We start from the raw sequence: 60,948 nt of genomic DNA on the forward strand, positions 1-60,948 counted from the left end.
TTAACGAGAAAGCCAAGCCATGCACCCCTATCTCAAACAAATCTGGAAAAGTCCTTTCAGTTTTCAAGGTTCTGATATTTTTATTCTTGGCACAGACAATCTGGTATTCCTTTATAGCCTTCACAAGTCCCACCAAGACAAGAGAGATTAAAAAGGCTTTGAGGGGAGGGCGCAGAATACATATGAAAACAGCCGTGGATGACTGATTTGGTTTTTGTCCTTTTTTTTTTTTTTTTTTGTACTCGAACACTAAAATCCCTTTAACCCAAAAACAACAGCACTTGTTGAAGAATAGTATTATGGAAATGAAACTTTTTCCTATATGCACTGGGATAGTTTTGAAGTGTATATATAATTAGATTTGTTGATTGTGTTGACTCTTTCAACACAAATTGTTATAGTATGAACATACTTCAAAACGTGAAAGGTGCAATTTTTTTTTTTTTTTTTTCCCGTTAATGTATTCAACACAATATTGTTGAGTAATAGTAACAGTAAGATTACCATATTAATATTGCACTAGTATTTTGTAATAATGCACATACTGTGATCTGTATGATGATTTAATCGTGACAATACTGTATGCAAGGTTTAAATGATTATGATTTATGCTTATTTTAATAGTTAATCAACATTAGTACTCAAGTTTAGGCACAAGTTATTCATTTTACAATAACTATAGCAGATTTGAAAGTGCAAAAAGTTTAAAAGTGCAAAAAGAGCAAATATTGTTACAATGATCCCTGGTCTAAAAACTTAAATACATTGCTCCATGATGTCTAACATTAAATTATAAAAAGTCACACAAATTTCCAACTACATTGTGTCAGACACTTCACAAATCATTGCAATCCCACAACTTTAGCTGAAACTTGATCCAGATGTTAGCCTGTTGCCCAAGATCCTAACATCTGTCTAATATTAACTCTCACTTAAATCCATAACTGATATTTTGGACACAGTACTAAATAAATACATAAATCTCAACAAAGGAGCGATAAAATCAGATTATAGGCAGGTGTGTATCAAGTAAAATGTTACTACAGAAATCCTCCGGACTTGTTGAGTCTATTTTGTATAGCGCACAATATGTGTTTTGATGAATGTGTGCACAATACAAACATGCATGTACATGCATGTGATCTACATGTGATCATTCAAACACACACACACACACACACACACACACACACAAAATACGTGCTGTTCCTTGCTTAACGTTTCCCATAAACCACTGAGTGTTCGGTTGCTCTGTCCCCTCTTGTTTCTTTGATGTCTTATTCTAAATTAATCTGAAACTGGACTGGTGTGGTTTCATATGTCATTTTGAAACACAGGGCTGTTACTGGGTTTAATTACACTGATAGAGCAAGTTTTAAATGCTGAAACAGCACTGCATGGAACCGCAGGTTTCTAAACATGTGGATGGAAATGCCAGTTGAGCATGGGTACATAATTACTGTTTGTTTATTGCTGTTATACCACTAAAAGCCTGTTCGCTGAACCAGTCACAGATGGACATTTTAATCAAGGTGATCCTACGCACAGAACCAGATACCTATGCCACTTTAAAGTTTATAGGAAACAGCACAATCCACAGCATGGCTGGCTAAGGCTGGATTCGTGATCAAACATATCTGTTCAAAATTGTTCATTACAGCAGTCCAGATCCTTAAAAAAAAAAAAAAAATTACATTAACACGGGGCCTGGTAATGTTAATGTAGTTCTTGATAAAACACAGTTTTGTGTTTATGAGTGAAGAGGAGGCCTTCTGTGATGTAGGATACTGGAAATGTAGATAATGCAACAAACAAGGTTGGAAAAACGTAGATGAAAGAACCCAAGTACAGTTTTATTGGAAAAGAAATGTGATTCACCTGTTGACGGCAGACCCACCACAAAGATCAGGGAGTTATGGCAAATAATGCTCTGTCTGGAGAAGGCAAAATGATACGACTCTACAGACCTACAGTATTTCATCTTTATCTCCCTCCAATTAACAGTCAATACCCTCACCCTCTAATTAGTAGAACATGAAATAACACACACACACGCACACAAATAATATATATATTATATATCATATATTTCCATTTCCATTTAGTCATTTAGAAGACACTTTTATCCAAATTGACTTACAAATGAGGACAGTGGAAGCAATCAAACACAACAAGAAAGCAATGATATATAAGTGCTATAACAAGTCTCAGTTAGCTTAAACGCAGGACACGTAGCAAGGGCTTTTAAATAATATAATAATAAAAAAACAGATAGAATAGAAAGAGAATAGAGCAAGCTAGTGTTAGAGGTCTTTTTTATAATTGTATAATAAATGAAAAGATAATAGAATACAAAAAGGTTAAAAAAGTTTTTATATATAATTCTTTTTTTTTTAGATTAGAATAGTGTAGAATAGTGAGTGCTAAAGTTAGAGGGTCAAATAAAGATTGATTCTTGATTCTTGAAAATGGCTATATATATATATATATATAAATGTGTGTGTAGATGCAGAAAAAAATATTTTCGGGTTAAAGCATGATTTAAACAAGTACAGCACATTCACATGCAATCGCTTTTGCAAAAATGCATTCAAACTAATCTTACAGTGCTATTTCATCTGTATCTGATTTTGAATAAGCAGAAATCTGTAAGAAATGCATCTATCTGTTGATAAAATAACTGACGAAAATGTACTGTTATTTTAATCACAAACAACATTTGCACAGCAGAAATGGTTGCCACTCCACTCCGCACACATACTCTGGATCTGATATGATCTCTTAACCAAAAACTAAATGTACGTAGTCTTGTGAATGAGCTTGTAAAGGCACATACTGTATACTTAACTATAAATTTTCACCACTCTCTCCACAGAGAAACATGACATCCCATTAAACTCAGTTCTTTAACTTGGTGAATCTTTTTTGCTGGAGTGAGAAATACTTTTGTCATTGCCAAATGTAGTCACAGATTAAAAGCAGACTCTTGACTGCATGTCTGTGGTTTCTGTAAAGGCGAAGCAAAGAAAAAAAAAAAACTTTTGATCTAAAAACTTTTTTCACATTTCTGTGATTCTCAGAAGTTGAAGCCATCATAGTTGGGTAAATTGATATAGTGTATATAGTATAGTATAGTTTTGTTTTAGAAACCCATTCATATCCAAGTTTTGTAAATTAATGCCAAGGTAATATAATACAAAATATATTGCTGCAAATGTATTTTTCTCAAATGATGATATAAAAAAATGCTACTTACTACATCCATAACTGTGTAAATGCATCACTGTCCCTTTAGAGCTACTGCATTACTTGTTATACTGAAGCATAATGCATTAATATAATGTTTGCATATATTATTAACCAGTTAACACCTGGTCTGCTCACAATATATTATTTTACAAGCCTCTATAAAATTCTACCACATAATAAAACACAAATTTAAGTTGCGAATGCCGTTTTTAGCTATATGTGCTTAAAGTACCATTGTTATTTTGTAAAGGTTTTGAAGAGGGAAAAATATCAAATCAAAGGAAAAAAAAAGAGACTGCGAGAACATTAAGAACTGTTCTTGTCTGGGTCAGTCTGACTCAGGGACACATCATATAAAAGACCAGGTTTGTGATTTGCTTTGCAGTACATTTTGTGTGAAAATCTCTATTTTCATTTTCAAAATGAGCCCTCACAGTAGTAAAATCATAAGCACAAGACTGTTGTAAGGCAGCTTTAACTTCATGACCCTGAGCTCATTTTTCCCAAAACCAAGGATGCAGATACAATAAAATTCTCTTTTGATTAACCCGCAATTCAAAGGTTATTAAATAACACATTTAAATGGCATCTGCAGGTACAAGAAAACAGAAGAGTGGCTTACTATGAAGCACAGAATGAATAAATTCACCATAAATTCTACATGGTGTCACAGCATTGATTGATTTTTCATATGCAAGAACTTATGGTTGAAATATAAGGTTTATGTAATCCTGACACAAACCTTTAACCTTTAAAACATCAAAAAAGACATTCACAGTGCACATCTTGGATGTAGTTCAATACCCCTTAACTCCCTAGGAGCATATCAGTTTCACCCGTATGTTTTCACTCTCAGGTTATGCAGCAACAATGATCTGTTCTATTTAAAAATCCTCTCATATGTCAGATATAATCAAAGATAAATTCCAAGATTTACACAAACGGCAGGATTGCGTCCTGTATTCTTCTCTTTTTTTTCTATGTGCGTCCTCAATTTCCCCAGGCCAGACTCTCAGGCTGAAACAAATATAAACCACAGCTGGTTTGTCACACAGTTGAGAATTCTGAGAGATTAAGTAAGGCCAGTGAGGGCCACAATTCAAATTCAGCAGTATCCCTATTAAGTGCAGCCACCACAGAGAGACAAAGAGACTAGTTTTCAAATTACTATTGAAAAATTTTAATGAAAATGTGTTGCTTGTTGTTTCTGAGGATCCTGGTTAGAGATCTTGAGTTTTCAGACCACAAAATAATAGGGACTAATAAAATAAATTACTCCAAAAAAAAAAAAAAATTGTTTGTGGGCTTATTAGAAACATTTTTAACACACGATTGCAGTCTTTCTGGAAGTATCCTAAGAATGGATTATGATCTGATTTATGTTTCTTGGTAAGTGTGTTCGCATGCACTTTTGTTTGATAGTTCACTCAAAAATGAAAATTCAGTTTTAATTTACTCACCTTCAAGTTGTTCAAAACCAATAAGACTTGTTTTCTTCCACAGAACACAAAACATGTTGTTGTTGTTTTTTTGCCCCATACAATGAAAGTCAATTGACACCAAAACTATTTGGTTTGCAACATTCTTCAAAATATCTGCTTGGCCTTCCCGAACCTACCATACCTCATATTTAACGGTTCATGTAAGCCAATAAACACATGAGTTCTTCACACACTTCATTCTGAGATTTCCCTTTTGTCCCTCTTTGCATGCTATGTTTGCCCCCATAGGCACCTCTGAACTAATTTCCATCCTGGCCTCGACATGAATTGTCCTGGACCTCATTTCACAAAGTAATGAGAGAAGAGAAGAGAAGAGAAGAGAAGAGAAGAGAAGAGAAGAGAAGAGAAGAGAAGAGAAGAGAAGAGAAGAGAAGAGAAGAGAAAACTCTAGCCGGCTACATAGAGATGTTTAGGGTGTCTTATCCACTGGTGGCGCAGTGGATAAGACACATGTCTTTAGTGTGAAAGACCTGGGTTCAAATCCACTGTGAGACACCAATGAGCAAGACACTTAACCCCTAGTTGCTCCAGAGGCGTGCGACCCCTGACATATATAGCAATTGTAAGTCGCTTTGGATAAAAGTGTCAGCTAAATGAATAAACGTAAATGTAACAGAGAGAGCACAGCATGGTGGTGGAAGAGGGCTGATCATTGCGGTTGTGTTGGTGGTACTCTTGATAGCATGCTCAGATTGTGCCCAGCAGAACACGAAGGCAGCCATACACTGATAAATGCACAAAACCACCATTGTGGCTGCTTGATCACTTTTTTCCTTGATATTTCATGATCAAAATTGACAAAGATTGGTCTGCTTGGTCCGCTTTTATCCAAAGCGACTTACAGTACATTCAGGCTATCAATTTTTTACCTATCATGTGTTCCCGGGGAATCGAACCCCCAACCTTGCGCTTGATAAGACAATGCTCTACCAATTGAGCTATAGGAACACTGAAAAAAAAAGTTAGGGTCCCTAAGCACTGTCTGTCACGCAGTGCTGACTGCTATGCTGCATTTTGCATGTTCTTCATGCAGTCCTGATTTGCTGTCAAGTCACCTTTATGTATATAGCGCTTTTAACAACACAGATTGCGTCAAAGCAACTTTACAATATTAAATAGGAAAATAGTGTGTCAATAATGTGATAGGACAATAGTAAAAACTAAATTTTCAGTTGAATGCAATTCATCATTGAATTCAGTGATATCATTCATCTCAGTTCAGTTTATAGTATCTGTGCAATCAACTATGATATCGCTGGATATTAAGTGTCCCCAACTAAGCTAGCCAGTGGCAATCAGTGACAGAATGGAGAAAAAACCTTGGGAGAAACCAGGTTCAGACCTGACGCAATTCCAGGCTGCAGAAAAAAAGTCACATTGTGCAGAGGACTCATCTGGTTCCTGTGGTCTTGTCCCAATGGCTGTCTAGGAGAGAAGGTCTTCACTGGGGCTCTTCTAGATGTCCTGGTCTCTGCTGACATTCAGGGCTGCCGAGGTCATAAGATGTAGCAAGTGCATCACGTGTTATGGGAAATGTTCCCAGTTCCTTTTGTCCTAATTAATGCACCCCTTAAAATCTAGAAAATCTAGAAATGTGTTAGTGTGTTATGTGTATACCAGGTTAAAGAGATGGATCTTTAATCTAACTGACAGAGTGTGTCTGCCTCCCGAATTATGTAAGGTAGGTTATTCCAGAGTTCGAGTGCAAAATACAAAAAGTAAGTGCCACCGCAATTGATTTTGAGATTTTTGGTTTTATCAAACGACCAGAGCTTTGAGACCGCAGCAGAGGTGAAGGACTATAGTGCGATAAGAGCTTGCTCAAGTACTGAGGTGCTAAACCACTCAGAGCTTTATAAGTAATAAGCAAGATTTTAAAATCTATACGATGTTTGATTGGGGGCAGTGCAGTGTTGACAGAACCTAATATGGTCATACTTCCTGGTTCTAGTAAGAACTCTAGCTGCTGCATTGGACTAGCTGGAGTTTGTTTATTAAGTGTGCTGAACAACCACCCAATAAAGCATTACAATAATCTAACCTTGAGGTCATAAATGCATGGATTAACATTTCTGCATTTGACATTGAGAGCATAGGTTGTAATTTAGATATTTTGAGCTGGAAAATGCAGTTTTACAAATGCTAGAAAACATGGCTTTCTAAGGAAAGATTGCTATCAAATAGCACACCTAGGTTCCTAACTGATGACGAAAAATTGACAGAGCAGCCATCGAGACTTAGACAGTGTTCTAGGTTATTAAATTTAAAGGTGTGACTAAGATTACACAGCAAACATGATGTACAGGACTTCTGACTTAATGCTTATTTTTTTATTATTGTTTAAACAGCCAAAAACTTTGATTCCCAACAAAACACTGCGCCAACACAATGTCAACATTTCTCTGGTTTATCCTAGCTTAACCTACTTTTCTGTACAGAACAATTTTTTTCCTAGGCTTCAGAAATGTTGTCAAAACAGGCCCGCTGTCCTGCTTAATATCCTGCTGTCAACACGCAGGCAAGATTTCATAATTCTCTCCCAATGGAGCATACTCATCTTGTCTTATCTGTGGAAGTCTGCAGCTATATCAGATGCAAGTAAATATAGTAAGCAGTTCAACAAGAAATGCCATACTTTATAACTGAAGATCAGCATGTTGAAAATTTTCCAGTTACAGGATTATTAAAATTCAATGATTCTCTCCGTCAATATAAAGGAAGAACAAGTCATGGCCTTGATGATGAATATTAATAACCTAATGAAACATTAAAGCATTCAACATAGAAATAACTGTTCTGTTTGTGTTTGATGAAATGTGCTGAACTGTTATGTAACATCTTTGTGATATAGGCTATGTGCCAATTTTGTTCTGAAAAGGCTTTCATTGAACAACGTTGTTGAAAAATGGTGCATCAAAATAATTTATAAAGCAATGATTCAATCCAGACCAGGACTGGCCCAATCCCCCCATTTCTTGGAAGCTTCCCTCAAAGTTTAGACACTTATGCTTCTACATCTGGACTCCACTTGTCTAGTAAAGAGCATAAAACAGATGACTTCCGCTAGACGGATAATTAATATGAAGTAAGGACATTGCAACTATGTACAGACAATCATGCTGAGTTTCCAAAACTAGTGGACACAAACTCACATGCAACAGAAAAGTCTATAACCAGAGGATGTCATTGTATATTTAAGCAATATCACATGAGCATGAGTGCTGTTGTTCAGAAATCCAAATATCGGTTATCCTGCTATAAGCAGAAGGCTTCAAGCTGCCTTCAAGTGCACCAAAGAATACTTTAGAGTCTGGAATTTGTTATGTCACGCAGTCAAGTCATAACACATAGAAATATAACACGGCAGTAGCCTAAACAAAACCAAAGAATTATATTGTGAACAATACATATGAATCAGGAAGGTGCGGGTGGAATGAAGAGAGCGGGCTCATTGGAGCGGTATGTGGAGGGTGCTGGTTTATGGTGAGCCAGAGTGCCCACATACTTCCGGATGGCATCAGGACGTTATCCTCCACGTCATCAAAAAAATCAGAGTCATTCAAATAGAGTACATTATTTATAAAGTCTGTTACGGGTCTATAACAATCACCAAGAGACAGAAATCGGAACAAATTATCATCGTTCAGTCCCATTCTGAAGCAAGCATTAAGCATATGATCGCTCCAGCTCACCAGATGATAAACTCTCAGGAACTCCTCCACATATCGTTCCAATGGCCGTCCATCCTGCAGGATGTTCAGCAAGAAGTCCTCAGCCCAGTTCAACTTTTTGCTTATTACTTATAAAGCCCCAAATGGTTTAACAGCTCAGTATTTGAGCAAGCTCTTATTGCACTATAGTCACACTATAGTCCTCCACGTCCGCTGCATTCTCAAAACTCTTGCAATTTTGATAATACCTGGAATATCAAAATCAACTGGGGGCAGCAGATCCTTTTCCTATTTTGTGCCCAAACTCTGGAATAACCTACCTAACATTATTTGGGAGGCAGACATGCTCTGTCAGTTTAAATCTAGATTAAAGACCCATCTCTTTAACCTGGCTTACAGATAAAACACTAATACTTTTCTAATATTCAAATCCATTAAAGGATTTTTAGGCTTCATTAATTAGGAAAACTGGAACTGGGAACACTTCCCATAACACCCGATGTACTTGCTACATCGTTAGAGGAATGGCATCTACGCTAATATTTGTCTGTTTCTCTCTTATTCCGAGGTCACCGTAGCCACCAGATCCAGTCTGCATCCAGATCAGATGGTCACTGCAGTCACTCGGATCCAGTACGTATCCAGATCAGATGGTGGAACAGCACCTAGAGAGGACCTACAGCCCTGAATGTCAACCAAGACGAGGACAACTAGATGAGCATCAGAGACAGATCCCCAGTGAAGACCTTGTCTCCTAGTCGGCCACCATGACAAGACCACAAGAAACAGATGCTTCTTCTGCACAATCTGAATTGCAGCCTGGAATTGAACTGCTGGTTTTCTGGTTTTGTCTGGCCAGAGGAGAACTGGCCCCCCAATTGTGCCTGGTTTCTCCCAAGGTTTTTTCTCCATTCTGTCACCGATGGAGTTTTGTTTTCTTGCCACTGTCGCCTCTGGCTTGCTTAGTTGGGGACACTTAATTCACTGAATTCAATGATGAACTGCCTTTTAGCAATATTGATACACTATTTTCCTGTTTAATGCTGTTCAGTTGCTTTGACACAATATGTTCTGTAAAAGCGCTATATAAATAAAGACTTGACTTGACTTGTATAACTGTTTAGAGATTTCCTAAGAATAAGCAATAACTCATTTACAGAACACTGAGTGACAGTACAGTGTTTTCATAACTTCCTGAAACTCCCCAAGTGTTATAAAAAATAACACTCTTTTTCACTCAATTTTAATGAAACAATAAAATATATTGTACACTAAGGGAAAAGTGCAACACATCTTTTTTACACATCAGAATCAGAATCAGAATCAGAATGAGCTTTATTGCCAGGTATGTTCACACATACGAGGAATTTGTTTTCGTGACAGAGCTCCGCAGTGCAACATAACAGCGACAGAACAAAAAACACAACAAGGAATAAAAAATACAAAAAAATACAAATAGGTGGGTAAGGATTGACAATATACAAATTGACAATGTATGGCAGGTATATTAAAAAGAGCATTTATGTATGTACATGTATATTATGTGGAAAAATTGTAACTGTACGCTAAGTATGTGTGTTTGGATAAATAAGTGTATGTGTATATAAATATAAATATAAGTAGTATAGTGTGTTCCGTGTATGTACATGTATATTATGTGCAAAAGATTTACGTGTACGCTAAGTATGTGTGTTGGATAAAAAGTGTAGTGTATATAAATATAAATAGTGTAGTGTGTCCCACAGTTATTATCAGCTGTTCATAAGATGGATTGCCTGAGGGAAGAAACTGTTCCTGTGTCTGGTCGTTCTGGTGCTCAGTGCTCTGTAGCGTCGACCAGATGGCAACAGTTCAAAGAGGGAGTGTGCTGGATGTGAGGGGTCCAGAGTGATTTTAACAGCCCTTTTGCTCACTCTGGATAAGTACAGTTCTTGAATAGATGGGAGGGTTGTACCGATAATTCGCTCAGCAGTCCGGACTACCCTCTGTAGTCTTCTGAGGTCCGATTTAGAAGCTGAGCTGAACCAGACAGTTACTGAAGTGCAGAGGATGGATTCGATGATGGTGGAGTAGAACTGTTTCAGCAGATCCTGTGGCAGGTTAAACTTCCTCAGCTGGCGAAGGAAGTACAACCTCTGCTGGGCCTTTTTCACAATGGAGTCAATGTGAATGTCCCACTTCAGGTCCTGAGAGATAGTGGTGCCCAGGAACCTGAATGACTCCACTGCAGTCACAGTGCTGTTCATGATGGTGAGTGGGGGGAGTGCAGGGGGGTTTCTCCTGAAGTCCACGATCATCTCCACTGTTTTGAGCGTGTTAAGCTCCAGGTTGTTGAGACTGCACCAGACAGCCAGCTCTTTAACCTCCTGTCTGTAAGCAGACTCGTCACCGTCCTGAATGAGGCCGATGAGTGTGGTGTCATCTGCAAACTTCAGGAGCTTGACAGAGGGGTCCTTAGATGTGCAGTCATTAGTGTACAGGGAGAAGAGCAGTGGGGAGAGAACACAGCCCTGGGGAGCTCCGGTGCTGATTGTACGGGTGCTGGATGTGTATTTTCCCAGCCTCACTAGCTGCTGCCTGTCTGTCAGGAAGCTGTTGATCCACTGACAGACGGAGGTGGGCACGGAGAGCTGAGTTAGTTTGGGCAGGAGGAGGTTTGGGATGATCGTGTTGAAGGCAGAGCTGAAGTCCACAAACAGGATCCTCACATAGGTCCCCGGTCTGTCTAGGTGTTGCAGAACATAATGCAGTCCGATGTTTACTGCATCGTCCACAGACCTGTTTGCTCTGTAGGCAAACTGAAGAGGATCCAGCAAGGGTCCAGTGATGTCCTTCAGGTGGGCCAGCACCAGTTTTTCAAATGACTTCATGACTACAGACGTTAGAGCCACAGGCCTGTAGTCATTTAGTCCTGTAATTTTGGATTTCTTTGGGATGGGGATGATGGTGGAGCGTTTGAAGCATGAAGGGACTTCGCACAGCTCCAGCGATCTGTTGAAGATCTTTGTGAAGATGGGGGCCAGCTGGTCAGCACAGGATTTCAGACAGGCTGGTGTAACACAATCTGGGCCTGGTGCTTTTTTCCTTTTCTGCTTCCTGAAGACCTGGCGCACCGCATCCTCGCTGATCTGTATTGCAGGTGTGGGGGAGAGGGGGGATGCAGGAGGTGTGAATGGTGAGAGCGCTTGATTGGAGAGGTGTTCAGGGTGGGTTGCAGGAGTTGTGAGTGGTGTGAACAGTTGTTTGGAGAGGCATTCAGGGTTGGTTGCAGGAGTTGTGAATGGTGAGAGTGGTTGATTGGAGAGGTGATCAGGATGGGTTGCAGGAGCTGTTAAAGGTGTGAATGGTTGTGTGGAGAGGCATTCAGGGTTGGTTGCAGGAGCTGTGAATGGTGTGAACGTTTGTTTGGAGAGGCATTCAGGGTTGGTTGCAGGAGTTGTTATTGGTGTGAACGGTTGTGTGGAGAGGTGTTCAGGGCAGGTGATGGGTGTTCTTTCAAACCTGCAGTAAAACTCGTTCAGATCGTCTGCCAGTCGTTGATTTTCCACAGTGCTGGGGGGTGGTGTCTTGTAATTGGTGATCTTCTTTAGGCTTTTCCACACTGATGCGGAGTCGTTCGAAGTGAACTGAGTCCTTATTTTTTCAGAATAATTCCTCTTTGCCACTTTGATCTCCTTTTCCAGTGTGTATTTAGCCTGTTTATACAAGACATTGTCCCCCTTCACGTAAGCATCTTCTTTGGCCTGACGGAGCTGTCTGAGTTTTGCAGTGAACCACGGTTTGTCATTGTTGTAATTTAGTTGAGTCTTGGTAGGAATACACATATCCTCACAGAAACTGATATATGATGTTACGGTCTCTGTGAGTTCGTCCAGATCGGTGGCAGCAGCTTCAAGAACACTCCAATCAGTGAGGTCAAAACAAGATTGTAAATCCTGCTCTGCTTCATTAGTCCATCTTTTTACAGTCCTTAATACAGGTTTAGCTGATTTTAGTTTCTGCCTGTAGGTCGGTATAAGATGAACCAGAAGGTGATCAGAACGTCCCAAAGCTGCTCGTGGAACAGAGTGAAATGCATCCTTTATTGTTGTGTAACAGTGATCCAATATATTACTGTCTCTTGTGGGACAAGTAACATGCTGTCTGTATTTTGGCAGTTCACGGGAGAGATTGGCTTTATTAAAGTCCCCAAGAATGATTAAAACAGAGTCTGGGTGTTGTTGTTCTGTCTCTGTGATCTGCTCAGCGAGTTTCTGTAAAGCTGAGCTCACGTGCGCTTGAGGAGGGATCTTACACATCTTTTTTACATTCTGCACTGCAGCACATGGGGCAATGTGTGGATCATATTTTCCTAGACATTCTTCTGTTGTCATAAAAATATGACATTGACAATTCCTTGACTGTCCCTGTTTTGCTTGTGCAGAGATGGGCAACCAGTCACGTATTTTGTCTGCATTATGCTTAATGGTCTGCTTCCTTCCATGTCACATTTTTCCAGTGCATACATATTACACAGTGCCTGATATCATCTACCCCATTTTGGGATTTTTTTATGTAATTATCACAAGAATTTCAAGGACACTGATCTGGGGTCTGTAGTGCTTTCCACAGTGTGTGGGAGCTATCAGTAACTCCACCAGCACCTGCCTCTGTAAATCAAAAAGATCTGTTTCAATTTGGTTGTTCATGTTTTTGGCCATGACATTGAAGATGTTCTGGTACATTTCGAGGCCAATGTTAATGCAGTTCTATCACATATAGGATGATTTATGCTGGGATTTTATTTTGCTTACTTGACCCTCACATTTTGTGTCCTCGGCATTTTTAATGATAACGGTTGAAATTAATCACAGTAATCAAAACTAGTGCTTTAACTTTGCACCTTTGCTTTTTGTGTTCCTGTAATGACGAAGAATGATTGCAGAAGAAAGAAGAGGGTTTTCCATGGCTGTGAATAAGATGCACCTCCATCCACCCATTATTTTCTGCTCTGCTCACATTCAGCTGAAACTGTGAGACCACTGCTGGCAGCTTGCACTAGGGCTCATTTCCCTGTGTCACACTGCCATAAAATGTAGTTCCAAGTATTGTGTGTGTCTTCTGTTTCGAAGAAGACAGTAACAAAGCTGGATAGCTCTAATGTGATGACTGCCCAGACTCATGGTTCTGAAAGCTGCAACCACTTAGACATTTCTCAATCCCTGCAGTTTCCCTCAGGACACACGCTCTTCTAGACTTTCATACTATGATATGACCTGGCCATAGACTGTTTTACGGCTACATGTAGTTCTTATAAATAACCTCTTTTTTGCCATACAAAGTAAAATACAGTAATTTCACACTGTGTCCAAATTATTGTTAATGAAATGAACCATATGTCTTAAGATTAAGCATTTTCAAACTTTTTAATCAATTTAATCCCACCAGTCACAATGGTGACCATAAAAAAGTTTTCATTTATAAACCTCTAAAAATAATAATAATAAATAAAAATAAAAATAGAGTCTCAATGAAGTAAGTACAGTTTCACAAATTGTCACATGACCAGAGTAGTTTACTGAAATTCCTGTTTGCACCTTGAGAAAATAATAACTGCGTCAAAGCTCCAAAACAAAAGGCTAGTAAAGTATGTCAACATAAAGATATGACAAAGATTTTTGGTACAAATTATCTTTAAGGTGTCTAGTATTAATATTTGAATTCACATATTAAGTTTTGTTGAGTGTGGTCAAAGAATGAGTAAACTTGTTGATTGTCACATTAGTGGCCGTTGGGATAACAGTGAACTTAGGTTTGCAATACAAATCCAATTGCAGTTGCTAGTGAAAATTGCAATAAAATGTGGCAATGACAAAATAAAAAATTCAATGTCACAAAAATGTTACAATATTGATGTTGTTATTACTGGTAGCACTAATATAAAAATGTGATGTTTTATTTTACAAAAAAAGTAAATATTTTGAAATGCATTGATGGTTGAATTTCTTTTCTTTTTTTCTGTCAATGTTGCATAATGTTTTTTATGCATAATAGTAACCCTAGAATGTGATCAAACAGTTTAAAATATCTGGTAAGATACATAAAAAATTTTATGACTGCAGAAATATGTTAATTCAGTATTCACCTTATTCCACCGGTGTCAATTGTGACCGACCATAAAACACAATTTACAAAAATAATTATTATTGATAATAAATAATTATTGATTATTTTAAAGGGTTATTAATGACACACCGTTTGACACATAACAGTATTCATTCATGTCTGGGAAAAAATGGGATATAATGGGTTAATGCCACTAAATTATTAATTAAATATAATTAATAATTAGGCCTACTGTATTACTACTGTATTAGGTTTTTAACCTAAGATTTACAGTGAAAGTGTTTTTTTTCCCCCACAAAAATATTGTTCTACCCAAAACTACAACATTAGAAAAATATAATAATAATATGTTCAGAAAAACCAGAAGAAATATGAATCATATCAAATTAATAGATTCAATGAAAAACAAACTTTTTTCTTTGTAGGTCAGTATTGGACATTTGTTCGTGTCAGAGAAAAAGTGTTGCCGCTTCTGTTATGTTGTTCTACTCCAAGTATGTTAACCAATGTCGTAGTCTTGGGTGGGCAGGCACACACAATGCTAAAAATGCCTGAGGGGGGGAACAACGAGCTTTCTGCAAACATTAAAAGGCCATGAATGTTCTTTTTTGTGATGCTATTGTTTCTTTGCTCTAGATTCCTTTTTTCTGGTGCGCCACCTCCCTCTGAGTCCACTTCCCTAAACACAGCAAGGGCTAAATCTCCCTTTGTGGAGGAGAGGAAGAGCGTGCTACACCAGCAGCAATCCCAGGAGACTCCTGTTGAGGACCTGGCAACAGAAGTAAAGGATCCCCCTGACTGTCCTCATGTACCCCAAAAAAACATTCACACACAACCCCTGCTGCCATAATCATTGTTCCTGGCGTGCGAGGGACAGAGGGAGCTGGGAAGTGGCATGAGGTGGAATGGAGAGGCACAATCATCCTTTCTGTATGGAAACTGTTGTTATAGCGAGGGTAGGGGGGATATGCCTCAACATCAATTATAAAGAGAAAGTGATAAGAATTGCTTGTCAAAGCACAGACGGAGAAGATTCCAAGGTCAAATTCCCAGAGAGCATGCCTCTGACCTTTTTTATTCATTTCTTTGACCCTGCAAAGCTGTTGATTATGTATGCTCAGTTTTCAAATCGAGTCCAATGCAGACAATGCCAAGAACTCCCAGTCTCAATATATGGCCACCATTTGGGAAATTAGAGAAAATGTTCTAACAAAAAGACCGGAAAAAGAGGGATGAATCAGACTGGGGGAAAGGAAAATGAGGGTGTGACTCATTCTGTGTGTGATAATTAGGACCAAATAAACACAGCAAATGATGGACTCACAACAGAACACAGCAGAACTCACAATCTCAGCATTGCCCTGCATACTGCCTTTGCCTTATAAGTACCGTTCGTTAACTGATTGCGCCACTGGAGCTGCTTAAGAAACATAATATCAGTAAAATAGAGCATCGAAACAACTATGACTTATATCTTCTGAATATATTTGAGACAAACAAGTTAATTTACAAACAGTAATATCAGATTTTTTTTTTTTTTTTTGAGATTTTCAATGCAAAGGGAAAAAAATGCAATTACAAAAACAGTCATGCAACAGTCTTGAGCAGTGAGACAGACTAAATGTTTAAAGGTCCTCAAGTCACTTTGTCAATGAGCTCATTACATTCGCATATGTGTTCGACCACAGGCCAAATACAGTCAGTCAGAGTTCAGGAGTCCCCTTTTCTTTTGATTAACAAGACTATAAACGTGTCTGACAGATTCAGTTTATGAGAAACTTAATATGTACTCATCCAAAGCACTTAAAGTTTTGTTCTACCTCCTGATTCTTATTTTATCAGGCAAGAGTTGCAGTGTGCCAAGGCCAGAGCATGAGGTCCATGTGTGTGTGTGTGTGTGTGTGTGTGTGTGTGTGTGTGTGTGAGTGTGTTTATGCTACTGCCAGATTCTCCCTCCAGCCTTTGCTCATCCTTGGCCTGGACCTCTCGAAGACAGCACTGCTTTCTTCAGTCATACAGTTCTTGTCAGGTCAAATCTCAGCCTAAGCCAAGAAATGTATGTGCCAGCGTATAATGAACACATTCTTAACTGAGTTTCCTTGATCGGAACTATAGAAAGTCATCTGACACCAGTCATTCAAATCGTTATCTTTATAGTTATCATTCTTATTGTGAATGGACCTTAAGGCTTGTTAATTTTACTGGAGGAGTTTAAACGGCTCATGAACTGCCTTTTTTATTATTGTGAACTGTTCCCTGAGGTCCACTTGTAATGTTATCAAGATTTTTACATTAAAAAACATAATATTTTAGCAGTAATAGGCTATTTTCTGTCCTGTTTTGACTCCCCTCATCTCTGTTTGAATAGGTGTGGTGGAATGTAGACTCGGAAGTAAACGATCACTGCTATGATTGGCTAACAGTAGTGTACAGTATGTTTGAAACTTTTACTGACGTGGTCTGGAACTTCATTAAAAATAAAGCTAATCCACTCTTTCCATAATGTTGGGATCTGATGGAAGGTTAATCAAAGACTATGTTTGTCTACAATTTGGCACTGAACCAAATCTTGTTATCATTTGGTTTCTGTATTGACCTCCGTTTGCCTCTCTTGTTGTGCGCTATTCAGAGGGCGGAGCTAAACAGGCAGTGATGTAGAAGCAGGTGTTGATCTTCTTTTGCAGAGGCGGGGTTCATCCGATCTATTACGTCATAGAGCGGCATATTCCACAAGCTGTCGTTTTGGCAGATTGGCTTCAATTTAAGCTGTTTTTAGGCTAGCAAGAATGTTTTGAGCTCTGAAAGTTACAGGATGTTTTTATAGTACGATGACCTCTTATGTGTCACAAGATCAAGGGAATTTAGATTTCTCAGTTCATGACCCCTTAAGGAATCCAATTGCTGAAAAACTACTAATGGAAGTCAAAGCGCTGATATTTAAGTTTTATATGTGGGAAAGTGTGTGAGAGGGTCATTCCCAACCCATATAAACTCATTGGCCTTGTTTAACATTCTCTGTAACCACTCACTCCACTGCCAAGAGAGACAGAACCCAAATGTTCTCTTCAAAAGCAGTTTAGCTTTTACTGCTTGGACCACATGAGCTCCACGCTCAGCCAAAAACTGTTAGCTAAACCTTGTGACGTGCACGTCCGCTAGAACGTCAAACTGGGATAGAAATAGTGCTCATTGTTCAGCAGATCCTGCTGGGGAAGTTCAAATTATTATGGAGCGTGCTTGTTGCAGCATTCAAATATCACTTACCACATTCGTAGAATATCATGCCTGTTCTGTAGACGTGCTCAGAACGGCGTCACCCCTCCAGTCTCACCTCATTTGACTCCCCCTGGGGGACCAAGGGGGTTGGAACAGGTGCATCACTAAATAGTGCAGAAAACCCGTGTTTGTTTTGGATACAAACTCATCCAAAGCATGTTCCTTGAGGAATTGAATTGCTTTGCCAAAATGTTCCAGAACTCCAGATGTGCTTATTCCCGGACAGGAGCCGTCCCACCACAGGACAAGCTGGACTTCATTGGCATAGGCAATTTGGTGTCACATTCCTAGCACCCTCCTTTCCAAAGCAGAGGACAGACACTTGAGTTCTTTCCTGAGTTACAACCCTTAAGGGGCCCACTCAGATGCTGTTAACTGGGGGGCTGTGGTTATTGGTCAATCTTTGCATACCGTATGGTATTTCACTCAAATGAGACATAAGAATTTTGAATGGGGGTCTGCAGCAGGCCAGTGATGAATGATGAGTTTGTAATGGATTGTTTCCTTTTAGCCATTGGATAAACCTTTTTTGCCACATTAGATTATGAGCACTCTGCATCAGGACTTGTCACTTCAAGCACACTCTGGAGTGCTGACAAAATAATGCTGAATGAAAACACACGCCATTAACCAGAGTTCACTTGAAAATTACATTCTAAGTCTGTTGTCTGTCTACCTATCTATCTACTGTAAATCAGCTATTAAATAAATTAAAATCAAGCCATCTAGTGACTAAAATGGTGAAGTTCTATACTGGAAAGCCAACCGGCATGCAGCAGTTGAAACATGCTGTGCTTTGTGAAATTATGTTATTATTATGTTAAATAATATTATGGTTAAATAATCTGATCTATGGCCATTTTACAAAAATAATCTAACTGAAGAATCATATTTGTTTAGTAGGCAATCCATAGTGATTTCAGATAGGATCTCATTTAGGACAAAATATTTCCTCCTTCTTTGGAAGGATTTGCTCATATGCCCCATAGGAATGTGTTTTAAAAATAATGCTTACATAACCACCAAGAAAAAATGAGTTAGGCCTTAAGCCAAATGCTTGAGTAGCCTATCTACAAGATGTTCACATAACAGATAAAACGATAATGAAGCCTTAACAATACCTTTTAAATACATAACCTGAAACAAACAAGCTTCTGCTCCTTGTTCTAGATCTCTGTCCTCCTCATTCAAAAGACATTTTATATGGAATATCTTTAGACATTTTGGCATTATAGAACATATTATATATTCTTTTTTATATATACATCAACTTTGAATGGAATGTTTGATATGGATTTTTGGACCATGTGAGTAGCACTTCATACTACAATGTCCATAGCACACACATTGCATTGACAATTGCAGAGTTAGGAGAATTAACGTATTCATAAACATTGTTTTAAAGCATGGTATTACTGCCACCTCCTGGAAAACTGCCTACAGTGCAACATCGATATCTCATGATCTTGTAAAAGAGAAATACGGCAATAGCACAAAGCAACTGCATTTAACAAAACATCAACTCCTACTACTACTGCTAATGATAATTATAATAAATAAAATGTAAGTACTTCAGACTTGATGTAATGAATTAAAAAAGCTAACATTACAAGTAAACGTTTTCCTTTGTTATTTAGTGGAGCGGACTTTTAATTTGAAATAAAAATCGTGTAACGGTTTCCCGGATGTGGGTGCATCGGTCAGATATTTAATACATTAATTGTCACTACGAGCCGAAAATATTGGCTCGAGTGGCGTTGCTGTATGATAAAACCTTTATTTGTTGATATTTGTAAAGTTTTTAAGCAGGTTCGATTGGTTAGGCCGATAAAACGCGTTGGATATTGATCTAGCTGTGCGCGGCTACAGTAAGATGTGATTCGTTTGCAGAATGATTATTTTACGGTACAGAGGTTTATGTTACTCTTGGTGCTGTGGATGAGGCTCAAAGATGTTTCAGGTTACTGGTAGTTTTCGTGTGACGAGAAGGCAGTGCAGCTAATATCGGCTCAGATGTGGCCGATCAGCCCGGATTCCTTAATGGATTTTTGAAAAACTTTTGAAAAAAAAAATTCTACAAAAAACTTTGGATGTCTCGTAAAAAATTAGTTGTAGTAGAGTAGCCATAACAATATGAGTAATCATTAAAGGGGACATCGGATGCCTATTTTCCACAAGTTGGTATGATTCTTTAGGGTCTTCACGAAATGTCTGTTACATACTTTGGTTAAAATTCCTCAGTGGTTTAGTAAAACAGCACCCTTTTACCTTGTCAAAAACAGCTGTTCAGTGTTCACAGTGGCGTGTTTCGGTGCATGGCTCTTTCAATGCTGATCTCTTCTGTGGGGCGTCAACACAAGACGAGTGAATATACTCTGTCTATGTCTTATTCAAATAGCTGGGATAGAGGTCCACTAGAAACTGACACAACAAATTGGTTGCGTGTTTTCTTTTCAGCTTTTCTGAGCTGGCAGCCATGCCAGAAACCTAACTAAATGCAAAAAATAAAAATTCAACGATGTCCCCTAATCTTTGTAAAATTAAAAATTGATTTGTTATTACAATTTTTTTTTTTTGCATTTTCAGTACATTTTGTGTGAAACAATTAAAAATACAATAATTCTGAACTCCGTTTTAAACATTCTTGTGACTATTTAAAAATTTAAAGAAAATTCTGTCAAAACTGTATGACTTTCTTCTTTCCTCTTTTTCATTTTTAAGGATGTTTGTAACCAAACCAAAAAAAAAAAAAGAAACATTTCTCAAAATATATTTTATTATCTACCACAGAAGAAACAAAGCCATACAGGTTTGGACAACTTGAGGGGGATTAAAAGATGACAGAATTGCCATTTTTTGGGTAATTTCAAGTCTGCAGAGTCTAATCAAACCTGTAATATCTTAAAAATAAACATGCTGCACTGTTTTAATGGCAGGAGTGACAGAAGGAGGCTCCCCTCTCATGGATGTCTGCAGTAAGAACTTCAATCGCACAGCCCCAGTGAGTGAGGGGGTGCCTGGGAGTGCTAATGTGCCCCTGTGCTCTCGGACCAATGGTTGGAGCTGGCCCCCGCACCCTTTCCAGCTCCTGACCTGGCTGCTTTATCTCTATTTTGCTGTCACTGGCTTTGGTGTATTTGTGCCTCTCCTCCCCAAACACTGGATCCCAGCCGGATATATTGTATCCTTATTTTGCAGTTTGTCATTTTGCCTGCACAGAAGCTATTCCTGTGCACATCAGCTCTTATTAATATGCATATGTTACCCTGTAGCAGCCGATGGAAGTTGGATCTTTGTGCAGCTCTGTGTGAATTATATACAGCGAATCTTAAATTGTTGAGAGTCTCATTTTTTTGAGTAATTATCAGTCTTTAACTTCGAGATCAGTGTACAGGCATTACATTTGTCTGTCACCTCTTCATGCACCTGATGGCCATCTCCCTTGACCCTGCAGATTATAATGTCAGAGCTAAGAGTTATAAGGGACCCATGCCGGTGTTTGACCGCACTAAACGTGCACATGTCATCGAGAACTGTCACTGCTCCCTCTGTGAAGTAGATGTGTAAGTACAGACGTGTTGCTGTCTATGTCTCTATAGTTGTGTGGGTATGAATGTGTACAGATTCTTTATTCAGACTTCTGTAACCTTCTGTAACTGTAGTAAAACGACTGTAATACACACCCACTACATTTTATTCAATCTTGTTGTTTTTATTAAAATGCTGCAATAACAAGAATATCATAAGAACAAGTTGCTTAATCTTACAATCATTGACATCGAAGTCTTGAATTGGAAATTACTAAACTACTGCAGCACTTTTTTAATGCTGTAATATATAGTTCATTTGAGAAACTTTATAGTTTCATGAGCAACTTGACCATAACTGACAGTAGTGCTGGGCAATATACTGGTTCAAATGGTAAACTGGGTTTGAATTATGCAACCGGTATAAAAAAAAAAAGGCATTCTGGTAGAAGTGCCTAAGCAGTATACTATGTTACGCAGATATATTTGCATACCGCGGAATATAAAATATAGCAAGATCTCTAACAATGGACACTTTATTCCGCAGTAACGATATACATGTATGCCACACTGGCCAGCTCTACTTCAATAGTATGAAAAAATACCATGGGAGTCAATGGAGACCAGAAACTTTTTGGTTATGAACATTCTTCAAAATATCTTCTTTTGTTTTGAGAAGAACAAAGAAATTCATGGAGGTTTTTAACAACTTGTGGGTGAGTGATCGATGACAAAAATTTTGGGTGAACTGTCCCTATAAGACCTCACACAATAACAGTCTGCTTTATCTTTAATTATTAACGTACATTTAAGACACAGATGAATAAGTTTGTGAGGATACTTACAAAGACGGGCATTTTGACACATAACTATGTGTATTTGGACGTTCAAGCACATGTGTGAGAAAGAACTCAAGTTTAGTCCGGCTGTACACGCAGCTGCTTTAAGCCTGAGGTGTGTATCGCTCGTATCAGGCTTGGAAACCATGTCAGCAATTAATGTGATTAATGATTAATGTGCATAAATCATTTATAATCATTGGTTTTTAAACCACATTGCTTCCAAAAGCGTTTAAATGACCGCACAGTAAGATTGACATATTTCAAAGTCCACTTGCTGTTCCATAACTTCCACTTCATCATCAGCTTTAGTAAAATAACCTGATAGTTTGGGATTTTACTGAGTAACTCATGTTGCTCGGTCCCAAGGGCTTCAGCCCCACCTAGCCCAATTGTTAATGTGGCCTTGCGTGTCCGTCAGAGCATCTGACATTGCAAACTGCTTTAATATATGTGTTAACAACTGTCAGAATCCTTAAAAAAAAAGTTTTGATTAAACCACCCAGCACTAACTGACAGACTACTACTTTGCATCTGACAGACTGTATGAGCAAGTTTCTGAGATTACATTGTTTTCTCTGTCTTAACATCTCCTGAATTAATGTTCAGGAGCTTATGCTTAGCACTTGCACAGGATATGCTACCCTTTTTGCCTGTCCCTGTACTTAATGCATTTTGTCCAAGCATGTAACTTTTCAAGCAGCTCTTACCCCACAATCTGTAAATAACCAATTACCTGTTAACTTGTTCTTCCCAGGGGGCCTAAATCAAAACATTGCAGTGCATGTGATAAGTGTGTGGCAAGTTTTGTCCACCACTGTCGATGGTTGAACAATTGTGTGGGCAGCAGAAACTACAGGTGAGTCGTTTTCACTTCCTCTTCTCTGTCTTTCATTTCTCTGTCCTGTTGTTTCCATGGACAGCAGCTGGTAGATAGATATTTTAACTGTGTGAGTGAGTCTTTTTTAAAAAGATGGATCCTGTGACAAACTATTCAGAAAGAGATGTACAATTCAGATAAAGCATTTTATTTTATAGTCTGTCACCATATCCAGTATGCTGATGTGAAACATTTCATGATTTTATGATATATGTAATGTTTTCTCAAATGGAAATCATAAAACAGTCATGAGATCAAGTGCTGTTGCTTAGCATCACATACAAACACTCATTTCATTTGTGAGTTTCATTTTCACTGGCAGACCTTTGGGATGCTGGCCAATGAATAAGTCATGTGTGTTTTTACCTTCTAATGTAGCAAATGACTTCATTAAATGAAAATATTCAGGCAGTGTGAATAAAGTCCCTGTGGCATAACTAATGCAGCATTTTTCTTTTTTACAAGTGGCATAACATCCACAAATGCATCCTGGTAGACCGACACTACTGTTCAAAATTTTGAGGGTCAGATTTATTTATTATTATTTTTTATCTTTTATTAATTAATGAAGAATGTGTTATTGATTAAAAGTGACAGTAAACACATTTACATTACAAAAAAATTATATTTAAAATAAAAATTCAGCTTGGCCATCACAGGATTCAATTACATTTGAAAATGTAATAAAATAGAAAAAAAATCTCAAGTGCAATGTATTTGTTAATTATTTCTTTTTCTCTCTCTCTCTATTTGTGACAGGATTTTTCTCAATAGTGTGATCTCTGCTCTCCTGGGGATTGTTTTGATTGTAGTTATTGCTAGTTATGTTTTTATAGAGTTCTTTTTGGACCCATCGAAACTTCGTTCCGACTCGCACTTTCAACAAGGTAAGTGGTGTTTTGTGGGTGCTTTGAATGTACTGAAAAGTTAGTCACACTACACACAACAAACCACACATTTTGACAGATGTGTCCAGATGTCAGAGCTCTAATCTTCTGTGTTTTTTTCTATTTTTCTGTCTGCAGTAAGGAATGAGTCTGTGGTGTGGTTTGTGTTTCTACCAGTGGCTCCAGTCACCACAGCTGGTCCAGCCATTCCCGCTCTAGCAGGAGTCACCATTGCTCTGGGCCTGCTGTCTGCGCTTTTGCTGGGACACTTACTCTGCTACACTACACTATTCTATTTCCACCTACAAGGTTTCTAAGATATTTTTAAATAATGTTATCACCAGGGCTTCTTTTTTTTTGTACAGTAAAAATAATAATTTTGTGAAATATTATTACAATCAAAATAACTTTTACATTTTAATTTATTTTAAATTGTAATTTATTCCAGTGATGGCAAAGAATTTTCAGCAGTCTTCAGTGTCACATGAATCTTCAGAAATCATTCTAATATGCTGTAACATTTATTAATATATTCAATGCTGCTGTATATACTACATTGAGCCCAGTTATGCACATGTGGCATCTCACTTTGTGCCACAAGAGGGCATTCCAAGAAAATCCAGAGGCTTTCCGCCCTGTTTTTGAGATCAAACCAGAAATAAACATCCACATCTATTCTTTATAATAGGCAAGTTTTTTCCTAATGATGTGAATATTATGTTCAATAAAAAATATGCAGATATGGTTCCTATCCTGAAAGATATAATAAATGATTTGATGTTTATGGATGATATGGCAGTAGACGTTTTGTATCAGACCCTGTCTCATTCTCTCCTTTAGTGTGGAACAGACTTAGCACATATGAGTATATTGTGTGACAGAGGCATCGGCAAGAGGCCAAAAATTCCAGAAAGCCCCCTCCAGAGCATGAATCTGGGGTTCCCACGATTAATCTAATCAAGGTAAAACAGACAAACATATATTTTCAACACAGCTAAAGATGGTTATGTGCATTTTTTTTTTTTATGGTCAATGTATATACATTTTTGTTTTGTTTAAAATCACAAAAAGATATTTTTTTTTCTACTCACATAAAACTTGCAAATATATCAGTTAATTAGCTGATTAATGTCACCATTTTGTTGACAGTCCATTGAAAACAATGCAGGCTTTCAACAGATCTGTATTTCGGCTTATTTTTTGGTAATCATATATTAGTACTTGGAGCATTCATGAAATGCACAGGTGCAGGAGACATGCTGACATATGTTTAAATTAATTCTATGCTATTAATTCTATAAGAATATTTTCATCTAAATATTCTCTGAGCTGTTCTTCCTGGTGAATAAAGTGTCATAAATAAGTGTCATGTCATTATAAAACTCCCCTTTCACTAATTAGTCATTAGCGTCTGTGAAGTGGAGCAGGACAACGTCCACCAGACTTTGCAATTGCATTAATAAATTACTTAAAGGCATTAGAATAGTACAATTATTTTAAACTGTATTAATAGTTTACAAAATGTCAGATTTTAAAGCATAAAAATAAATAAATTAATGCAGCCTTAAGCCCTATTCGGACGGGACTCGTTTTCTAAACTATGTTTGAGTTTCCACCTGACGTCTGCGATTTTCATGTATCAGTTCGGACGGGACTAACATCTCCGTGTTTATTACAGAGGTTGGAGGGTCTGTTTTGTGCATCTGGGTGTCACAGAGATCACGCTCTCCATATGCGTGCATTGCATACAGTCGTTAGGATTGATTAATATTATTACACAATAAATACTAAATGGCTAGTACAGCAAAACCATGTTAATGTGTGGTTTCTTCAGTTTACCTGGTTTACCTTTTCTTTTTTTTCTTTTTGTAGTAGGCTTAACCCATGTTTAATTTTCATAAAGGTAGATCTGTTAAAACATTATGTAACTGAGTGTGCATAAATGAACGTGAGTAATCTTACCTGATGCTGATATTACAATAGCCAGTATTAACAGTTTATGTGATCTGGCCCTTGATTTTATTATTATTAATATTATTATTTATTATTGTTTCTTTGCCGGGAAGCAAATATATCAAAAATGCGCGTGGTAAGAGCATCTACGGTAATTTTCGTTGGCCAAAACACACGAGAAAACGCGTTGTGAAATAAAATATCACCGGCAATCACAGACATTCGCATTCGGACGGGATTAGTTTTCTCAGAGGATCACTGAGTTTGCTGAAAAACAGTAGGTCATTTGCTCTGGAATTATCACAGAGGTTGTGTGAGAAAAACACAGACATGGCAGACTCAGACGGGATTAAAATCACCAAGTACGTCTGTGAAACACAGATTTCTCTAACGACCCCCTGTAAAACTAGTCCTGCCCAAATAGGGCTTTAGTGAGCATAAGGACATTCATTCAAAACCATTAAAAAAAAACTTAGTAACCAAAAACTTTTGAAAGACAGTGTATGTATTTAGATATGGCCATGACTTCAAACTTCCACATTTCTGTTTTATAATGATTTAGGTTTTTCAGCCTTTGAAATACTACATATCTGTTCACAAATCTATCAGATTCCCCATGAAGGCTTATGTACTGAATATGAATACTGAAATAACAGAGCAAGTGTCCACATACATAATCATCAGGGTGGCTAGCTCATGGAAACCTAGTTGTTGTAGCAACCAGGTGGTTAAAACAACCTAGTGTGAGGATGAAATCATCTGTCCAGTTGCTTCTCAGAGCAATTAACACATTCCCAGGAAAACTTCTCCACCAGGATACTGCCAAATCCTCCCATGGGCGGGACGTTGAGCTCACACTAAACTATAGGAAATGACCTCACACCATGAGTTCACTTCCTGCCACAGAGCACATGGTTTGTGTTCAGAGGACAGTGTGAACCTGCCTTGATGCACTGCAAAAAGAGATGTTAAAAATTACACATCATGTGTAGAATTTTAACACATGTGGTGAGTGTGTTCAAGGATTACACATGTTGTGTGAAATTTTACACAATAGATGTGTGAGCTATTTTAACACAGAAATTGTGTCAGGTAATTTTACACAGAAAATGTGCTATGTCAACACATGTTTTACACAATAGATGTGTGAGCTATTTTAACACGGAAATTGTGTAGATAACTTTACACACAAATGTGTGATATCAATACTTTTTACACAAAGCGTGTGAGACAATTTTAAACTTAAATATGTTATTTCAAAACATTAAGTGCTGATTGTGGCTGAAAATGACCAGAAACGACTAATAATGTGTTAACATTACCAAGCATATGTACGGTAATCATAAAAAAAAAAGTCAAATGTCAAAATATATTTGTCATTTAATGAGTGCAAAGTACAACAAAAACTACTGCACTAACTGTAGCAGTATATACAGTGATAAGAGTAATATCAGAAACATGAATACATATTAAAAGATACAATCAGTTATGACAAATGGATGACATACGATCAGTCATATCATAAAAAACAGATGCATGAATACATGTCATAAGAAACATTTGTTTAAAATAGTTAATTGTATGAAAACCATACTTGCATTTAACAATCACAGTTATTACTAATGGATGACATGTAACAACATATAAGTCATATCAGAAAACACAGATGCATGAATTCATTTTATAAGAAACCTGTTTAGATCACTGAGATAATAATATAACTTTTGTCAATGATAATTAGTCTTGAACTTGACTTGAAATCGTTTAGAGTAAAACATCACCCAGTTTGAATATATAAGGTGATTGTTATTAATCACAACTTCAAAGATGACAATGACAGTCTGCAGTTTGACAATTTGCATTCTTGAGAAGGATTAGCTAAACAATCTTGTATCTTGGGTTTAAGTATAGCTCATCTGAATCAAAACCCTGCATTATGTCCAAAGGCCTGAAATCTGCAGTATCGGCCAGACTGATCGTTTCATACTCTTTAGTTTGATGTACAACATAGGCATAGAAATGATCATCAAAGTACTTCACTGTAAGAATTCTTACAAACATCAGGATAGACATGTCATCAGTCTGAGGTATGATGTGAATAATTTCTCCAAATAAAGGCTCTCCTTTGTTATCTGCTTTAAGAGGCATTACAGAGCCAGTTCTGTAAGTTTGTCCGTACACACTAACAGCATGGGTGACGTAGACAGTGCTGTTCAAAGTATATTCAAATCTTTTTTTTTTTAAGTTTTTTTTTTAAGTTTTTAAAGTTTCCAACTATATTAGCATGTCTTTTTAATGGTTTATGCTTTGCTTCGAATTTCATACACCACAATTGAGATATAGGTCCAAACATAAGCATCATTCGTGGATAGTGTGTCATAAAATGATGTTTGGGTATCAAGCTTCGGTCATAGAGCTTCTTGAATAGTGTGTGATGCTCAATAATGAGCTGTTTAAGAAAAACAGCAAGTCCATATGTAACAACAGATGCAAATACAATGCTGCATATCTCTCTTAACAAAATGAATAAGTGCCAATGTTCACTTCCTACACTAACAAGATCACCAACCAAAAAGGGTAATACCTGTAAAAGGCACCACATTTGCGATGCCGTCTGTTTTATTGCATTGTCAGAGGTTCTTAGATAATGTCAACGCATGTGTTCTCAGTGACATGGAAATAGGGCAGCTTGTTTAAACAGGAGTCCTCTTTAACTCCAGTTGCAGATGGATCATTAGGTAGCAGATGCTGCTCATAGTTTTCTCTGGTGCGCTTTTCTACTTTATCTTCGTCGAAAACAGTCTGCGCAGTCGTTTTGTCAATCAGGCAGAAGTGACAAAACTTGTTGGCTGAAAAGCTTTCCAAATAACCACAGAGGGAATGGATAGCTAAATTGTCAGCAGTCAAAACACAGATTGTTTCATAAAGTTGATGTCTTTGTCCTTGCATGTGTACTGCAACACCCGACCTTTCAAGTAGTCTAACTTCCTCTACCAGTGGTTCCAAAATTTTACCAAATCCATATACCTCTCTGTCCATAGAATTAAACAAAAGATATAAGTGAATATTTGAAAGTGAAGAACTATATTGCGGTGGCAGATTTTTAAAACTAAAATAAACAGCACCCATTTTATGGATTTTAGTTTTGGAGCCTAAAGGGTTAGTTGTTTCCAGGTCATCAAAATACAACTGTATTTGGAGTGCTTGAGGACATGTTCCAAACAATGGGTGAGATGTAAAATGAGTCCCATCACAATAATTGTGCATTTTCCCATCAGTTTACTTCTTACCCTGAAGGTAAACTTTTTGCATCTGGTCATTACTGAACAGAAATTTAATAGTCTCAATTACTGACACATATTGACACGTGTCTGCTGCCAAAACTTGTTTTAATTGTCCCTGTTTTCTTGCTGTGTCTGTCCTATGACCAATAAAGATTTCCTTCGGCTTCACAAGATCAAATTTCTCTTCAAAGTATTTACTCATTTTGTAAGGTGTGTCTACATCTTTAAACAGTAGTTTAGCAGCTTCAAACTCACCCATTAATGACTGGACAGACTCACTGCAAAGTGGTACCTGCAGATTATTCAACAATGTAGTTGTTGACTGTTTAAGATTATCAACAGTCCTCTCTAGCACCTCTTGCGTACAAGAGATAGTTTTTGCTACATCCATTAAAGTTGTATTTGATGAACGGTATATCTTTGCCACAAAAGAGGCAACAGTTTCACTAGGAGTGGCAGTTTGAACTGGAACATAGTCATATGCATCTGATAAACTGTGGTCATTAGGTTGAAATGTCATGTCCATGAATGTTGTTGTGGACTGGTGGTCTCTATGAAGATGTTTGGCGAATGAATTGAAGTTATGATACGGTCTTGGGCAACCATCTTGGCTGCAGATAATGGTCATGTCCTGTCCATCTGATAAGGCATGAATTTCACGGAGATGCCAAATGACTCTCCTTACTTCTGTAGATATCAATTGTCTGCACTTTGGACACTTATACATTGTGTTATTTAATGCGCAGCCTGAAGCTTTGAAAGGATTTCAAGTACCTTGGCTTTCTTGGTTGAGATGGTCACATCATAGATGTATTCAAAGAAGGTGAAGACAGAGCTCAGCTGTGGTGGATATGTCAAGTTGCACACCCAGTAAAGCTTGAATAGCTTGTCAACTGCACATGTCAGGCCATCATTTAGAGGAATGGTCACCTGGTCGTTCCTTGCAGTGATGATGTATTGTCGTGTTGGGCTTTTCAGACTGCTGATGCAGATCAGCTGTGGCTGGGTCCTTGATGCCATCTCGGAGTTATCGCAGAGGGATGCAATACTGGTTCCAGGCTTAAAGAAGATAAAAAAGATGCAATTTAAGAGTTGAAAAAGCAGCATAAAGAGGTCTAAATGTGCATGCTATACTGCATTAGTTAACATTTTTGAGTAATTATTCTTCTGTAAGTTACCACTTGTAAGTAAGACAAGATTACCCTTGTTATGTGGGAGTGTTCTAATCTGTGATTTGTTGCAGTTTCCCTGGTAGCTTACCTGCAATCAATGGGTTAATTGGTGCCACCTGAAGGGAGCCACTTAAAGTCTTGGACACATGCTCTCACTCTCTCTCGTCTTGCAGCCAGCACTGCAGCAGTAGTGTTTCTGCTTCTACAGTCCCCTTTTTCTTTTAATATTAAATAAACTTAATTTTGATTGGCAAACTTTGTTGTAGTGTCCTTTATGTTGCATCCCTAGAGCCAGGGTTGTAACATAATGGGGGCTCGTCCAATTTGGTTGGTAAAAAGCATTGGTTTTCTTTTGATATTTTGGGGACTGTATTCGTTTGTTCCCTTTGATTGAGATCATTTGGTGAGTATGGTTGTTTGAGTATTTTTGAGTATATGCATGAGTTTTCCCGGTTAGGAAGGGTGAGAGTTCCAGCTGGGTTGATTTATTCGATCCTTCCATCGGTTCACTCTTTTGTTATTTTTCCTTTTTTGTTTTCGAGGTTATTCTGGGTGGAGACTTGTTCTCTGTCGGGGGTAAGCATTTCAGAACTGTGACCATTGATTAATTGGTTCACAGTTGCTGAGGTTTTGCTTTTAAAGTCGCCTCGTGCCTGGTACACCTCAGAAGATAGATAGGAGTTAGAAGTGTTAGGCAGGTATCCGGGTGGATCTCATGTGTTTTGAGCTCAGCAACTATGCTCACTTTTTGATGGAAGTGAAAGAGGAATACTTAAGCTAGGTGAGTTAAACATTTTTTTGAGGAACTGTAATGTTTATTTGGTCCATGATCCTAACTTTAGTGTGTTAGCAGTGTTGTGTGAAGTTCCTTTGCGGACTTTAGTGTAGACTAATGCCCAGTATTGCCTTTAGATATTCGTGATTGCTTGGGGTGAGTAATCTTCTGTGGTTGGGTTAGTTCTACTTTGTTTAAAGCTTTGTTTGAGAGCATTTTTGCTGCTATTTGTCATTTTTGTAGCTGTGTGCTGTTGGACCTGTTGCGTTGGCTGAACTTCTATGTAAGAAGTAGTGTTACTACTTAAGTGTAGTTAGTGTTGAGTTTAGTAATGGCTTCTTTAGAAGATTTCCTAAAGCAACCTTCAGAAGAGTTACTTGAGTTTTTCACAAAGGATCAACTTTTGCAGTTGTCCTCTCATTATGATATTCCCATCACAAGTAGTGAGAAGCGACTGAAGGATAGTGTGAAGGAAATCATTAGAAGTGTTTTGACAATGGTATTTTGAAAGTTAAGCAGGTTTCCCCACAATCCATGACTACTCCTTTGTCTGAAGCTGCAATTGAGCTTAGGCTCCGAGAGCTAGCTTTCCAGGAGAAACAGCTAGAGGGTAATACAAAATTAAGAGAGAAAGAAATGCTTCTTGCACATGAACGGTCTCTTAAAGAGCTGGAATTAAAAGCGGCTGCTTTAACTCCAAGAGGTGATGTTTCTCCATTTGATGTTGGTAGACATATTAAGTTAGTACCTCCTTTTTCTGAGAAAGATGTTGAGAGATATTTTTCTCATTTTGAACGTGTGGCAACCACATCAAAGTGGCCTAGAACTATGTGGACTTTGCTTTTACAAAGTATCTTGGTAGGTAAAGCTCAGGAAGCTTATTCCGCTCTAAGCCTTGAGAAGAGCGCTAATTATGATGAGGTTAAAGCAGCTATATTGAGGGCATACGAGCTGGTTCCTGAAGCTTACCCCCAGCGCTTTCGAGGTTGTACAAAACTTGCTCACGACACTTATGTTGAGTTTGCAAAACAGAAGGAGAATCTGTTTGATCGGTGGTGTACATCTCAGAGGGTGGAAAGTAAGGAACATCTTAGACAACTCATTTTGCTTGAGGAATTTAAAAACTGTCTGCCTGAGGCTGTTTCTGTTTATTTGAATGAGCAGAAGGCAGTGACTTTAGAACAAGCTGCCATCTTGGCAGATGAGTTTGTCTTAACCCATAAGGTACATTTTGGTGACAAACAAGCTGAGTTTCAGGACCAGATTAAGTACAATAGGTCTCGGTTTGTAGAGTCTGTGCCCTTTGCCTCATCACCTTCCAATAAAATGACTACTAACGGTTTGATTTCAGAAAGGGCTTGTCTTTATTGTAAGAGACCAGGCCATCTTATCGCAGATTGTCCTGTTCTAAGTAAGAAACAGAAGTCTGCAAAGACTGTAGCCTTTGTAAGCCCTGTGCCAAGCCTTCCATTGACATCTTCAGTTGCTGATGTTTCATGCAAGAAAGGTGAGTTAGCTGGCTCATCATCATTTCTGATGGATGGTTTTGTGCATCTGTCTTCTGACCCTGAACACAGGCAAGCTATCAAGATCTGGAGAGATACTGGAGCTTTTCAATCTGTGATTTTATGTGATGTCTTGTCCTTCAATGAAAAGTCAGCTCAAGGTTCAGAGGTAATTGTTAAAGGTTTTGGTGGGGGATTTTTGTCTATGCCTTTACATAACATTAATCTCCAATCAGATTTAATCTCTGGCAATGTTGTTGTGGCACTTAGTTCCCAGATTCCCATAGATGGGGTGTCCTTTATTCTAGGGAATGATTTAGCTGGTGGGAAAGTTCTTGCTGTCCCTGAGGTAACCTCTACTGTCCTCAAGTCAGATGGTCCAGACGAACTTGAATTGGCATTTCCAGAAACTTTTCCTGTCTGTGCAACTACTCGTGCTATGTCTGCTAAGAGGCAAGTTGAAGCCAAACCTTTCAACAGTCAATCTGTGATTCCACTTTATGATACTTTCATGGCCCAAGGTGACATGAACTTGGCAGGGAGTGGAAAGATGTTTCCATCCCATGAACCGTTAATACTTGAGCAAAAACAAGATCCAAAAATACCATGTGAGGATGGCTGGAGTAGTGTGTTTCAAGTGGTGGTTCCAGAAGTTTATCGATCTGACATATTGTGTCTTGCCCATGATCATTGTCTGTCAGGCCATTTGGGGGTCAAGAAAACTTTGGATCGTGTGTTAAGGCATTTCTTCTGGCCTGGGGTGAGGTCCGATGTGGCTCAGAATTGTAGATCATGTCATGTTTGTCAGGTTGTAGGCAAACCCAACCAGTCTATTCCTGCAGCTCCATTACATCCAATTCCTGCCATTGGAGAGCCATTTGAACATGTCTTGATTGTGTTGAACCTCTTTCTCGTACCAAGTCAGGTAATCAATATCTTCTCACAATTATGTGTGCTGCTACAAGATTTCCTGAAGCTGTTCCTTTGCGCAAGGTCACAGCCCCTGCTATTTCCAAAGCCCTTAAGTTTTTCACAGTGTTTGGGCTACCAAGAGTTGTTCAGTCTGATCAAGGGTCTAATTTTATGTCTCGCCTTTTCTCCCAGGTGTTGAAGCAGATGTCTATTCGGCATAATATTTCATCAGCGTATCATCCAGAATCTCAAGGTGCACTTGAGAGATTCCATCAAACTCTCAAGACTATGCTGAAGACCTACTGCAAAGAGTTTGAGAGAGACTGGGATGATGGCATTCCTCTACTCCTCTTTGCAGTTCGAGAGGTGGTTCAGGAATCCCTTGGTTTTAGTCCAGCTGAACTTGTGTTTGGCCACACTGTGAGGGGGCCCTTGAAATTGGTAAAGGAGAAATGGTTAGATGTTGAGCATTCTACTCCTACTAACCTTTTGGACTATGTGTCTAACTTTCGTCTTAGGCTTAGCAGAGCTTGTGAACTGGCCAAAGAGAATTTGAAAGCAGCTCAGGAAAAGATGAAGACTTGGTATGATCGAAAGGCTAAACATCGGGTGTTTTGTTCAGGAGACCAAGTGCTGGTGCTCTTACCAATACTGGGTTCTGCATTGCAGGCTCAATATAGCGGTCCATATACCATTGATCGGAAAGTTGGTGAGTGTGACTACTTGGTTAAGACTCCAGATCGTAAAAGGAAAATCCGCTTGTGCCATGTGAATTTACTCAAGCCTTACTTTGACCGTAATCAAACAGGGTCTTGAGAGATCAAGGCCTTGGCTACACTGAATGCTCCATCTGCTGAGACCGTAGAAGGTGTTGCTGTCTCTGAGATTGCTCAGAGTAGATTGCCAAATTCTAAAATCTTGGCTGATTTAGACATTCAGTTGTCGTATCTAAATCTCTCTGAGCGCTCTGATATTATTCAGTTAATTGGTCAATACTTGGCCTTGTTTTCTGATGTTCCATCTTGTACCAATGTGTTAGAGCATGACATTGATGTAGGCCAAGCTAACCCTATTAAGCAGCACCCGTATAGGGTGAATCCTGTTAAACGGCAGCTTTTGCGTAAAGAGGTAGAGTATATGTTAGAACATAACATAGCTGAACCGACTTTTAGTGCTTGGAGTTCACCATGTTTACTAGTTGAGAAACATGATGGTTCGTTTCGATTTTGTACCGATTTTCGTAAGGTAAATGCTATCACTAAGCCTGACTCCTATCCTCTTCCACGGCTAGACGACTGTATTGACCAAGTAGGTTCTGCATCTTTTGTTTCAAAGTTAGATCTTTTAAAAGGCTACTGGCAGGTTCCACTCAGCCAGCGAGCCCGTGAGATCTCCGCTTTTGTGACGCCGGACAACTTCTGTCATTATAAGGTTATGGCATTTGGAATGCGAAATGCACCTGCTACTTTCCAGCGTCTGGTGAATAGGGTGTTGGAAGGAGTTGCAGGATGTGAGGCTTACCTTGATGATTTAGTTATTTATAGTTCTACCTGGTCTCAACACTTGGCCCAGCTCAGGGATGTTTTCAAACGGTTAAAGGCTGCAAATTTGACCTTGAACCTCTCCAAGTGCGAGTTTGGGCAGGCCACAGTAACTTACTTGGGTAAAGTTGTTGGCCACGGTCATGTGTCTCCAGTGGGAGCAAAAGTGGAGGCCATCGTGAACTTTGCTGTACCATCATCTCAGCGGGAACTAAAACGTTTCCTGGGTATGGCAGGATACTATAGGAGTTTTTGCAAAAATTTTGCCACTGTTGCTACATCTTTAACTAACCTGCTTAGTCCTAAGGTTCCTTTTGTTTGGTCGGAGTCATGCCAGGTGGCCTTTGACAATCTGAAGGCCTTGTTGAGCAGTTCTCCTGTTCTTGCTGCCCCTGATTTTAACAGACCTTTCAAGCTAGCTGTGGACGCTAGTGACTTCGGTGTGGGTGCAGTTCTTCTTCAAGATGATTCAGAGGGAGTTGAGCATCCTGTGTGCTATTTTTCAAAGAAATTTGATATCCATCAGATATCAGATTCTACCATTGAAAAGGAAGCTTTGGCCCTTATTCTTGCTCTGAACCATTTTGATGTGTATGTTTCATCCAGTGTTTCACTGATTGTGTACACTGATCATAATCCCCTAGTGTTCCTCCATAGTATGAGAAACTCTAACCAGCGCTTAATGCGATGGAGCCTGTTCTTGCAGGGATATGACCTTTCAGTCCGCCACATTCGTGGAAAGGACAATGTTTTGGCGGATGCTTTGTCAAGGTCGTAAGTGCTTGTTTATATTTCATGTACTTGAGTTTGCCACATGTTATTCCATAGCAATGTTTTAAGGGTGGGAGTGTTATGTGGGAGTGTTCTAATCTGTGATTTGTTGCAGTTTCCCTGGTAGTTTACCTGCAATCAATGGGTTAATTGGTGCCACCTGAAGGGAGCCACTTAAAGTCTTGGACACATGCTCTCACTCTCTCTCGTCTTGCAGCCAGCACTGCAGCAGTAGTGTTTCTGCTTCTACAGTCCCCTTTTTCTTTTAATATTAAATAAACTTAATTTTGATTGGCAAACTTTGTTGTAGTGTCCTTTATGTTGCATCCCTAGAGCCAGGGTTGTAACAACCCTTTAAATGTGTATGTAGAAAATATCAAATTCAAAAGTCATAAAAACAGTGTTATACATTTTGTACTACCGGTATTTACACATTTTATGAATTGTAATAAAATCCTAAATATTTTAACTTTTTTTTTTTTTTTAAATTTAATAATTACCTAGTTACGGCGGCCGTCGGATGCAAACGACCTGCAATTTATGACAACGCATGAATTTGCAGTGCAATTTCTAAATGCTGTGCATATGTTGTCAAATTGATGTTTTCTTAAGTTACGTGTTTTGTCTATCTGCATGTGTTGTCATAAATTGCAGGGCCACCATACCTAGTATTTCGTTGGCTCTTACAGACATCATTACGAAACATACCGGTACAAAATCAATCAGGAATGTTATTGCTGACTTCACACTGCAGCAACTTCCGGGCATTGGTGGCAGAAGATGTATCAGAAGAACCAGCATAGTGTAGCACTTTTCATCTGAAAATTTTAATGAAAACAGATTAAAGCTACAACAAATATTTCCAAGTAGGATTAAAAGGATTAGATCATGTGTTTTTAAACTGGGGTTCAAAAACTGAGTTAAACCGGCTTGAACTGGGGCTGTATGAGGTAGCCTGGCCACACCCACCTAGATCTCCTTTCAGGGAGAAACTATTCTGGAACACCATCATTCACTAAGTTCCCATCAGACCCCAGACAGGCTCTGGTAGTACAGATGTAGCAATGCATCAGAAATTGCATTCGGAAGAATGTGTACATTTATGTACAGCAAAGGTAGGTCTACATACTGACCGTTGATGCTGTTTATTGTCAAGTTTGTAAAATGTAGGTAAAGTAGGAAGTAATGTTCGGAATCCCTGATCAATGTGATTGGTTAGGCTGAACCAATAATTTCAAAGTTAACCTAAAGTATACCCCCATCATGATGTTACCGTTGGAAATGTTTCCCCAATCATGAGTCCCCAGACTATATTTACAAAGTAAATGAGTCTGGTTTTAACCAGGCTATGTATGAGGTGCTTATCCATAATCAGCGTATTACCAACATGAATTACACTGATAAAGGACTAATTAATATTATTGGTACGTAGGAAATAAAGCAAGGGTTCCTACATCAGGGTATATGCAGGAATCTTGAAGTTAATTTTAATACCTTTTCGAGACTTTTTCAAGACCACCTCAATATTTTTTAATACCTTTGAGACATTGCATGCCATATCATTACACACATACACACACACACACCACCACATACACACATACCATCTGTCTGGTCATCCATCCCCTCCGTAAGTGAAGCAACACCACCTTTTTCCAAGGCAGCCACTGCTCTCAGCTTTGGAATGATGGTTGCTTCCCATTTTCTGATGAACTGGTCTGTCTTTCCATCTGTTATTTTGCCAAACTCGATATCGATCTTAAAAAAAAGAGACTTCTTCAGAATATATTCTAAGTCAACAGTGTTACTAAGAGTATCAGATCTTTTACAATGAGAAACCTACCAAACTTGGCATATCCAAGAAGCGTGGGTTTTCGTTGAAGATTTCAGTCAATGTAGGAGTTGCCTTTGATATCCACGATCTGCGCCTGGTGTATGTATTCTCCATTGCGGATTTGATTGAAGGAATGTTCTCTGCAGAGGGCCTGAGTCGTTTCATCAGGGTGATCCACTCACCGGTCCCACTGCTCTCCCCCTGGTCCTGCTCCGATCTTGCTGCTGTGTCTAGGGCTGCAACAATTAATCAATTGTTGTTGACCTTAACAGTAAATTAATTGCCAACTTTGTTGATAATCGATTAATTGGTTTGTGTATTTTTTTTAGTAAAATACATAAAACTTCTTATTGTAGCTTCTAAACTTGAATATTTTCAGATTTACTCGATTTACTCCTCTATGACAATGAACTAAATATTTGGTGTGTGGACAAAACAAGGCATTTGAGGACAAAATCTTGGGCATTGGCAAACAATGATATACATTTTTTCACCATTTTATTGATCAAACTAGTTAATTAATCGAGAAAATAATGGGGAGATTAATCGACTATGAAAATAATCGTTAGTTGCATCCCTACCTGTGGCACACCCTTTGTTGCGTTTTGTGTAACGCCGCTGACCTGCTTCAAGCTTTCGCCGAATGTTACGCAGCCTCATCTCCAAGAAGCCAGAATGAGACGATGGATCATAAAAATGCTCCTGAAGACATGAGAACAAAATTGAGCACCTACATAAACAGTCTAATGACATAACTGTAAATATAACACAGTACATTTTTTATCAAGACACATTATATGCTACTTGACAACTGTCAAGGGATGACAAAAGACACCTGCAAAACATTTACTTCCAGAGTTTTAAACACAAATTTGGCTGTTGTTTTGGCCTTTTACTTACAAATCCATCTCCATTGCCGTCAATATGAACCCTCAAGGATGGGAAAGTTGTGATTATACCCTTTGCAAGGGCGAGCTTTTCAGCACTTGGTGGGTAACTGTAGGGGGACAGAGAAGAGAAAAATCCACAGATACTTAATTCCAATCAGGCCGGAAATGTTGCCATTTTAGCTTCAGTGTCGAGTTTATATAGGCTAGTTTACACAGTGCTGAGTTTATATACTTACAATCCATGCTTCTCCACCAACTGACTTATGCATACTTTGACAAGATGTCTCCTGGACTCAATTGTAAGTGTTCCTGTTCTTTTGTGTTCCTCAAGTATCTCTGGTTTTTTGCTCTGAAGTAAAGGCTGCAGGCCTCCCGGTTCATCTGGCACTGGAACATGCTATATTTATGAAAGCAGAGGGAAATGGAGGTGACTTTTACCATAAAAATACTATTATGTTCAGCAGAGCCCAGATATTTATGTTTTGTGCCCCTTTAATTCAACTGAATGTAAAGCAACTAATAATATGTTGAAAGACAAACATGTTGACAGAGGGCCAACATGGTATGTTACTTATTGCATTGGAATTGCATTAATTTAAGGTTAACATTACTTGGTACATGGAACAATACAGTGACATGAATTTCAAATCCTACTGCCCAGTCCTAACAGAGCCCTAAACAACACACAACAATGCATTTACAGTTTCAAAACAAAATACCTGTATTTGACAGGCCTCTCCAGCATTTGTTTGGTGGTGTGGTGCTTCTGCGCTTGTTCTGAATATTTGAAATCTGTCAAAGTTCTGGATTTCTACGTTTCTGTCAACATCAATAAACTCTTTGAAATCACTATTGTGTTTTTGAACTCTGTTAAAAGCAAAACCTGGTTGCTCGGACATGGCTGTATTAATGAGATGTTCAGCACTGTTAACAGTGTAAATTTTTCTTGAGCACTCTTTTTCATGTTTAAACAGAGTAGCCAGAACTTTGACAGTTTCAGATTCAAGAGCAAGGTCCTGGGGAAAAAGAGAAGGTGGGAAATGATATTTACTCTTTATGTATAGTGTGCTGTGTGTGAATAAATATCAATACACTTATGTCACACGGTTGCCATTTTTAATATTTTATGCGTAAAAACGAGGCTTAGTTTTGGTTGTGAATAGGGCTGCAACTAACGATTATTTTAATAATCGATTAATCGGGCGATTATTTTTACGATTAATCAATTAATCGGTTTATGTACGGTTTATATTTTAGTTTTGCCCCCCCCCCCCCCCCCCAAGTAAATTATTAACAAAGGGTCTTTATCATTCAATAGACTTTTTAGAGATTTTAACCAGTTTCCATTGTCATATCCACATCAAAAACATACCTGGAGTTGTGTTTTATTATGTGTTAGTAATCCTTTGTCGAACTCTTCTGCAATCAAAACACTGACCCATACGTACTCTAGCAAATTTCACAAGGAGATTTCAAAAACAGAATACAGATGCAGTAAATTGCATTTTATTTTTTCCTGTAAACACGCAGCTTATACCTGAAAAACAGCTTTATAGATTATGCTGTGAAATCAATCAGAAAGTTGAAAGTAGCTCAACTCTATGGTAATGAGCTATAACGCGGTTCGAAATATACGATGTAAACTTTCGTTCCTACCAAAACATTAGTTCCGAGAAAAAAATATTAATTGCAGAGTTTAACCATCATAGAGTGAAAGTGTATCATTTGCATGTGTTTTTAAGTCCTGTCAATTTAACAGGGCGCGCTTGACAGGGCATATAAGAACAAAGAGAGAGCGAGAGAGCGCGAGCCCCGGGCACGCACGCGCACTCACCCGAGTGCTGTCTTGCTCTCTCTCTCTCCCTCCCTCGCGCATATTAATCAAAATCAATTGATACGATGGTGTCGAAAAAAAAAACTCTCCAGTGATGAAACGTTTTCTTTGTTGACAAATCTTGCGCGATATCCTAAACTGCCGAATGCTGCTTCGTTCTATTAGTTCGCTTTTTTCTTTCTCGAGCTTACTCACTCCACTGCCGCCTGCCTCCGCCATCTCGCTGAAATGCTGCAGAGACGCTGTGCGGGAAGCACGTGACATAAAACAAGGCCAACTATTGGCTATTCGCTACTTCTCCTGCTGTACTGGCTGAGTAAACCCTCCGGTGGCTCATTACTGCCACACTTTGGTCACCGCAGATTTAAAATATGCACTAAATGAGGCTCTTACGGCAAATAAAAGTTATTTAGCAACTAATCGATGACTAAATTAGTTGACAACTATTTTAATAATCGATTTTAATCGATTAGTTGTTTCAGCTCTAGTTGTGAAAAGTTCAGAAACTCGCTGTGCTCGCGCGCCACCCGGCGAAAAAGAGAGAAAGAAAAAGCATGAGAAAAAGACGTTGTCCGTCGCTGTCTAGAGGATAACAGGCACGCGGTAGCGAGTCATTTAAAAACAGCAACAAACATAATATACACAAAATAAAGTCATTTGTTCAAATCCAAAGCCTTTTATCTACAGATCAAGCATTATAATGTGATTGGAGAAAGTTTTACCGTGCATCCTGCTGTAATCGGACGAGGCGCGCGCGCTGTTTGAATTCTGAATTGAGAATGATTGACAGTCGCAGAGGAGGGAAAACGAGTTTCCGTAAACTTTAATTTAATGATGTAAATAGACTTTTGTACCTCACACTAAGCTATGGAATGGCTTCAGATGACTTTGTGAAATAATAATCAGACCCAGGTCACCCAAACTGACGTGAAAAAAGTGGGAGGCGCCGAAAAGCGCGCTGTTTGCATCCCAACATGCAATATCATTCTAGCAATATGTGAAATAAATAACCTACAAAGAGCCATTTATTGCCAAATAACGTTCAATATTGAAATATGGTTTTGTACCTCAGTATTTCTTTTTCAAAACTCGATGTAACTTAGGCCAACAGTTAACATAGACTCATTACAAACTTAGCTTATACATATCGGAAGATTTTTTTATTATTATTATCAGCTCGCCGAGAAATGTAAATGCCACAAAATAATACAAAAATACTTACATCGGTCTCCATGTCTGACTGCATCGTTATTCCCACGCATAGTGACTGAGTAAAAAGGGCGGACGGAAACAGCTTTCAAAAAGACAGTGGCACATGATGTGATTGGGCGACACAGAAACAGCCGTTAATCTTGTAAATTCGATATAAAATTGGTAAGAATATATTTGTTTTTCGTCATGATTTTTATTAATTGTACAGCGTTTCATATCTACCAGATAAAATATGTGTATTTATTTCCTCTGCCAACACAAATGTTTTCCCATCAGTAAATAACACATGTATGGTGTCAAATTATCCAGAGCGGGAGAAAAAAAAAAAGTACACATTGTGTGCTAAAATCTACACAAGATGTGTCAAAATGCTATCTACACAGTCACATGTGTTGTTTTTTGACACATCTCTTTTTGCAGTGTGGATCTTTAGCACTGTGTTTAAAAATATGGCTTTAAGCAGGCATGACAGTAACATTTTAAACTTTGACAGTATAATACTTTTTGACAATCTAATAAATACAATCCAATAAATACTGTTCTTTTGAACTTTCCATTTATAAAAGAAATCTTAAATAAAGAATCAGTTTAATATTAAGCAGCACAATGGTTTTCAACATTGATAATAAAAATACATGTTTGAACACCAAATCAGCACAGAATGATTTCTGAAGTGCTATGTGACACTGAAGACTGGAGTAATTGCTGATGGAAATTCAGCTTTGCCATCACAGAAATAAATGGTTATTTAAACTGTAATATTATCTTAAAGTATAAAGAAATGTAGCTTTGGTGACCATAAGCATATTTTAGACTTAAAGTTTAACCCCAAACTTTTGAACAGTATGTGAACAGTTAAAATGAAGTATGTAACATACAAAATACTTTCACTATTCTAAACATGTGCTATCTCTTACCTAGAGAGGTTGAGATATTTGTTTGTATTTTCCAGAAGGGTTATTTAAGTTGACCCCAGCCTTAACTCAGTAGTACCCTTCAGCTAGTTTGAGCAAATGTAATATGGGTAAATTATTTTTGTCAGTAATTTATTTATTTATTTTTTCTTAAGGTTGTACATCGTGGGGTTAATTTGAAAGACAATCAGTATCTAATGTGGATCATATGATGCTTTTGTTTACAATGCAACAAGTAATGTTTTATGTGGGACCACTAATCCTTTTTGAAGCAATTGTAATGTATCTCTGATATGCCTGCTAACGCTCTCTCACCATAATTTAATTTCTATCATTGTTTTGCTGCAGCAGCAGGTCAGTTATGGCGGGACACTCGGCTACACCAACCCTGACATGGAGGCAGAGGATCCAACCGGCATGAGCTCCCAAGCGTGAGTTTTGTCAGCTGGATTAATAAAATGATAGCATACTTAAAAATATTACATGGTCAATGACTCAAGTTATGTTATGTTATGTACATTACTGTGCAAAAAGTTGTAATATTAATTATTTTTTTCTTTAAATGCCCACTGCTATTATTGGCTAACAGTTATGTACTGTATGTTTGACAGTTACCTGTAAGTCCTTCACAGATGGACGCTGCTGTGATTTAGGTCAAAATGCCTAAATACTCAGTTCATATCAAACGATCCGTAATCACAGACGAAGCAATATTGACCAAGTAAAAAAAGTTACTCAAACTTGTGTGTTGTGAGATTACTTTCGGATCCAATATAGTCGCCACAGCATTGTCTTTTAGTTTCGAGCTTTCCACAAATCCTGCGTTGAATTGTGTCTTGTTTGTAAATGAATCTGGGGTAATATTAGTTGAACAAAGGAACAAATAAAGTTCATCCACGCTTTCCTAAAGGTGTTGACTGATTCCCTTTACACTGACCCAAAAAATACAGATAACCTCATTTATTTTACTGGCCAATTATGGTATCATGACAACCCTTTGAGAGCTCAGCTGGAAGGGAAGAAACGACACTAATGCTTTTAGTGGGGCAGTTAAAATGTGAGCTAGAGCATCAGTTTCAGATTTTTTTTTTTTTTTTTACTTACTTGATTTTTATATCTGGAAGGACTGATCCATTAGTTGACAATGTAACAAAAGTGATGTGATATACAGCCAAGTATGGTGACCCATACTCAGAATTCGTGTTCTGCATTTAACCCATCCGAAGTGTACACACACAGAGCAGTGAACACACACCCGGAGCAGTGGACAGCCATTTATGCTGCGGTGCCCAGGGAGCAGTTGGGGTTCGGTGCCTTGCTCAAGGGCACCTTAGTCGTGGTATTGCTGGCCCGAGACTCAAACCCACAACCCTAGGATTAGGAGTCAAACTCTCTATCCAAATTTTACAATAATCCATATTTTTCTAAGGTTTTTGTTTCATTGAGAAAGCCCTGTTTCATTTGTTACCTTTTCAGGCTCCTAACTGGACCATGTCTGCAGAAGCAGTTACTGTGGCCTGTTTTGCTCATTTACTCAAAAAGAAACAGAGCATAACAGCGATTGCAAAACAGGCTTTCGTACAATTTTACATGTCAATGGGGCAGGATTGTTTCCCATGGAATTTCAATTTCCAGCTTATTATGCAACATTAAACGCCTCCATGGTAAATTGTCTATTCAGTAACAGACTTTAATTGTTTTCATTGAAAAAAGTAATGAAATTATGAATATGAAGTTCTGAAGTATGTGAGATTATAATAGTCTGTACAATAAAAACGATTGTTAGTAAGCTAAGATATAAGACTGTTTTTTGATCACTATTGTATGTTACACTTCTTGTTAGTCGGGAGTGTCTGGGACAGGTTTGAGCAGTCTGTGTAGCAGGAAGTATGGATGTATTATTGCATGTGGACAACAGCCAACAGTGGCAAAGCGATGTGATGTCCTGTCAGACTGACGGTGATGAGTGATTCCATAGAATTTCCTAAGTTTGGAACGACTTGTCATTACTTTTTTTTTTTTTTTTCATTTGGCTCTTGGAACTTTTAGCAGTTATAGCAAAAGATCTTTGAAGACAGTGGATGCATCTTCTTTTGCAAAAATGTTGTCTATGGTATAACATCTGAAGTAAATAAGTGAATGTAAAATTGTTGTTTGGTCATTTGTGCACAAGCTTTGAGTAATGCGCGTCTCTCCGCAGGCGTTATGGCAACGGCCGGGTCAGAGGCTCTTCTGAACACATGGGTGAAGAAGAGCTCCTCCCTGCTGTCCTAACAGAGAACAAAGCATCTCCTCACCCTCACAAACACACACAGGTGTGACACATTAGCACACACACCACAACCTGCAGACACACAACAAATTAATACTAATTTTAAGGTCTAATTATACAGCCAGTGCCCTGTACACTCTACTTGCATTAAACATCTGTCTCCCTCATTATGTGGTAAAACGGTTTAATTTATTTCCATAGAAAAAAAAGAGGAAAGTGTGCAAACTTGCAGTTGAGGTAAACAGTGACAGGTCTATTGACCCCAGCACCACCAAAGGCATGCCAAAGACTTCTGCTGAGCAGGGCAAGACACACGTACATGATCAACTTACGTCTATATCATCTCTTTGCTTTTCACTACTGTTCAAAGTTTGAGGTTGATTCTCAAAATAAGCCTGTTATGCTCACAAGGGCTGAAACGTCAAAAGAACAACTTTTGTTTGAAATGGTGATGTTTTCTAACTGTGTAAGTCTTTACTGTCACTTACTGACCCAAAACGTTTGAATAGTAGTGTATTTATTTATTTAGCAGAAATTTTTATCTAAAGCAATTTACAAAATGTAGAATAGAACAGAGTGATTCATTCTAGGAGGCTGAAGATCAGAGTACAGGCCAGAATAGAGATGAGAGTAATAGAAATAGTAAAACAGTTCCTGGACTTATAGGTATACAACGCTGATATTATTCGTGCATGTGTTTTATTAGTTCAGGTGCCTAAAATTTTATAGCTACATGTTTATGTTTACAAACACAGTGCTGCAACATATTAGCAGCATATCACATACCGAACATGAGAACTATGATAGAATGTAGACTAATCCTAACAGTGCGTCACTGGTTTAGGAGATTAGTAAGTTATGGAAGACGTTGCTATGTTATAATATTAAACAGGGTGGTAGATCTGAATCACTGAACAACACCCTGTTTGCTTTAGACTGAAGAATAGCAAAACTATAAAAGAAGAATAAAACATTTGTTCATAGAGCAATTGTCTTTCCCTGATTTATAACTTTTATTTTAGCTTGTGTTGCATTGTTAGTTGTACGTAATTACTGTGTTTGATTAGTTCTGTTCTCCTGAACTGCCTGTGTGCCTTGTGCAAATATTTCATCTAGTAACTATTGAAGCTTATTTCTGCCACATAAAACATCCATTAGTAAATCATAATTCTGACATTAAAAATAATAATGACAATGTTGAAATTATGACGCTCATTGTGATTAAAAGTCAAACAACTCCTTCAACTATTTTAAGTTTATCTCATCATTTTTCCAGTAGAAATGTTGAGGAAGTTATAAAAGTCAAAATTATGAGAAGTTTCAACTTTTTAAATGAGTTTGTCATCATTTAGAATTCTCCGAATAATTCTTTCATAAAGTAGAAATTTGGATAAAAAGTGACAGTTGTAATTATGAGGAATTCATAGAAGTCATAAATGTTTTTTTAGCTTGCAGAAATGAGATTCCATGAGCTGCTTTTATTCACAAGTTTAGTTGTTTGAGTTTAGCATGTATTTTCCCAGTATAATCTTGTAAAAATATTAAATTGAATCGATTCTGAAATAAGTGTAGCAAATGCTTTTAAAAAAAGTCCTTGTGGTGTTTTTCAGTGCTCTTGATATTGGTGAATCAGAGTCTGAGTTACCTTTGTGGTTTGTGTCTGCCCTTTTACACAAATAGATTCCTCTGTAGCTGCCACCACTGTCTCCTCCTCTCTTGGTCATCGCTTACCCTTCCCAGCATTCCCCCTGCGGGCCTCCCTCCCCCCTTTTGCACCCATTCAAGCCGCTGGTCTCCCTGCTGAGTATCATTTTGACTCTGCAGAATCACTGGAGGAGATCCCTGTAGCAATGGCACGGCTTGGCAGTGCAGCCCTGGCCGGCACTATTAATGCTGCTATGTCTGCCACCAGCTATTCCTCTTCTCTCCAGTGTGCTTTGCCTTTCCCAGCAGCTGGACAAACTTTACCCTCCCCTCAGCCCAGGACCAAGAGGAAAGCAGCCGTTCGTAAAGCTGGAGAGCAGAGGTTTGAGATGGTATCCCATAATCCATCTATGTTCGTGAGTCGGGAAAGCAGAGAGCCTGCCATGCCCCTAGAGGGCATTATCACAGAGGAAAGTCCCCATGTGGCGAAACGCAAACAGACAGGCAAAAAGAAAAATATGGAGGACACTAAACCTAGCATCAGTGTAGTGACTACTACAGAGTCTCATGGGGCACACAATCGGCTTTGTTTCTCCATTAAAAAACAAAAAAGATGAGAATAAAACTGATGTAGCACTCAGAACCTGATGCAACCTATGCAAAACACCACTGAATGTCAGCAGTGAGAATTTGTTGTCTGAGCTTTTGCTTGACAAAACATCTAATGCTGGTTGTCGTTGTTCAAAGTTGCATTTAGATATGTTTGTCAGCGGGTCATCAGATTCACTTATATATATTTAGTCATGAAATTGTTGATTGTGAATTGAAGCCTTGGACTTGAGCCCTCATCTCATTTTTTTTTGAGAATTCCACAACACTATATAAATTGTAAACTAACTTATTTAGCCTTTCAGTGATTCCAGTACCTTTCACTATGACCTTGCTGAAGCATTGCACAACTATGTTTTTTTAATACTTAATGTAGTGCTGCCCTTCTTAACTATTTATATATATTAAATGCCAAAGTTTTCACACGTCCACTGATTTTCATTTTCTGTATTTTTTTTTGTCCATATCTGTACGTTTTTGTATTTAGTTACCAATTTTAAATTATTTTTGTCATTTAATTGTTGCATTTCCTTTTTGTTATTTTTACAAGCTTTTATATGTCTGGTTGATTGAATCAGGTCCAGTTTTCTATGAATGAACATGAGTTACAGTATGCACTATCGATACAACCTAGTTACACAGTTGTTTATTTATGAACCAAAACATTCTTGGTACATGATGTTTTGGTAGAGGGAGTAGCTGAATGATGGCCCGATGGGACTGGAGTAATGATGCAAAAAATTCAGTTTGAAAGTCAGCTTTGATTGTTCCTAATAAACTGTAACTGCACTCGCAAGTGAATATTAAATTATGTTGTGGGATAACTAAATATATTCTAAATAAACTACAAACATAATAATTATATACATTTATTTTGTCCTCACATTCTTTCTTGTAACTCTTCCCTCTCAGTGGCACAGCTGACTGAAAGGCTCATTTTGCAGCTCATTATGCGAGCCTTTGTCTTCTCAGGTGTAAATCGCAATGATATTCATGATAGTTGACACCTACTCGCATATGACTTTTACCAACAAAAAGTTTCTTAGAAAATGTAAATCAATGTTTTCTGTGAGTGAGTAAACAAGAAGATTTTCACATAATTATTAGAAAGAAAAATTCTAGGCTACAAGCTCCAGTTCTCAAAAATCTCGGGAACCAATGTTCTGTATGTGTTTTTTTGCCAAACATAAAAAATTTTTTTTCTCAAAAACGCAATCATGTACATACATGTTGCTCATATATTATTATAGCCCAGTTTGTGCTGATTACAGTGAGATTAGACTTTAGCCATTTAGATATTTATAAGAAACTGAAAAAAGCACAAATAAAAAAAAAAACTTCTCCAGGCCCCCAAAATACCCTTAGACTCCAGAGGGTTAAGATGAAAACTTGTTCAATATGGGTGCATAGAGACATGTGACATGAAATGTCAGATCTTTCTTGAGTCACGATATCTAAATAAGAGTTGGTTAACCACTGAAGTTTATTTACCAACAACTGATGTATGACATCATTGGCAGTTACAGTACTCTTGTGATTTTCTTGCCTTGAGAATGGGGCTATTGTTTTGGTTTTGAAAATAGCACAGATGAGATGGATCCTGTTCCCTGACCAGCTGTATAAAATCTTTCAGACTTTCCTTCCTATCATGCTTTCAAAGCTCAGTATCACGTTCTGATCGTACATCCATTTAATGTCAAGCTACTATAAAACTGTGCTGCCTATTCCACTTTTAAAATCCTTCATAGGTATATTAACTTTTTCATAGATATATTATATTTTTATAAGCCTTTAAAATATGTTTAAAAATGTACTATTTCAAGAAAGGCTAGTTGCGATTTCTTTTTGATCTTGGATATAGTCCTTCTAAAACCCAGGTGGCTGTCTCTGCAGTGCTGTGTGCCCACAGTAACCATGGCTTCAGGACACTATAACATGGTAACACTGACAGTCAGAGTTGTTCTGCTGAAGAGAGGCATGCAGCAGAACTTATGACAGGACTCAGTGACAGCAGCAGCAGTATTACTGACAGAAAGCTTTTGGCTGGAGCCAGGAGCACACTGCACACAATTATTCACCACAGATGAAGCTGAGTTTTCAGAATTCACCTTGGCTGGTTAATAATGTGTTCAAACTATTGTCAGTCAAACAGATTTATAGACTGTTCTGATCATCATAGTCAAACAAAGACCTTATTATGACTTGCATTATGACATCTCATGAATTATACGGTGCACACTGAAGGAAGTCTTGCTTTGTTGTCGGTATGGGATAGTGAGATCAAGGGATTTGATATTCAAAGCTCCAGCCATGTTAGTTTTTTTTTTTCATCCTACAACAAGCAGGCCTATCAAACATTACCCTCACATATACTGTAATACAAAGTTGCAAAGTACTGCAAAGTAATACATATAAAATGTCAAATGTAAAGTATATTATCGTACAGCTCTAATCTGCTAAATGCGACTATTATAAACGTTAACATCATGATACTCTAAAGCTTTTGAAACAATGTGTTTTTTTAAAAGTACTAAACAAACAAAATATTGACAGCCAGCTATTTTAGCACTACAATTAGTGGATATTGTGCTGTAAACAAAAGCCCAAAATCAGAGGCAAATCGGTGTTCGGTTGTGTTCGAAATCCAGTACATTATCTGAGAGAACCGATGCATCGCCGATGCCTGAGAGATCTTCTATAGACCTTAACCAGATAAAAATGGAAAGACAATAACATATGCTAGCAGCAATAGTCTCTATGACAACAGTTAAAACAAAAGCTGAAATATTTAGTGAGTGGTTGATGCCATTCCAACCGCTTGTGTTCATTAAATCACAGCATTTTTGTGGACACCAGTGGTCACTGCTGGACAGATAGATGCAGTACTATATTTTCCAATGGTTACACATACAAGCAGACTTTGAAAACACTTTACACACTTCATATTCTGTCACATGCAAAAACCAGCTAGCCTAATGAACGGTGATTGGGGACATAAGAGTTGATTCTTTCCATTATACATCAAACATGCAAAGACACAAACCAACAGCTCCAGACCTTTGGTTCTGAGGTGCACATCTGTTTCCTGTTGGCTATGGTTTTCTCTACTTTCACAGTGCTAAATGAGTGGATGCAGAGACATTAGTTTGCATAGAAAAGCAGCTAAGTAAATGAAGCTAATGAGAAAACTGGATATTTTTGGATTGTGGCAGGATTTTGGATCTGCTGACCGCTTCCTCATATGCACAATGAATCATGCAATAAGAGCAGTTATGATAAAATATTCCAATTACATGATGCATACTGCATTAAAACCACCTCTGACTGGTCAGCTTTCATGTTTTTAATTTGTGAGTATAAAACTGATTTGTTGCATGCTTAAATAATATGGGTGATAAAGAGGTGCTGAGAGTGAGAGGGTAAAACAGGATATGAACTGAAATTCTGTGGTAAATGCATGTCATGTCCCGTCTGATGCGGTGAAATGCTGTAGTGCAATAATTTAGTTTGCTTGACATGTTGTGCACTGTAAATATCACACTACGGTAGATACTGGACCGTTCACTTTCTGCACGCCATTTTCTGTGTGAAGTTTGATATCACAACAATGTGTTTCCATGACAACTTGCATACACCCACTAAACGTGTTAATCATCAAAAGGTCATAGAGATGTACAGTGTGTGTCTAAGCCACTGAATGTGTAACAGACATCACTCAACACTTTATTGAAACATAAAAGTTTAACAGGGCTGAGTGCATGTCACACATCTATGGTCGAAATCATTATTTTAACAGAAAGACATAATCCAATCCAGTATGTTTCCATATTAAATGATAATGTCTACAACCATGTGCGCTCCTGAATTACAGAATGTGAATGTTTTTCAGGGTAGAGTAGAATAGATGGGTGTTGTTTATTGGCTATGCATTTAAAGCTCGTGTTGTGGATGAGCGCTTGTTTTCAAAGCTAAAAAAATAATGCATGCTATTCTCAGTCTCTTACATGTGACACGAATGCAGTGGCTTTCCACTTTCAAAGGGGGGTGCCACTATTAAATTTTTTTTTAAAACACTGGTTCTCAGTCTTATTGACCTGAAGGCCCCCCATTTTCCAACACCATATTCAAAGGCCCCTCATATTGGACAAGATATTTACTCAGGTATGTCTGCTGTATTTACGATGAAGTTGTTTGCTTTTCAACTGATGGCTTTCCTTCATGTAGGAAACTTTATAAAAGAGAAATAAAATGAAGACACTTTATATTTCAATGTTTTAATGCTGACAAACGTATTCTTAGTTTTGATGGCTTTGATCCTAGTTAAATGAACACAATGTCTTGTTCCCTTCCTCTCAAACACACACCACACACCCAATGTATTGCCGTGGTGTGTAGTTTTCCTTTCCCATAGCAAGTCTCAGTGCTGTCATCTGTAATGTAATCTGGTCAAGTGAGTGATGAAAGATCATTTCATTAGATCATTATTTAGAATGGCAAAACTCCAAAGTTTTTTTAAAGAGAAGTACATGCATACATAAACACTAATAAAAATGTTTTTTTGCATAGCCACAATATATTTGCAATATTTAACCAATAATATTATAATTGGTATTATAAGTATTTTCTTTAATAAATCAAGCATATTTATTGAAATATGTATATAAATATATTGACTTTATATTAGTTCTACTTATAACACATTTACCTAAATAAATACTTGGACATTAAACGATTTAATTATTTTATTAGCTTAAATAGAGACAGAACATGACCGTTTCCTAGATGAGCAATGGTAATGATTGAAAAATATTTGAATGCTCAATGCTTGTATTGACCAAAAAGAATCAAGCATGCCAGAGCGTTTAGTGCAGCATGCAATGAAAATTAATTTATTTCCTAGATGCATGCTGTTGGTCCTACTGTGAACAATTTTTCGGTGCATGTATTCAATTTTTATTTTTTATTTTAATGCTAAAATGACTTGTATGTCAGGTTTCGATCATTTAGTTTGCTTAAAGCCAGCCTCTACATTTGACTGAAAGCTTTGAACAGTTGAGCCGCCTTTATTTATATATCAGTTTTACAAATGACATTGTTCCTGAATGTCCTTAAAATAGAGGTTTTGCCAGATTTGGCTTGAGCACTTCTGGGGACCAATCTGGTTCGAAGGTGTAGCTAAGTATGGACACACACACAGGCAGTATTGGATGAGCATTCTCACACACGCATACTAACACATGCATGCAGTGCTGGATGAAACGCATACCTTGCTCTCTTCTTACACATTCACACCACTGAATGATTAGCATTTACATACAAACACAGCATGGTAAAACAGAAGATGAACACAAACCACAAATAAAGCACAAGTGCCACACCCTGGACAGTGTTTAAATCTTTTCCTGGCTTCTCTATGTTGCTGTGCTCAAGTCTCCAATTCACCCCGACTGATAAATGACCCTGGTCACTACAACTCTAGTAGGCTCTCTTTCTTTCTCTCTCTCCTTCACACACACTCTCTCTTCCTCTCTCTCTTTTATTGCCATCCCTTAATGTTAAACAGGACGCCTCCATGGATACAGGAATAAACAGATGATAACAAGCCCTCAGCCTTTAAAGTCCATTTCAGAAGGGAGTAACAGGAGAGACAGAAGAAGAGAGAGAGAGAGAGCAGGACAGGATAGAAGTTGTGCAGACCCGGGAGCGTGTGTGCGTGTGTGTGGATTGCCAGCAGCTTGAAGTCAGTAGCACAGGTAAGAGAAATTTTACTGAAACTAATGTGATAGAATGTCTTCATATACAAATGCAGTCTGGTAAACATGCATACATGGACTCGTCTTATTCTTTATATGCATGCACACATAAAATCATATAGACCCATAATACACCATGCATCAGCTGTTGTTTACATTAAGAAACATGCCTTATATGAGTATGGCTGCACAGTACAACGTGAGTTCAGTACATAAACTGACATAAACACATAGTGGTGTTATTTCAAGACAACATGACATATGCTATGGATTTTGCCAAATTTGAAGCAAATTTGAAATTTGCATTCATTGCTATGAGAAACTGTGTTGAATGGATTACTCATCATGGCTTTTTTAAATTGCTGTTGGCATGTTTCCCCCATAAATAAATAGCACTAAAGTAAAATTGGGTAGAAATATAATGTTTTAATTGCAAAAATGAATTAAAAATGTATGAATTTTTTTTTTTTTAGGAATTTAAAACTTTAAATGTTTTCAGTTGACAGTGTAACATGTTCTGACTGCATCATCTGCAGTTTGACTGAGGGCCATCAAGTGCCAGAAGATTAAATCATGTTCACTTTGGATAATTACAACTGCCACTAATTAAAATGATTGAGATTGCAATTATTTATAGGCTAAATATATTACATGATGTTTTCCCAGTGGCAAATTGGCACATTATGATGCCATTCATATCATAAATGTTGAACAAAACACTATTGATATCATCAGGTTAATTACAGGGTCTGTCTTCTCAAGTAAACAGTCATTAAGTTGTCTTTAAAACATTTTATAACATTTTATTGTTTGTGAAGTGATTATCATACTGTATATTAAATCTGTTATACTTCAGTATGAATGCAGGTTTAGCTATAAATCTCAAGGGCTGAAACAGATGATTGTGATTTGCTCATAAAGTCTTCAGGACGTGCCTTTGTTATTTTGATGTGTCAACTGTTTGTTTGTGAGTTTTGTCTGGATGGGTGGATACGTGTGTCTCTGTTTCCGTCTTTAATACAATGGTTTCCATGGACACTTCCACAAAGTCTTGTCCTGAGTGTGGGGATCTCTTTGGAGGTGGGCAGTGTGTGCTTATGTGGACGACTGCCTGTGCATGCGTGTAAGAAGGGTGAGGCTCACATTCACAATGATGTCTTTATTCAGACGCCTGTGTGTGCATAACTTCAGCGGCAGCTCGCACACGATCCCTTACACACTGTATTAAGGAAATTCACAGCACACGCATGCAAAATGTTAAGCATGATGACTTATAAAATGAGATTACTTCAGTTGTTCAGTGATTGAGGAACTGTTTGACAAACCAGTGATGATTACAACGTGGTGCAACAATTTTTGGATTCATTCTTCACGACAAATAGGAAATAACTTTATTTTTATTCAACAAGAACACATTATAAATGAATCAAATATGACAGAAAATAAATTTATAATATTATCAAATATTTCTATTTTCAAATAAATGCTGTTCATTTGAACTTCACATCCATCAACAAATCCTGATAAAATGTATCAGCACAAAAAGACTAAGCAGCACAACTGTTTTCAACATTGATTATAATAAGAAATGTTTCTACAGTGCCAAATTGGCATATTAGAATGATTTCTGAAAGATGAAACAGCTGCTGAAAATTCAGCTTTGCCATCACAGGAATAAATTACATTTTCAAATAGAGGAACATAGAAAATATTTCAGAATATTGCTGTTCTTATTGTATTTTTGATCAAATAAATGCAGCCTTGCCGAGCATAAGAGACTGTTTGATGTGTGTGAGCTGCGGAGACTTACAGATGGCTGAAGCAGTATGAGTTAAAGCCAGGGCAAGCACCCACTGCTGCTGTACACTCATCACCTCTCCATGGGGCCATCGGCTGGCAAACTTCTGACATCCATCTGAAACATTCCACAATAACTCCGAGACACATCAGACCATCCACACACCTACTCTCACCTCCATTTACAATGGCTGTACTGTGGAGACACACCAATAAAGTCTAGAAGTCTAGGCCTCACTTCTGAAATTCCATGTTATCCAAATACATTCACAGATCCATTGAAGTTGCAAGTCCATGCATTCTTGTACTTTACATCACTAATGCCAATAATCCCATTTATATTTGAAAGTAAAAAAGAAACATGACATACAGCCAAGTATGGTGAACCATACGTGCTCTGCATTTAACCCATCCAAAGTGCACACACACAGCAGTGCACACACACACGGAGCAGTGGGCAGCCATTTATCATTGGATTCCAATGATATTGTTCCTCTGTGTCTTTATTGTTATAGTTGTGCTGTGAACATCCTTAGTAGAATTAGAATGATTTTTAAAACTTATCTTTATGGTTAATAACAGATTTTCATAGTGACTGGCAGGGCATTCATCACTATGACATGATATGATACTGTATCATATGATACATGATTTTGTATCATATTAGGAAGCTGGCTGAGTTCTGTTAACAGCACACTAAAGAAAAAGAAAAAAATAGCAAAACTACTAAGGAGAGAAAGAGGCCATCTGAAAATGTTTAGGAAATTCTAATATCAGTATGTTTTTGTCTTTTGTGAAGTGTCTTTTGTGTTTTTGTCTGAAGTGAATAATTAGCCGTCTGCTGAGTGCTCAGTCATTTCAGCCCTTGAATTTTACATCGGGCTCTGTTGCTCCACACACACCCAATGTGTTACTTTTGGCTGGTTCTTTAATTGGTATTTTATTCATTCAGGCCATTCAAAATGCAACGGAAAAGAGGGTGACCTGCTGAAGAAGTTTTCCAAAGATCTGTAACAAGAATACCATATGTGAAATATCTCAAAGCCAAAATCACAGGACAATTTAGATAATGCAGATAACTTTGATCAGGCAGAAATGCTAAATCAGAGCAGATGCTTTGTTGTCTGGACTCAACTTTATCTGTACAACCTGAGGCTGTAGACATTATTTGTGTATACTGAATAATACACATCTGAGATTCCTATCAGATAATAATGCAATGTAATGCTTCTTTTTTTAAAGTGTACCACATTATTCTGTCTTCTCTTTAATAGTTTAGTCAAATTAAAACGTGATCATGCCACTACTGCAGATGTTTTATTTGGACAGTTAATACATCTCTTTTCTTCGTGGGAAACTGTTTCATTGGGTCATAGTCTTACTATTTCATTGGCAGAATATCCAATATGGCAGAAAGCACAGAAATGGACCAGCTTCTGACCTCCTTTAAGAAGTTTGCTGTTCATGGTGACACCAAAGCCACTGGAAAGGAGATGAATGGCAAAAACTGGGCTAAACTGTGCAAAGACTGCAAAGTTATTGACAGCAAGAATGTCTCCAGCACTGATGTAGATATTGTCTTCACAAAAGTCAAGTGAGTTTTTTTTTTATCATTTTGTGTTCAGAAGGCTATTTAAATCTTAATATACCTTGTTTTTTGTTTTGTTTTTTTACATTGCATGCAAAATAAACCACATAAAATGTTAAATGTAAATATTAATATTTTCATAGAAAAAAACACTGTACTGGCAATGTAACAGAATTATTGAAAATGTTATGTTTACCATATTATTCAGAGCAAAAACATCTCGGGTCATAACATATGAGGAGTTCCAGAAAGCTCTAGAAGAATTGGCCCCAAAGAGGTTCAAAACTCAAAGCAAAGAAGAGGCACTGCAGTCCATATATAAGCTAATCGAGGGCAAAGAACCTGCCAACGTAGGTGTAACGGTAAGCACACCATTTGAAAACAATAATTTGAGGCATGTGAAAAATAAATGTGACTATACTGTGCATCAAAATCAGTGTTGCCATTTCAAAACAATAGTGATATATACTACCAATCAAAAGTTTGGGGTCAGAAATACTTAATAATAATAATAATAAATTAATATTTTTACAACCCGAATTCCGGAAAAGTTGGGACGTTTTTTAAATTTTAATAAAATGAAAACTAAAAGACTTTCAAATCACATGAGCCAATATTTTATTCACAATAGAACATAGATAACATAGCAAATGTTTAAACTGAGAAAGTTTACAATTTTATGCACAAAATGAGCTCATTTCTATTTTGATTTCTGCTACAGGTCTCAAAATAGTTGGGACAGGGCATGTTTACCATGGTGTAGCATCTCCTTTTCTTTTCAAAACAGTTTGAAGACATCTGGGCATTGAAGCTATGAGTTGCTGGAGTTTTGCTGTTGGAATTTGGTCCCATTCTTGCCTTATATAGATTTCCAGCTGCTGAAGAGTTCGTGGTCGTCTTTGACGTATTTTTCGTTTAATGATGCGCCAAATGTTCTCTATAGGTGAAAGATCTGGACTGCAGGCAGGCCAGGTTAGCACCCGGACTCTTCTACGACGAAGCCATGCTGTTGTTATAGCTGCAGTATGTGGTTTTGCATTGTCCTGCTGAAATAAACAAGGCCTTCCCTGAAATAGACGTTGTTTGGAGGGAAGCATATGTTGCTCTAAAACCTTTATATACCTTTCAGCATTCACAGAGCCTTCCAAAACATGCAAGCTGCCCATACCGTATGCACTTATGCACCCCCATACCATCAGAGATGCTGGCTTTTGAACTGAACGCTGATAACATGCTGGAAGGTCTCCCTCCTCTTTAGCCCGGAGGACACGGCGTCCGTGATTTCCAACAAGAATGTCAAATTTGGACTCGTCTGACCATAAAACACTATTCCACTTTGAAATAGTCCATTTTAAATGAGCCTTGGCCCACAGGACACGATGGCGCTTCTGGACCATGTTCACATATGGCTTCCTTTTTGCATGATAGAGCTTTAGTTGGCATCTGCTGATGGCACGGCGGATTGTGTTTACCGACAGTGGTTTCTGAAAGTATTCCTGGGCCCATTTAGTAATGTCATTGACACAATCATGCCGATGAGTGATGCAGTGTCGTCTGAGAGCCCGAAGACCACGGGCATCCAATAAAGGTCTCCGGCCTTGTCCCTTACGCACAGAGATTTCTCCAGTTTCTCTGAATCTTTTGATGATGTTATGCACTGTAGATGATGAGATTTGCAAAGCCTTTGCAATTTGACGTTGAGGAACATTGTTTTTAAAGTTTTCCACAATTTTTTTACGCGGTCTTTCACAGATTGGAGAGCCTCTGCCCATCTTTACTTCTGAGAGACTCTGCTTCTCTAAGACAAAGCTTTTATAGCTAATCATGTTACAGACCTGATATCAATTAACTTAATTAATCACTAGATGTTCTCCCAGCTGAATCTTTTCAAAACTGCTTGCTTTTTTAAGCCATTTGTTGCCCCCGTGCCAACTTTTTTGAGACCTGTAGCAGGCATTAAATTTTAAATGAGCTAATTAAGTGGATAAAAGTGTAAAATTTCTCAGTTTAAACATTTGCTACGTTATCTATGTTCTATTGTGAATAAAATATTGGCTCATGTGATTTGAAATTCCTTTAGTTTTCATTTTATTAAAATTTAAAAAACGTCCCAACTTTTCCGGAATTCGGGTTGTATTCTGCAAGGATGCATTAAATTGATAATAAGTGACTGATCAGTATATACATTTTTAATGTTACAGATTTCTATTTCAAATAAATGGTGTTCTTTTTAACTTTTGATTTATCAGAGAATCCTGGAAAATAATCACTTGAGTTTCTTCTTGAGTACCAAATCAGCATATTAGAATGATTTCTGATTGATCATGTGACACTGAAGTCTGGAGTAATGGCAGCTGAAAATTCAGCTTTGCATCACAATAATAATTTACAATTTAAAACATTCAAATAGAAAAACAATTATTTAAATATTTTTATATTATTTGTAATAATAGTTCACAATAATAATGAAGTGACTTTATTTTTTTATTCAAATAAATGCATTGAATTATCCTAAAGAATAAAGCAATAAGACAGAAAGGTTATCGGTGTGCCATTTCATCCTACTTCACTGCAAGTCAATTCTAATGACATCATCCATTCAGTTACTAGGCTGCATCAACTTCTTTCATAAATATATTTGATGTGACAGGAATATGGGAGTGTATTGCCTGAATATTTGAAATATAAGATGAACTAAGAAAAACAAAGTCTGCCAAGCAGTTGTTGCTCATGATGCTTCTTCAACGCTGCACAAATTGGATGTCTCCTGTATCTAACACATAATTCAGCCCATCTGTAGATGTAGAACTCTCTATGGACTCAATTGTGTCAATTGGATGTGATTAGTGAGACACTAATGAACAGTGTTGGTGGCCCTCCAGAAGCAAGATTGAGAAACACTAATAAGGTTCTACTACATCATTCCTCAGTCGGTTCAGCACTTCGAGGGCAGTAACAAATCAAACGATATTAAATCAAACCTGGCAACTAGTTGAAGGTTCAAAAGAAGTTGCAGGAATATGTGATGTATATGTGGAATTCATTCAGCGAAGAAAAGGCTCTGCTGAGGCAGGCTGAAAAAGCCTTGTGCAGATCATCTGATTAAATAAAAAAACATTTTTGGTGTGCTGTAGCACATATCTAGTTCCATTTTTATTATATTTACCATTTATGATATCACTGTTATTCCTACACACACACACACACACACACATATATATAACTCTGTATATTGCTCTCCAGCTTTGACGGATATTGCTGTAATTCAATAGTTTTATTAATTTCCTTATTAATTTGTGTTTTTTGTTTAACCATTTTAGAAAGTGGCAAAAACTGGCACAGTGGATCGGTTAACCGACACATCTAAATATACGGGCTCACACAAGGAGCGCTTTGATGAGAGTGGGAAAGGCAAAGGAAAAGGTGGGCGGGAGGAGATTGTGGAGCACACTGGCTATGTAGGGGCCTACAAGAACGCTGGGACTTACGAGGAGAAGACGAAGGCCAAGTAAGGCCACACTGTCTCCATGTCAACAAGCTCTGAGCTTCATCTTTATTAGCACTTAGGTCTGGACCAAACCCAAACTTGAACTTTGACCTGTAAAATCACACAGCCACTATGCAGTGTAACACAGGAACTGTTGTTAATGTTTGTCTTTAAACATATTACAGTGGGTTTCCATTAGAAAGTTGTAAGAATAATAAGAAGGAACTGGTGAGGACTGGTCTAACTCCTTTTATGCAGACCAGCATCTGCTTTACAGTATGTAGGATTTCAGGTGAAACTCTCAAAGAGCAAGCATGAAGACAGCTCTTCAAGTGGGGAAACAGATAAGTGGTGTATTTGATGTTTTTGTTTAATAGTTACGAGAAAGGTGCATCCAAACGTTGCAATGCTTCAGACAGGGAGAAGCGAAACACAGTAAGCCCTTTAAGAGATTTATTTCTTCTAACGTGTATTGATAGACCTGCGTAATTGCTTTCGTTAAGTTCTAACAATATTCATTGCTGAAACTTGTCAAAAATGTCATTCTTCAAAGGATAATGGTAAACTAGCTTTATTTGTGTATTAGCTACCCTTCTGTTATTATTTCCAAAAATGCATTGTCATATCTTTGTTTTAGTTAGTTTACTGTGTTACTGAAACTGGAAACTGCCTTTCTATAAACCATTACTAAATGACTTTTGGTGTTTTTTTTTTGTTTTTGTATTTTAGTCCATTTAAAAAAAATAATAATAAAATACATTAAAACAACTGCAGTTGATGCATCATGATGTTGTTAAAAAAATCAACTGGAGGTCTCTTGTCATTCCTGGTTTTGTAAGGTTGAAACCTTTTTTTTAAATTTTTTTGCCTTGTTTAGCACTCGGCGCATAAAATGTTCTTTATACCTGCCTGGCTTCCTCTCATAAACCTAACAAAATGTGCCATTGTAAATACGGTAAACCTCCAAAAATAGTGGTTACAATTATTATTGTAGTAAAATTTTGGTTAAAAAATGATAACACCAAACACTTAATAACAAAGTAAAAAAAAAATGTTTTCTGAACGCTATATACTGTCATAGCCTATTTAGAATTTCACACAGCGTGAAAGACAAATAAGCGACCGCAGCTTCAAAAACAAGCCCAATATTTTTTGATAAGCTATTATCATCAATATTATTTATTATCAATTACTTATTGCCAATAACTTAGCCTGCAACATATTAAATTGAAACTACCCTTTTAATCTGCAAAGCAAAAACATAA

General features: G+C 37.8%; 1 protein-coding gene and 1 pseudogene across 1 annotated transcript; both read left to right on the forward strand.

Moving 5' to 3' along the window:
- Positions 1-20,741: 20,741 nt before the first annotated feature.
- On the forward strand, positions 20,742-47,066 carry LOC132098738 (palmitoyltransferase ZDHHC1-like; annotated as a pseudogene).
- Positions 47,067-52,579: 5,513 nt separating this feature from the next.
- Positions 52,580-60,379, forward strand: LOC132106488 (tubulin polymerization-promoting protein family member 3-like). Its single transcript, XM_059512206.1, has 4 exons — positions 52,580-52,811; positions 56,005-56,202; positions 56,405-56,558; positions 59,517-60,379. The coding sequence occupies exons 2-4, from the start codon at positions 56,015-56,017 to the stop codon at positions 59,706-59,708; spliced, it is 534 nt and encodes a 177-aa protein (XP_059368189.1). The 5' UTR covers positions 52,580-52,811; positions 56,005-56,014; the 3' UTR covers positions 59,709-60,379.
- The last annotated feature ends 569 nt before the right edge of the window (positions 60,380-60,948 follow it).

This window comes from Carassius carassius, chromosome 2, assembly GCF_963082965.1.
Source record: "Carassius carassius chromosome 2, fCarCar2.1, whole genome shotgun sequence".
Taxonomy (NCBI): Eukaryota; Metazoa; Chordata; class Actinopteri; order Cypriniformes; family Cyprinidae; genus Carassius; species Carassius carassius.

Excerpts from the sequence above, each read along its gene's own strand:
- LOC132106488 (XM_059512206.1), top strand. The coding sequence starts at position 56,015 with ATGGCAGAAAGCACAGAAATGGACCAGCTTCTGACCTCCTTTAAGAAG. Across the intron at positions 56,203-56,404 it reads ATTGTCTTCACAAAAGTCAA|AGCAAAAACATCTCGGGTCA; the intron begins GTGAGTTTTTTT and ends CATATTATTCAG. Across the intron at positions 56,559-59,516 it reads CTGCCAACGTAGGTGTAACG|AAAGTGGCAAAAACTGGCAC; the intron begins GTAAGCACACCA and ends TAACCATTTTAG.